The following is a 72,089-nucleotide window of genomic DNA, read 5'->3' as shown; positions in this document are numbered from 1 at the left end:
GAATTAGTTTAGTGATTAGGCTAATTAAATGAAAAAGTTTGATTTGAATTATCTTGTTCTTATGAGTTGCTTAGATTAATAGAAAAGTTAATTGGTTATATGAAAAGTCACATTTAAGTTTCATAAAACTCATAAAAGTTGGCAATGGTTACAAAAGATGAAGAGTCTTGTCCTTAAGTTATGGAGGTTCAAGAGTCACTTCATTAAGTAATAAAATATGTAACCTTAATTAATTCCATAAGTTATAAAATAAAGAAAAGTTAATTCTTTTACTAGTTTAAAGTCTTCCATAACTTGTCCTCAAGTTATGGAACTTGAAGGGTTTTTTTTTTATTTATTTTTTTATTTTTTATTTTAATTAAAACTACTTTAAACACATAAGTTATGGAATAGAAAAGTTTTGAAAGTTACAAAACTTGCCCTCAAGTTTTGGAATTTAAAAGGTGTTCACTTATGAATACTTTAATTCCAAGTTAGCCCTTAGAATTTTAAAGAGTTAAAATTCAACCCTTATACTTTATAATATTATAAGTTAATAATATATATATATATATATATATATATATATATATATATATATATATATATATATATATATATATATATATATATATATATATATATATATGTATAAGAGTAAAGTCAGTCCTACCGCTAGTACGACTCATTCACGAAGCCGGTCTATAAGGTGGGTATAAGGTTGTTGCCTATAAAATGACAACTTAATGGGTGTCCACTCTCACCCACCGCTTGCTTGACCGGTGGAGGGTCGTTAGCCGAACGGGTTTGACATGACTATAATTCTCCCTTCATTAAAAGTATTAATGATAAATACTAAGTAACTAAACTCTTAATAATTCCCAATCTTAGTTACTTAGGAAAATGTGAATAAGGTGCTAATCCATGAAATTACACGTTGCACTTTTTTTAAGTCGGTTAGTGGAGCGTGTGTGGTTAACCGGCACACTAACTCGTATTTAACAAGGTAGGCAAAGGGTAACTTAATGTTTATCATAGTATCGATGGAGCGTGTGTGGTTAACCGGCACATCGATTGAGGGGTAAACACTATCTAGGAGTCTGGTTTAGACATTTATGATACATTTCGGCATCCCAGTCACAAAACCTGAAGGGCACACTCGAGATTGAAACATGCCATTGAACAGTTCAATGAATCTCAAAGATCTAGGAGTTTCAAAACGAATTAAAACCTAATAATACATTTCATTTATCTTGGTGGAAATTGGTGAATCGTCATTCACCTACCTTCAAATATTTTATAGCTTGGATTACGGCATCCCTCTTCTAAGTTATAAAATAGTTTGTTGGGTCCTAGCCTTAATATTTCATATTGGGTGTCATATTAAGGACTTTAAATCAACTATCTTGAATATCTCCCAGAAGATGTCTGGTTTAGACATTTATGATCTTCCCAAATCTCTTGAAACAAGCTTTCTTAAATGAAGATGATGTCCCATGGAAATCATACATCATTCACCTCCTCCAATTATTCTCCCTAACCCACAAGTTCTTGAAAAGTTTAAGGTCAATCAAGCCCTATTGGCAAGGCAAGGTCTAGGTATGTTCACATCTTGGAGATGTAGTCACATACTGACAAGCCGGGAGAGGTGGGTGTCAAAGTCTTGAGAAAGTTGGTGGTTCAATCACATTCTAAGTCACATAGTGAGTTCCTTTGGGACACCTATGAAACAAACTATGACAAGACCGTTTATGATCTTATCTATATGTTAAGATCAACTTCCTTAAAACTTGATGGACATTGACAATAGTGACATAGGAAATCCAGGAATGCATTCTCTTCCCAAAGGAAAGGGATCGGCCATAGTCAAATCGGTTGACCAAATGGTAAAGAGAAATCTAAGTCTGTGATAGTCCCATGTACCATTATCAAAGGGTCCATATGTTTATATTGCCAAAGAAAGGGGAATTGGTTGCGAAGCTGCCAGATTTACCGAAGGATGTTAAAGTCAATAAGTTTGACTCTACTTCAGGTAAAGTCTACTATCTAACTCTGTTAAGTTTCTATTCTGAGATTCTTCATACATGATGTGACTGGGTCACATGGTGATGTTTTAAGAATCAAAGAAAAGTGAAGAAACTTAAAGAAAGAATTTGCTGAATCTGATCGCATAGATGGATTGCTATCGCATAGATTGAAGATCGGATTCTTGAGCTACTTCTTAGGAGTTATGAGATATTGCTTAGGAATAGATAACAACAAGTTTTCATATGGATTGTAAGGATAAGTTTTTCCGCAAAGTTTTAAAATAAAAGAAAATTTTTGATTTTATTTATTTTAAACATATCCTTACAATGGCATTTGAGGAAAAATTGTTGCTTATATATTCCATTAAAAGCAAGAGTGGAAATATGAAATTGATTCTTTCATTTGTGGTAATGTCTAGATTTACCAAATAAGGAAAGATTCTCGTCACCCAAGTTTCAATTGGACCGGAACTTGGAATCATGCAAGTTGTATAGCATGATGAATGAGAAGCTTCAAGTATTGGAAAATTAAGACTAATTACTTGTTCACATGGATGTGTGAGTCAAGTAAAGGACTAAGGGATCGAGTACACATTCTTGTGCACTGGTCAAGTCGACCACAAAAGATTGATAAAACTATTCGTCATAGTTTACAAAAGCTCAGTAAATATGATTATACTTACAAGCTTAAGTGTAACTCTGATACATTGGAAAAAGGTTCCAATGTATGACAGAGCGAATAAGAAGAATCAAATTAGGCAGAAGGCTAAAAGTTTTTTAAATCTGAAAAGATGGGAGAGTACTTTAGTATCAGTTTTTTTTGTGATCATCTTAATGATTTAGAAACCATAGCACAATTAGTTCTCTAAGGAAATCCTAGTGCATTCTTCTGACTAAGAAGAGGGATCTTGAATTGTTGAAATGGTTAAATCAAGAAGATGAGTCATATTTCGTTCTAATACAAGTCTTAGAGTCATACTCCAAGATTTTCATTTGAGTGACATGTCTTAAAGAAGGTTTAAAACACTTGTCAAATGTAAGACTAAAAGTTTCCTACTCTTGTACACTTGAAATTGGTAAGTTGTGATGTTTTGGATAAAACACAGACCAACTTAGGCCAATTGTGTGAAGTGTTTGTCTTGATTAGAATTCTCACTATCTCTTGAATATCTGACAAGAAAGTCTTATAGGTCAAGAGGACAGTGGGAGTCTTAAAGGTCTTGCAAGTCTCAAGAACTAATCAAGAATAGAACCTGAAGTTCTTCACTAGCACACTGTTGGATAAGGTGTCTAAGTCCATAACTTATTTGGTATATACTTGACCCGACCCGGCATGGTCCATTTGGGTTGCACTTCACCCGAACTATTTATGGATAATTTTATGAGAGTTATACACATATGCTTATTAATATATTATAATTTATAATATATTGATATGAAGTTATTTAATTAGTCTTAGTCTTAAATTAATTATGAATTAATTTAGAGATTAAAAGGAAGACTAATTAGATTGTGGGCTATTGGTTTTATATGGTGTGGGCTAATACTCATTTGTTAATAGGCTAGGCTTATATGGAAGTCCATGGATGATCCATGGAGCTTTTAACCCATGGATCCTTGGAAAAGAAAAGTTCATGGGTTATTAGGGTTTCACCCTAACCATGCACACTATATAAGCATGCTTATGTTGCATGAAATAGCCACTAGTGAACTAGTGTGTGTGCTTGTGTGTGGCCGAAAAATATAAGTGTGTGTACACTCTGTCAAAGTTTTCCAAGTGTTCGTGGTGATTTGTGATTCCATTTGAGGCATTCACATTATTGGTGCTTGGCTCTCAAACTCCAAAGAATCAATCTCATCAAAAGGTATGTAATCTCATCTAACTCTTTTATGTTTAAAAGTTCCCCATGCTATGTTAGATAGGTTATGAACTTTGGAAAAATTATTATTTTGCATGTATTAGACAAACATAGATCCAAGGTTTATTAGGGTTGCATGCACACTTAGGAAGTGTTAGATTGCTCAAAACCCAACAGTGGTATCAGAGCCTAGGCTTGCTTGTTTGGTACTTGATGCAAAATAGTGAAAAAAGTTGAAGTTGTTGCTGTCTGGCTGATGGACTCGCCGAGTCCATGGGGGAACTCGCCGAGTACAAGGAAAAATTCATCCTACTCGCCAAGTAGGTTCGTGCACTCGGCGAGTAGAATGATCAGAATGCAGAATTTCAATTTTTGCTGCTGGAAATGGACTAGAAACATTACCCTAAACTGTTTTGGTGTTTTAAAACTTGTTTTAGTTGGTGTAATGGTTGTTCTAATCCATTTACAATAGCATATATCAAAATTCCATGATTTTATGTGTTCATATAATTCTTGAAATTTTGATGGTCATGTTCATGTTCTTATGAATTTAGAAGATGATAGGAATTATTTGCTGAATTGTTTAGAATTAATTCTTGATCATTTATGTGTTTTAATGGAGTCCATAATTTGTCCTCAAGTTATGGATTTCCAAAGGTCACTTTTCTTTAACACACACTTAAAACACATAAGTTACATGAAAATGAAGAGTCTTCATTTTTATGAACCTTTGATTCATAAGTTATGAAATGAAAAGTTTTGCATAGTTACAAAATTTTCCCTCAAGTTTTGGAATTTGTAAAGTTTCACACACTTTAATAAACTTTAATTCCATACCCTAGAAGTTTTAAAAGTTAAAATTCTACCCTTATACTATTATAAGATTAATGGTTAATAATTATATATATGTATAAGAATAAGTCGTTTTACCGTTAGTAGGCCTCATTCACGAAGCCGGTCTATAAGGGGGGTATAAGGTTGTTGCCTATAAAATGGCGACTTAGTGGGTGTCCACTCTCACTCACCGCTTCCTTGATCGGTGGAGGGTTGTTAGCCGAACGGGTAGGACAATGACTTTAAATCCTCATTAAAAGTATAATGATTATTATAAAGTAACTAAACTCTTTTTAATTCCCAATCTTAGTTACTTTAGGAAAAATGTGAACATGGTGCTAGCCCATGCAATTCACACTTTGTACCTTACCAAGTCGTTGGTGGAGCGTGTGTGGTTAACCGGCACACTAACTTGGACTAGTAAGGATCACGAAGGGTGACTTAATGTTTGTCATAGATCAATGGAGCGTTTGTGGTTAACCGGCACATTGATTAGGTGATAATATTAAGGGTACCAAGTGAATTAGTGTTATTCACACCTTGTTTTGTGATCCTCGGCATCCCAGTCACAAAATTTGAGAGGGCACACTCGAGATTGAAACATGCCATTGAAAAGTTCAATGAATCTCAAAAGATCTAGGAGTTTCAAATCCAATTAAAACCTAATTAATTATTTCGTTTTTCATGGTGGAAATTGGTGAATCATCATTCGCCTACCTTCAAATATTCTATAGCTTGGATTACGGCATCCCTCTTCCAAGTTATAAAATATTGTGTTGGGTCCTAGCCTTAATATTTCATATTGGGTGTTATATTAAGGATTTAGAATCAACTAACTTGATTATCTCCCATTATAGATGATGTCCCTCAACATCATGCTTCACTTCCTCCACCTCCTCCATTTTTTCTCCCTGACCCACAAGCTCAAAGACTTGAAAGGTTCAAGATCACTAAAACCCTACTGGCAATGAAACATAAAGATGGAAACCCTGTGTGTACTCATGTCTTAGAAATGAAGTCACACATGGACAGGTTGAGAATGTTAGGTGTCGATATCTCAAGGAAGGTGGCTGCTGACTGGGTTCTTCAGACACTTCCGGGGTCATATAGTGAGTTCATTAAGAACTACTATGTGACAGATCATGACATGACTCTTATTGATCTTTCTTATTTGCTCATTGATGCTGAATCAGAAATGTTTTGGCGCACTGGGATAGTAAATATTGGCGAAAGATCAAATTCTCAAACTTCCATGTACTTGGATAATGGTAACATTGATAGTCCAGAAAAGCTTTCTATTCCCAATGGAAAGGGATCGACCTTGGTCAACCTAGTTGACCGGAAGGTAAAGGGAAAGGCTAGGTCTGTGATTGTCTCGTGTACCGTTCCCAAAGAGTCTATATGTTTTTATTGTCATGAGAAGGGACATTGGAAGCGAAGCTGCCCTGAATACCTGAAAGATTTGAAAGCAAGAAGAGACAAAATGGTTGACTCTGCTTCAGGTAAGTCCACTATCTAACTTTATTAAAGTTCCTAATTGTTGATTCCTATTACATGATGTGACTAGATTGCATCTTGATGTTTAGCAGGATCAAGAAAAAGGAAGGTTAAAAGAGGAGTGTGCTGAATCTGATCAAGAAGATGGATTTCTATCGCATGGTTCGAGGATCGGATTTTTGAGCTACTACTTAAAAGTTATGATAGATTGCTAAGAAATATGTAATAGCATAGTTTTCATTTAAAAGATGCATTGTATGGAATATTTTTTCGCATTTTATATAGAAATAAAAGTTTTGTTTTGTTTATTTTATATTATACCCCCTTACAATGGCTTTTATGGAAATATGATGTTTGTATGTTTCTAGGAATAATGGAAATATGAGTTTGATTTTCTCATTTGTGGTAATGTCTGAATTCACCAAATGAGGAGAGGTTCTCATCACCCAAGTTTCAATTGGACCGAAACGTGGAATCATACGAGTTGTATCGTATGATGGATGAGAATTTTCATCTTTGGAAAATTAAGACTAATTCCTTATGTGAACAAGGATAGGACTAAAGGGATCGAGTACACATGCTTGTGCACTGGTCAAGCCCACCACAAATATTGATAAGACTATTCGTCATGATTTGCTAAAGCTTAGTAAATATGGTTATACTTACAAGATTAAGTGTAATTCTGAAGCATTGAAAAGTGTTCAACGTGTGACAGAATGAATGGAAAAGAATCAAATTAGGCAGAAAGATAAAAGTTTCTCAAATCTGAAAAGATGGGAGAGTACTTTAGTATCATGTTTTATGATCATCTTAATGATTAAGATACCACATCACTAATTCATACTCTAAGGACATCTTAGTGCATTGTTATGACTAAGAAGTGGGGTCATGAATTGTTGGAATGGTTAAAATCAAGAAGATGAATCATACTTCGTTCCAAAACAACTCTTAGAGTCATACTCCAAGACTGTAACATTGAGTGACATAAAGTACGGTTGAAAACACTTATCAAATGTAGTGTAAAATGTTTTCTACTCTTGTACATTTGAAATTGGTACGTTGTGATGTCTTGGATGAGACAAAGACTAACTGAGACCAATTGTGTGAAGTGTTAGTCTTGATAAGAATCCGCACTATCCCTTGAATATTTTTTTTTTGTCAAGGAATGGTCCTTGACTAGGGAAACTTATATGTCAAGAGGACAGTAGGAGTCTTAAAGATCCTGAAACGTTTTCAAGATTTAATCAAGAGTAAAACCTGAGTTTTATCACTGGCACACGACTTAGGTTTGCAAGCTATCGTGTTGACATAATTCTTATTTCTTTGCCTACTTCAAATAAGTTGAATATGCATGTGAGTTATCAGAGTTTAACTTGGAAGCAATGGTGGGCTTTTGTGCCACCAAGTGGCAAGAAATTAAGATTGAACAAGTTCAATCCATATGAGATTGAATTTGTCACTAACCTTGTCTTGTGATTATGGTTTTGACAAATTCACATGGATAGGAACTCATACACCATAAAATCTAAGTGTCATAAGGTTTCTCTCCGATTCATGAGAATGATGGTGAGGAAACGCTTTCACTAAGTAGATTTTAAGTAGATAGCAATTGGGATATTTTCATTTTCAAAAGTCGTTAGTGGAGCGCGTGTGGTTAACCGGCACACTAACTTGTGAGAAATGGCAAAGGACTAATCAATTGAGACTATGATTACGGCATCCCTCTTCATAGGTCTGGAAATTGTTTAGACACACAAGTGAGCTGTCTACGGAAAGGTGTATGAATCTAAATTTTAGAAGTCCAACCAATTTCTGAATACATGTCAAAGCTAGTGGGAGCATAAGTGTTATGCTAATAATCATCATGTTAGTGGGAGCATGATAATTGTGATTACTATTATTGCAAGCTAGCAATGTTAATTATAGAAAACAAAAGTTTCAATTTGTGAAGTTGCAGGGGTTGAAAAGTCGTTTTGCTATAATTAAGGGAGAGGAAATTATACTTCATTTCAATTCTAGAAGCTTATATTGATATTTTAATAATCTTTAGTCAAGGATACATTTATGAATTTTATGGCTGAATGGTTCGACTTAAGGAAATTCTATATATATTGCATTCTCAAAATTCAATTATGACTACGACATCCCTCTTCATAGTTAAAACTTGAAAACATGGCAAACAAAAAATATTGTAGCAAGAGACTGGTCTAGTATCATGTCTTTATGTGAGACATCATGAATCGTGTCCCATATTGTCACACCCCCGAACCAGACGGCGGAAACGTCCGGGGGCTGTCGTGACTCAATTGAATACCATAACATTGAATATATGAAACATAACAACATTCGTCACCATGCATTAATATAGTACAACCAGTAGAATTTACATGATGTATATTGTTTAAACATTACATTCCCAAAAATAAATTGTTCGATTCGTACATCAATACACTGCAAGCCATCACTGAATATGATTTCCTTTGGTTCACTGGTTCCCTAAGAATACAAGTATTTTGAAAAACGTCAACATATGAAATGTTGGTGAGTTCATAAGTAGTGTTGAAATCCAATGTTTGTATTGCTTGAAAACCACCAGAAAATCCGATATTTTCTGAAAAGAAAAAGCTTTTGAAAACGTTTGTGAAGATCCATAGGTATGCTTGTTTGTTTCTATACTTGTAAAAAAAAATTGTTCATTGAAGTTGTATGCATTTCAAATCTGTATGTATTGAAAAACCCTAGGAAAACCCAATGTTTTCCTAATTCCTTGAATTACATGAAGTTACATTGAAACCATTGCATAGCGTATAGTGTCAGTCCCAGGCGACGTTGGATTATTTTGAGCATGATTAGTTGCTACAAACACACATTACACAAACGACCAGTTTATAGCTATACTAACGATCCCGTAGGCGTCGTCCGTACTAATCACATTATCCAACCGCCCTGACTTTGAGTAGTCCCACATCCGAAGAGAAAGAGGACACGAAGACCTCTGTGACTCTATTAACCGGTTGGGGATAAAATGTGTACGAGGGGTCCCCGACCCGCCTCGCAAAAATGTAGACTTTACTAGCAATACCAAAGGACCCTTGGGGACCAGTAGTATACAAGCCATTGAAAGTCCCTCTACGTTGTGCCAAGTCGGTGAAACCCAACACTTCGTAGAAAAAAAAATGTCTTCGGGCCTTAAGATCAGGTCATTGGGCTAGCTAGGCCCAACAAACAAGATTTTACACTTTTGGGGCCCAAAGATGGTGCGTAGACGTCTGTGCACACTCGCATGTAAATTGAGTTCCCAAACGTTATTTGTATGTATCGTAGTGTCGCCATGTTAGTAGTTTCGGATTTTCATTGGTTCGAGACCGAACCAATTCGTTTTACAACGATTTTGGTATTGTAGTGTATTGTATTTCGTTGATAGTCGTGGTACCATTGTTTGATGAAATTGCATGTATTGAATTAGCCTTGAAAGTTTTCTGTTTCAGCCCCTCATTGTTTGTAAAATTTACTTTTTCACCCCTTTAATTGAATACTTTCCGGTTTGGTCCTTAAATCAATTTTCTTGACATTTTATCACCAAAAATTATTGAAATTAATACTTTTCAGCATATTTTTCATAGAAAACAGTTTAAGTCCCTGAAAATGCAATTTTCTCGGTTATAACCCTTCTTTTTCGCAACATTGACAATTTTGGCCCAAATTGTAAGATTTTTGCAATTTTGGTCCTTTTTAAATTTAAAAGCATTTTAAACCTTTGAAAGGACTTGGAACAATTATAGTCCACTGTTTTACAGAAAAATACAGTTTTGACCCTCCAAAACAGGAAATCTCGCATAATGGGCCTCATTGGGCCGAAAATGTCATTTTTAGCCCATTAAGCTTGAAATTTATGTTTTTAGTCCTCTAAATGAGTAAATTTCCAGAAATTGTTTTATTGAAACTGTTTTGGCACACCTCATCCATCAGAATTCGTGGTATGTCAATTTGGGCCCTTAATTTTGTATTTTTCACATTTTAGGCCCAAAATTTGTGTTTTTAGCCCAAAGAAAATTGTTACTAACTACTTAGCTATTTTTCTTGAAACACTTTGTATGTAGAAATATATTTAATGCTAAAATCATTTAACATAAGATATATCTCGGTTTTGAGGGGTTTTATGGCTAGATCCAACATTATAACACACAAAAGCATACATGTAAGCATGGAAATCATACAAGGCATACAAAACACATATAGATCTACACTTTCACTTGTATTCCCCCCCCCCCCCCACAAAACTCATAAAAACAGAAAATAGGGGGTATGAAGCTCACCTTAGGGTGTGATTTTCGGTTTTTGGAAGAAAAGATGGAAGAAAACTTGGTGATTTTTGGCCTTAGCACCTTTCCTTGGTAGATCTCGAGTTTGAGATGGTTCTAGGATGCAAGATCATGATTTTTGCATAGATTAGGAAGGGATTTTGATAACAAAAAGAATCTAAATCATAGATCCATGCATAATCTTACCTTAGATGAAGAATTTGTGGAAATTTCCTCTTGAATGCTTCCTAAAACTCGAGATTTTTGAGTGGAGAGGGGGGAATGTTCTTGAGAGAGTGTGAGAGATTTTTGTGAGTGTGTGTGGGTGTATGGCCGAGAGTGAGAGAGATAGGAAGAAGAGATGTGATCTTTGAAGTGATATGCTCCTAGAAGTATGAGTTGTGCATGGAAACATGTTGGATATTAATGAGGTGTCAAGCAAATAGTCAACTCTTCCATTTCTTCTTGGACTTGGGCCTTGGGCCGAGAATTTGAAAGGGAAAAAGGAAGAATTTGGGCCTTTGCCCCTAAGCCCAATATTAGAGTTAATTTGGGTGAATTTTCTCATAAAAGAATGTAGTATGATTTTTTTCCATTTTTGTTGAACTAGTTTAGGGTATTCATGGATCAAAGCTTTCAATTCATTTCATTCTAGGCCCAATATGGCCCAAAATGTTGAAATAAATTAGTGTGGGTCCAATTAGAGCCCAATTAGGGTTCTAAGCCCATGATAGTCTAATTGGAAGCTTATTGGTCCATTTGGATCCAATAAGGGAGTCCTAGTCCAAAGTGGACTTAAACAAGGACTTCTAGGGTTTCCAATTGTTTGGTGACTATTTGTAATACTTGTATAATGTATTTGATTGAAGTTTTTGAAGTCATAATCATAGGTGTTACACATGTTCTTAAGTTTTGATTCACATTAGCTTGAATGTATAGATTACATAACACAAAATTTCCAGTTGTGACATCATCCCCCGTTAGAGGGAATTTCGTCCCGAAATTCTGTTTGAAAGCTAGATTTGAGAATTGCTAGAATAGGTGAGGGTACTTTTGTTTCATTTGATCTTCGCATTCCCATTTTAATTCTGGCCCACGCTTTGCGTTCCACCATACTTTCACGATCGGGATGCGACTTTGCTTAGTACGCTTCACCTCCCTGTCCATGATTTCGATTGGTTCTTCGACGAACAGGAGATTCTCATTGATTTCGATTTCATCAAGAGGAATGACAAGGGTTTCATCTGATAGGCACTTCTTCAGATTAGAGACATGAAACACGGGGTGTACACCGTTTAGCTCCGCGGGTAGTTGTAGTCTGTATGCTATTGGGCCTATTCGTGCGACGATTTCGAAAGGTCCAATGTATCGTGGGTTCAGCTTTCCCCGTTTTCCGAAACGTATAACCCCTTTCCAGGGTGAGACTTTCAACAGTACTCGATCACCGACCTAGAATTCTAAGGGTTTTCGTCGTTTATCGGCGTAGCTCTTTTGCCGGTCACGCGATGCTTGCAATCGAGCTCTGATCTGAACGATCTTTTCTGTGGTTTCGCGAATGATCTCCGGTCCTGTTAGTGCCCTGTCCGACGTATGCGTTCTTGCTAGTTGGGTGTCACCTACTTCAGCCCAACATAACGGTCTCCCTAAATCCTCCGATTTTTGGGACCCAAATACGGTTCGTGAAGTAGTATACCCCATTCTCTTTTGCTTCTAGGTTCTTCTCCATCCCGCGCAATGCCTCGCTAGTTCTATTTTCCGCTTTCATAGCCTCTGACTGGGCTGATGCAATTTGAGTGGCCAGATGAGACTGAATGGTTATCGAGTGCGTTTTCGTACGACGATTAGTGTACTCCTTCCAACTTAATGCATCAGCTACCACGTTGGCCTTACCTGGATGGTACTTGATCTCGCATTCGTAGTCGTTTAGCAATTCCACCCATCTTCGCTGTCTCATGTTCAGCTCCTTCTGATTCAAGATGTGCTGGAGGCTCTTGTGGTCTGTGAAGATGGTGCACTTTGTACCGTACAGGTAGTGCCTCCAAATTTTTAGAGCAAAGACCACGGCTCCCAGTTCTAGGTCATGGGTCGTGTAATTTACCTCGTGCGTCTTTAGTTGGCGGGACGCATATGCTATCACTCTTCCACGTTGCATGAGAACTCAACCTAAGCCCTGATTCGACGCGTCACAGTAGACTACAAAATCTTCCGTTCCTTCAGGCAGTTATAGTACAGGAGCGCTACAGAGAGCTTGCTTCAAGGTTCGAAACGCAATCTCATGTCGGTCCGTCCACTTGAATGGCACGCCCTTTTGCGTAAGCAAGGTAAGCGGCTTGGCGATCTTAGAGAAGTTTTGGATGAATCTCCTATAGTAGCCTGCTAGGCCTAAGAACTGATGAATTTCTGTGGGCGTGGTCGGAGTTGCCCATCCTTCCACAGCTTTGACCTTAGAGGGATCCACATGAATTCCGTTTTGGCTAACTACGTGGCCTAGGAAATTCACACTCCGGAGCCAGAACTCGCACTTGGAGAGTTTGGCGTAAAGCTTTTCCGTTCGCGAGTCTCTAGGACTTGTCGGAGATGTTGGCCATGCTCCTCTTTGCTTCGAGAATAGACGAGGATATCATCGATAAACACAATGACGAAGTTGTCAAGGAACGGTCGACAGATTCGATTCATTAGGTCCATGAATGTGGCAGGTGCATTTGTTAGACCGAAGGGCATTACGACGAATTCATAATGTCCGTAGCGGGTTCGGAAAGCGGTTTTAGGAATATCCTTTTCTCGGACTTTGAGTTGGTGGTATCCGGACCGTAAATCTATTTTAGAAAAATAACTAGCTCCTTGGAGCTGGTCGAATAGATCATCGATTCGTGGGAGTGGGTAGCGGTTTTTAACAGTGAGCTTATTTAACTCTCTGTAATCGATGCACATTCTGAAAGATCCGTCCTTCTTTTTGACAAAGAGCACCGGAGCTTCCCATGGCGAGTAGCTAGGTCGGATAAACCCCTTGTCCAGAAGCTCACTGAGTTGGCTGGACAATTCCTGCATTTCAGCAGGAGCCAACCGATATGGTGATTTAGCGAGAGGAGTTGCTCCTGGAACGAGGTCGATTCGGAACTCAACCTGTCTCTCTGGGGGTACTCCTGGAAGATCTTCAGGAAACACGTCCGGAAATTCACACGCTACCGGAATATCTTGGATGTTAGTTTCTTCTTTGGTCTTGTCCACTATGTGAGCCAAGAACGCCAAATTGTTCTTTCGCAGATGTTTTTGTGCTTTGATGCACGAGATAAGGCGAAGATTCGTGCTAGGTTTGTCTCCGTAAATTACTAGGGTTTCGTGATTCGGGAGACGAAGGCAAACGGCCTTCTCGTGGCACATAATCTCAGCATGGTGGGGGCTTAACCAATCCATGCCGATAATCACATCGAAACTCCTAATTGATACTGGCATTAGGTCTATTCGAGAAACGTGTTGGTTGAGGGTTAGGGTACATCCGATGTAGATTTACCTAGTGGATTCGGTTTTCCCATTGGCCATTTCCACCATATAGGTTTCATTTAGCTGCTGGGGTTGTTGTTTTAATAAATGTTTAAACTTCTCGCTTACGAAACTTCGCTCCGCTCCGGTATCAAATAAGATGCATGCATAAGTGTGGTTTAGGGGAAACGTACCGGTCACAACTGCGGGGTCCTGAACTGCATCACTCTGACCCATAGTCAGCATTCTTCCTGCTCCCCTGTTTCCTGAGTTGTTGTTAGGGCAATCCCGGCGGAAATGCCCCGTCCTTCCGCACCCGAAACAGGTGTGGCTAGGCCCTGCATTGTTGCCGCCGGCATTGGTGTTGTTGGTATTGCGGTGGTTGTTGTTGTTGTTGTTCAGATTGTTTACCTGAATCTGATTTTGGGAAGGATAAGTCCTGCAGAACCTTGCAGTGTGTCCCCTTCGGTTGCAACTGGTGCAATGGAACTCCCTACATTCTCCATGGTGATGGAAACCGCACTTGTTGCACTTAGGAAAATTACCGGAATAAGGTCTTGAAGCATTTGAAGCAGCTGAGGCTGGAGCATGTCGTGTGGCTGGAACCGGTGCAGTGACAGCGTTAACTGCCACGGTCTGCTGCTTTTTAGAGGCCTCGGGGCCCTGACGCCCCTTTCTCTTGTTGTTCCATCCTTTCTTACCATCACCCTCCTTCTTCTTCTCAGTCTCCACTGGTTTCTCGCCCTTCTTGTTGTTATGATCATATAGCCTCTTTGCCAATCTCTTCGCACTGTCAAACGTTTCAGGGTTTGCAGCTATCACATTCCCCTGAATGGGAGGTGTCAGTCCCCAGATGAATCGTTCGATCTTCTTTCCTTCTGATGTAATCATACCCGGGCACAACAGAGATAGTTCGCTAAATCTCGATATGTAGGCATCGATGTTCACATTCTGCACAGTGAGGTTCCATAGTTCCTGCTCCATCTTTTGTATTTCGCCTCGAGGGCAGTACTCAGCCATTAACATTTCCTTCATTTCTGCCCAGAGGATAGAGTTGGCGACAGGGAGCGTCATAGCTTCCACGTGTCCGTTCCACCAAGTGAGTGCTTGGTCCACGAAAGTGCAGGCCGCGAACTTCACTTTCATCTGCTAGGGGCAATCACATATCTCGAATACCGACTCTACCTTCTCGATCCATCGCTTCAGAGTGATCACTCCTCCAGTGCCGTTGAAAGTTCGTGGTTTGGAGTTTGTGAAGTCCTTGTAGGTACATCTTTTGGTAGGTCCTTGATTCATCCCGTTGTTCGAACTTCCTGCCCCTTGCCCGTTGCCTCCTCCATTATTCCCCTGATGGAGTTGTGCCATAGCTGCGGTGACCGCACCAGACACGGCTGCCTGGAATGCTGTGGAGTCAACTTCGGGTGGAGTTGGTCCTGGGTTTCCGCGAGTAGGTCGGAGAGGCATCTTTCTGTCACGGAACGGAAAGATGTTGAGCGTACGTGGTTTTTATGAGGTTGTGATCCTACTAACTAGGTGTATGGTACGAACCTAAACATTACTACCATCGGGCATACAATCATAACGTCTCAACACATAACAACTGGTAGTATCATAGCAAGACACACAAAAGTTCATTAATATTATTCACATTTAATACAAGAAAATTTGCTCGTAAGAGCATACATAAGTGACACTAATCCGACAGCATAACGGCTCCATGAGTAGTGTAGTCACTTAAACATAGAGCCGGAGTACATAATATAGTTCCTAATGTCCTACCATGATAAGTCCATCCCTAATCGCGATGTGCTGCGTCTGGAGGTGGTGCCGAAGATGTGGATGCTCCCTGAAGACGAGCCACTAGGCGTTCTGCGTCCTGAAGTCGAGACTCCCACCTTACCTGCCTCATGTGAAACTCCCGGAGGACATCACGCGTCTCCTGCTCCGCACGCTCGACCCTAGTCCACAACTGGCGCACTTGATCAGCAGTGCCCTGAGCAAGGTCGCCGGTGTCCCGTAATCGTCTCACCATGACCGGTAGGGCTCGGTCGGCCGGTCCTCCGTCCCTCAGATCAAAGAACTCCCTTGACATGCCAAACGGGGGTCGCTGTCCCTGATGTCTGCTCCATCTCCAAAGATCGATGCCCCAAGGAGGGGTAGGTCCAGTGGGACCCACACGATAAGCACGCACCCTGATCGGGTAAGGGGGGTCGATGACCTCGGACTCTGCGTCCGAATCACCCCCTTCGCTATCATCGAGCTCTTCTTCGAAATGCTCTTCGTCTTCTTCGGGTTCGGCAGGCTCGCCCTCGACTTCTGCCTCCGGTTCCCCGTCAGATTCTTCGTCGGGGTCTTCCTCAAGTTCCTCTTCAGGCTCTTCCTCAGGCTCCTCCTCCTCCTCTAACCACCCGTTGTTTCCCTGATTAGGGAAATAGGGGTCTCCAGGGTGATGAAAACCAGCCATGCTGTCTGCACGAGTACGTAAATATGCTAACATTATTCCTAGGATGCTATGACTATTGTACAGACCAAGCAAACGTTCTCTTTTTGGTGATAAAGGGTATAGTTTTAGGTTCCCTAGCTATCCCGATCTCATCAAGACGTGTGTTAGTTTTACTTTGGAGAGAATGTAGTTGATCAGGCTACATTCACTCCTTGGTATCACTAAGAACAGTCCCGAATTAACCGAGATACCAGCGTTATTGTGTTTGATTCAGCGTTAGGTTCTTATCCCTAATGCAAGCAAGCGTGTTTTATTTACTTGTTTTGTTCAGAGTTCTGTTAGTCCCTCTTTTTGGTTTATAGTTGCATATCAATGTGTGGCTCGACATGCTAGTTCACTATAAACAAAGCTCTGATACCAACCTGTCACACCCCCGAACCAGACGGCGGAAACGTCCGGGGGCTGTCGTGACTCAATTGAATACCATAACATTGAATATATGAAACATAACAACATTCGTCACCATGCATTAATATAGTACAACCAATAGAATTTACATGATGTATATTGTTTAAACATTACATTCCCAAAAATAAATTGTTCGATTCGTACATCAATACACTGCAAGCCATCACTGAATATGATTTCCTTTGGTTCACTGGTTCCCTGAGAATACAAGTATTTTGAAAAACGTCAACATATGAAATGTTGGTGAGTTCATAAGTAGTGTTGAAATTCAATGTTTGTATTGTTTGAAAACCACCAGAAAATCCGATATTTTCTGAAAAGAAAAAGCTTTTGAAAACGTTTGTGAAGATCCATAGGTATGCTTGTTTGTTTCTATACTTGTAAAAAAAAAAATTGTTCATTGAAGTTGTATGCATTTCAAATCTGTATGTATTGAAAAACCCTAGGAAAACCCGATGTTTTCCTAATTCCTTGAATTACATGAAGTTACATTGAAACCATTGCATAGCGTATAGTGTCAGTTCCAGGCGACGTTGGATTATTTTGAGCATGATTAGTTGCTACAAACACGCATTACACAAACGACCAGTTTATAGCTATACTAACGATCCCGTAGGCGTCGTCCATACTAATCACGTTATCCAACCGCCCTGACTATGAGTAGTCCCACATCCGAAGAGAAAGAGGACACAAAGACCTCTACGACTCTATTAACCGGTTGGGGATAAAATGTGTACGAGGGGTCCCCGACCCGCCTCGCAAAAATGTAGACTTTACTAGCAATACCAAAGGACCCTTGGGGACCAGTAGTATACAAGCCATTGAAAGTCCCTCTACGTTGTGCCAAGTCGGTGAAACCCAACACTTCGTAGAAAAAAAAATGTCTTCGGGCCTTAAGATCAGGTCGTTGGGCTAGCTAGGCCCAACAAACAAGATTTTACACTTTTGGGGCCCAAAGATGGTGCGTAGACGTCTGTGCACACTCGCATGTAAATTGAGTTCCCAAACGTTATTTGTATGTATCGTAGTGTCGCCATGTTAGTAGTTTCGGATTTTCATTGGTTCGAGACCGAACCAATTCGTTTTACAACGATTTTGGTATTGTAGTGTATTGTATTTCGTCGATAGTCGCGGTACCATTGTTTGATCAAATTGCATGTATTGAATTAGCCTTGAAAGTTTTCTGTTTCAGCCCCTCATTGTTTGTAAAATTTACTTTTTCACCCCTTTAATTGAATACTTTCCGGTTTGGTCCTTAAATCAATTTTCTTGACATTTTATCACCAAAAATTATTGAAATTAATATTTTTCAGCATATTTTTCATAGAAAACAGTTTAAGTCCCTGAAAATGCAATTTTCTCGGTTATAACCCTTCTTTTTCGCAACTTTGACAATTTTGGCCCAAATTGTAAGATTTTTGCAATTTTGGTCCTTTTTAAATTTAAAAGCATTTTAAACCTTTGAAAAGGACTTGGAACAATTATAGTCCACTGTTTTACAGAAAAATATAGTTTTGACCCTCCAAAACAGGAAATCTCGCATAATGGGCCTCATTGGGCCGAAAATGTCATTTTTAGCCCATTAAGCTTGAAATTTATGTTTTTAGTCCTCTAAATGAGTAAATTTCCAGAAATTGTTTTATTGAAACTGTTTTGGCACACCTCATCCATCAGAATTCGTGGTATGTCAATTTGGGCCCTTAATTTTGTATTTTTCACATTTTAGGCCCAAAATTTGTGTTTTTAGCCCAAAGAAAATTGTTACTAACTACTTAGCTATTTTTCTTGAAACACTTTGTATGTAGAAATATATTGAATGCTAAAATCATTTAACATAAGATATATCTCGGTTTTGAGGGGTTTTATGGCTAGATCCAACATTATAACACACAAAAGCATACATGTAAGCATGGAAATCATACAAGGCATACAAAACACATATAGATCTACACTTTCACTTGTATTCCCCCCCCCCCCCCCACAAAACTCATAAAAACAGAAAATAGGGGGTATGAAGCTCACCTTAGGGTGTGATTTTCGGTTTTTGGAAGAAAAGATGGAAGAAAACTTGGTGATTTTTGGCCTTAGCACCTTTCCTTGGTAGATCTCGAGTTTGAGATGGTTCTAGGATGCAAGATCACGATTTTTGCATAGATTAGGAAGGGATTTTGATAACAAAAAGAATCTAAATCATAGATCCATGCATAATCTTACCTTAGATGAAGAATTTGTGGAAATTTCCTCTTGAATGCTTCTTAGACTCGAGATTTTTGAGTGGAGAGGGGGGAATGTTCTTGAGAGAGTGTGAGAGATTTTTGTGAGTGTGTGTGGGTGTATGGCCGAGAGTGAGAGAGATAGGAAGAAGAGATGTGATCTTTGAAGTGATATGCTCCTAGAAGTATGAGTTGTGCATGGAAACATGTTGGATATTAATGAGGTGGCAAGCAAATAGTCAACTCTTCCATTTCTTCTTGGACTTGGGCCTTGGGCCGAGAATTTGAAAGGGAAAAAGGAAGAATTTGGGCCTTTGCCCCTAAGCCCAATATTAGAGTTAATTTGGGTGAATTTTCTCATAAAAGAATATAGTATGATTTTTTTCCATTTTTATTGAACTAGTTTAGGGTATTCATGGATCAAAGCTTTCAATTCATTTCATTCTAGGCCCAATATGGCCCAAAATGTTGAAATAAATTAGTGTGGGTCCAATTAGAGCCCAATTAGGGTTCTAAGCCCATGATAGTCTAATTGGAAGCTTATTGGTCCATTTGGATCCAATAAGGGAGTCCTAGTCCAAAGTGGACTTAAACAAGGACTTCTAGGGTTTCCAATTGTTTGGTGACTATTTGTAGTACTTGTATAATGTATTTGATTGACGTTTTTGAAGTCATAATCATAGGTGTTACACATGTTCTTAAGTTTTAATTCACATTAGCTTGAATGTATAGATTACATAACACAAAATTTCCAGTTGTGACACATATGCTTCGGATACAGGATCGATTTCATGTGCTATAATATTCATCCTTTCTAGATTTTCCAAATGCTCAGGGCATTTAGAAGGGAAAAGTCTAGAACTAGATATGACCAAAGTGATTAAGCAATTATTGAGGACAATCTGAGGTTTGCCAAAGATTGGTTGCTCAGGGACATTTGGAAGTATAGGTTTAATTTTGGCAGGACCATATTGACATTTTCTGAAAAGAGGCGAGTCTTATTCAGAAGTGATAGTCAAAATGGGACTATGGAAATGTCTCCATAGGTGGAAGTGATTCAATTTGTGTAAGATTAGAAAACTTTAATGCAAGAAGGATGTTCAAAGCAATGTACTTTGAATATGAGACTTCATTTCCATAGAGTTTATCTTCTTTGGAATACTCTGTAATGACTGATGACAAGGTTTTGGTGACCTTGTGCATAATCATTATGAGAGGATCAATGCATATAAGTTTAAAATCTAACAAATCTTTTGGTAAATGGTAGGAATTATGAATTCATACATTTACAATAAGGATTTGGGATTGTGAAATGAGTATCATTGGAATCATGCTCAATTGATCTATTTCACAAAGTAAAGATCATAGACAAACATAGTGTGCATGCTAGAAGTATGGCATAACTATTGTTTAGAAAACCAAGTGTACATGCTAGGAGCATGGGACAATTGTTGTTTTATTCAAGTATTAAGTTGATTATTTGAAACATTATACAATGAATAATGTGTAATCAATATGGTGATAAATAAAAGGTGGTTTTATTTATATTCAAAACAGTTCTCAGACCATATTTGTGGTAATGTCTAGATTTACCAAATAAGGAAAGATTCTCGTCACCCAAGTTTCAATTGGACCGGAACTTGGAATCATGCAAGTTGTATAGCATGATGAATGAGAAGCTTCAAGTATTGGAAAATTAAGACTAATTACTTGTTCACATGGATGTGTGACTCAAGTAAAGGACTAAGGGATCGAGTACACATTCTTGTGCACTGGTCAAGTCGACCACAAAAGATTGATAAAACTATTCGTCATAGTTTACAAAAGCTCAGTAAATATGATTATACTTACAATCTTAAGTGTAACTCTGAGACATTGGAAAAAGGTTCCAATGTATGACAGAGCGAATAAGAAGAATCAAATTAGGCAGAAGGATAAAAGTTTCTCAAATCTGAAAAGATGGGAGAGTACTTTAGTATCAGTTTTTTTGTGATCATCTTAATGATTTAAAAACCATAGCACAATTAGTTCTCTAAGGAAATCTTAGTGCATTCTTATGACTAAGAAGAGGGATCTTGAATTTTTGAAATGGTTAAATCAAGAAGATGTGTCATACTTCGTTCTAATACAAGTCTTAAAGTCATACTCCAAGATTGTCATTTGAGTGACATGTCTTAAATAAGGTTTAAAACACTTGTCAAATGTAAGACTAAAAGTTTCCTACTCTTGTACATTTGAAATTGGTAAGTTGTGATGTTTTGGATAAAACAAAGACCAACTTAGTCCAATTGTGTGAAGTGTTTGTCTTGATTAGAATCCTCACTATCTCTTGAATATCTGACAAGAAAGTCTTATAGGTCAAGAGGACAGTGGGAGTCTTAAAGGTCTTGCAAGTCTCAAGAACTAATGAAGAATAGAACATGAAGTTCTTCACTAGCACACTGTTGGATAAGGTGTCTAAGTCCATAACTTATTTGGTATATACTTGACCCGACCCGACATGGTCCATTTGGGTTGCACTTCACCCGAACTATTTATGGATAATTTTATGAGAGTTATACACATATGTTTATTAATATATTATAAGTTATAATATATTGATATGAAGTTATTTAATTAGTCTTAGTCTTAAATTAATTATGAATTAATTTAGAGATTAAAAGGAAGACTAATTAGATTGTGGGCTATTGGTTTTATATGGTGTGGGCTAATACTCATTTGTTAATGGGCTAGGCTTATATGGAAGTCCATGGATGATCCATGGTGCTTTTAACCCATGGATCCTTGGAAAAGGAAAGGTCATGGGTTATTAGGGTTTCACCCTAACCATGCACACTATATAAGCATGCTTATGTTGCATGAAATAGCCACTAGTGAAGTAGTGTGTGTGCTTGTGTGTGGCTGAAAAATATAAGTGTGTGTACACTATGTCAAAGTTTTCCAAGTGTTTGTGGTGATTTGTGATTCCATTTGAGGCATTCACATTATTGGTGCTTGGCTCTCAAACTCCAAAGAATAAATCTCATCAAAAGGTATGTAATCTCATCTAATTCTTTTATGTTTAAAAGTTCCCCATGCTATGTTAGATAGGCTATGAACCTTGGAAAAATTATTATTTTGCATGTATTAGACAAACATAGATCCAAGGTTTATTAAGGTTGCATGCACACTTAGGAAGTGTTAGATTGCTCAAAACCCAACACACACGACTTGAGGTTTATAACCTATCGTGTTGACATATTCTGTGCCCATTCCAGTTAAAGTTGGCTTTGCATATGAGTTCTTAGAGTTCTCAATTTGTTGCACAACAACTTGGAAGCAATGGCAGGCCCTTGAGCTGCCAGGTGGCAAGAAACTAAGATTGAGTTCAATCCATATTAGTTTGGATTTGTCATTATCCTTGTCTTGTGACTATGGTTATGAAAATTCACATGGATAAGAACACATACACCAGCAAATCTAAGTGTTATAAGGTTTCTCTCCGATTCATGAAAATGATGGCGAGGAAACACTTTCACTAACTAGATTTTAGCTAGATAGCAATTGTGATATTTGCATTCTCAAAATCGTTAGTGAAGCGTGTGTGGTTTACCGGCACACTAACCTGGACTTGTGAGAAGTGGCAAAAAGGTCTAACCATTATGATTACGGCATCCCTCTTCATAATTGTTTAGATACACAAGTGTGCTATCTAAAGGAAGGTGTATGATTTTGATAAAGTTTTGTCAAAGCAATCTAGTATCAGAAATCTGAACTTTGGTAAGAAAGTCAGCTGATTTCTGAGTACATGTCAAAGCCAGTGGAGCATAAGTGTTATGCTAATAATCATCATGTTAGTGGGAGCATGATAATTATGATAATTATTGCAATTTAGCAATGCTAATTAAAGAAAACAAAAGGTTTCAATTGGGAAAAGGTTGTTTTGCTATAATTAAGGGAGAGGAAATTATACTTCATCTCAAATCTATAAGCTTAGATCGTGAGGTTTTAATCATTTAGTCAAGGATATATATATATATATATATATATATATATATATATATATATATATATATATATATATATATATATATAAATTTCATGTTGGAATGGCTCAACATAAGGAAATTTTGTATATGAGTCCATTATTTGCGTTCTAAAATTCGATTATGATTACGGCATCCCTTTTTCATAATCTGAATTATGAGAACTTGGCAAATAGAAATGGAAATATTATAGCAAAAGACTGGTTTAGTCTTTATGTGAGACATCATGAATCGTGTCCCATATACTTCGGATATAGGATCGATTACATGTGCTATATTCATCCTTTCTAAAATTTTCCAAATGCCTGGGGCATTAAGAAGGGAAAAGGTTTAGAACTGGATATGACTAAAAGGATTTAACAATTGTCGAGGACAATATAAGGTTTACCAATGATTGGTTGTTCAAGGACAGTTGGAAGTATAGTGATAATTCTGGAAGGACCATATTGACATAATCTGTAAGGAGGAAACTCTTGTTCAGAAGTGATAGTCAAAATGGAATATGGAAATGTTTCAAAGTTAGAAATTATTCAATCTGTGTAAGATTAAGGAAACTTAATGCAAGAAGGATGTTTCCAAGGAGTTGATCTCCTTTGGAATGCTCTGTAATGTTTGTTGTCAAGTCTTTATGACTTTGTGCATAATCATTACAAGAGGATCAATGCATATAAGTTTAGAATCTAATAGATTTCAGTAAATGGCATGAATTTGAAATTCTTGCATTTGCAGTAAGGATTTGGGACTGTGAAAAGAGAATCATTGTAGTTATGTTCAATTGATCTAGTTTACAAAGTAAAGATCATAGACAAACATAGTATGCATACTTGGTGTATGGCATGACTAGTGTTTAGAAAACATAGTGTACATGCTTGGAGCATGGGACAACTATTGTTTTAAATTCAAGAATAAAGTTGATAGCTGAAACAGTATACAATGAATAATGTGTAATCATATGGTGATAAATAAAAGGTGTTTTATTTATGTTCATAGGATTTGATACCATATTGGATTCAATTATTATTGTGTTTCACTTTGCATGTTTTGACTTCCCGAATAAACTAGGTTATTCTTCCGGAATGACTAAGTTATTCAAACCATCCACAGTCGGTCATATGTTGGAAGTAGAAATGAATTAAGACTGTCATGGGTTGGCTTGTAGAGGTCTAAGGTGTTGGACAAAGGGCTACAACACTCATGAGTGCTCATAAGTTCTGAGTATTGGATTCAACCCGTGCTCATTGGAATCACTTCATGGATTTTATCACGAGTGATCATGAGACGATAATATCTTATATTCTTCAAACCTAGATATATGAGTTGTTACTATGAGTTGGTTGTACATTGCTTGCACGAAAACGCATTTGGTAACTCGGTGCTATAAAACGTGCCTTTGTGTATGATTCAACAAGTAGTAGAACAAGCCATATGAGTCGAAGTTTATGCATTCCTTTTACCTTCAGGATAAAAGCGATATCTGTGGGCCCCTCAATGATTTGATGATGACAAATGGAAGTGCTCGGCCGGGCCAGAACTGATTTGATTTGTTCAATTAGTCAGTCGTCATAAATCGGAAATCGGGAAACAACAAATGGACTGAGAGAATGATTATAATCCATGTCTCAGTCCATATGATATCTAGAATGGAGGAATATATGATCCCTTATCTAATGGACAAGTCACTGACAAAGGTCAGAGTTCATCTACAAGGTCAGAGTTCGACAGAAGCTTTTGAGAGCTACGATTGCCAGTCGGTTCCTGAAGTCATACGCAATAATAGTTTGACTTATCCAAGTGGGAGACTGTTGGATTAATGTCTAAGTCCATAACTATAATTGGTAAGACTTGACCCGACCTAGCATGGTCCATTTGGGTTGCATGGCATCATGCATTTGGATAGACTATAATGAGAGAAATAAGACACTTATGGTTATTAATATATTATAAGTTCTAGTATATTAATAATAAGAATAATAAGACTATTTAATTAGTATTGACCAAGAATTAATCTAGGATTAATTAAGTGATCAAAAGAAGACTAATTAAATATATGGGTTGATTGTGTAAATCATCCATACTTGTATAGTGGGCTAATGCTCCATGGATAATCAAGTTGGGCTAAAACCCATAGGATGGTCCATGGATGCTCCATGGTGTATTTGAACCCATGGATCCAAGGAAATGGAAAGTCATGACAATTAGGGTTTACCCTAATTGTAACACTATATAAAGATCTTATTCTTGACAAAATCGGCCACTAGTGTGTGTAATAGAAGGGCTAGCCGATTTCATGAAGTGTAGATTTCTCTCAAGTTATTCCAAGTGTATTTGGTGTTGTGTGAACCATTTGAGGTGTCACACTTGGGGCACTAGGCAGTCAAGCTTCATGAAGACTTTCTACATCAAAGAGGTATGTATTCTATCTTGTTACATTCATTGTTTTTGTATGCTAGATTAGGATAATACCTTGGAAGTTCTTATTTGCATGTATAATAGAGAAAACATAGATCCAAGGTATTTAGGGTTGCATGTACACTTAGGAGTGTTAGAATGCTCAAAATCCAACACATGATTGGTGGGAGGAGATTGGTCACGCTATTGGGGATGATACCGCATTGGACGCGATGACATGGAGCGATTTCTCGACCAGGTTCAAGGCCGAGTTTGCACCGGTGATTGAGGTGCAACAGTTAACCTGAGAGTTCCATGATTTATGACAGACTACCGAGACAGTGGCGGAAATCACCGACAAGTTCAGGGAGAGAGAGCCCTTCTGGTTCTGTAGTATGTGGTGGACGAGGAAATGAAGAAGGCTCGACACCACGAGATGTTGAGGAACAATAGCTGTTAGTTTGTGAGTCGGTCCAACTGCAAGACACTGGAAGACATGATCGCTCGGGCCAGAGAAAAAGAGATTGATCTTGAGACAGAAAAGAAGAAAAAGTTAGCAGAGGTTCAGATATCTATGGGATCGGGCAAGAGGCTCAAGACATTAGATTCTTGATTGAGAGGTCCTCAGGACCGAGGCCGATGTGGCAAGTGTGGCAGGACGCATGAGGGTGTGTGTATGAGTGGCAGTGGTGGCGATTATGGTAGCTTCAAGTGCGGCCGGATTGGTCATCTTAGCAGGGATTGTACTACTACCATCACCCAGGGTTCAGACCTGATATGTTTCCATTACAGTCATAGGGGCCACAAGAAGGCCCAATTGTTGAGTTTGCATTCAGCAGGACATGTGATAGCACCTGCCACTGCAACCTTGAGGATCACTAACGACCGTTAGGGCCGGGCAGAGGCACTTGCAGCAAGGAGCAGGGCATATCAGTTGGTTTCAAAGGAGGCGTGAGCAGCCCAATGCGTCAGGTAAGCATCTTTCATTCTCTATCAGCTTATGTTGTGATATTATTGTTATGGTTGTGCATCGGTAATGATAATGGTATTTTGGAATTTTGTGACCTGCTTGTGATTGAGTTATATGTCATCTGCATACCTTGGATGTTAGAATGATTGTTGGAGGTCGTCTCCTTTAGAGCAGGTTACTTCGGATGCAGTAACTGTAGCATGCATGTGTGGTACTCGGTAGCGTCTTGCTAGTTCCGGGAAGGTATCGTTTGGGAATAGATCGGCTAGATCCCCAGCGGTGGTAAGCTTGGGTTTCAGCAGAGTGGCCATAGGATGGTAGGGAGAATTGGGAATTCTTCCCAGTGGTGAGCTGTGAGGAGCTAGTCAAGTCTAAGTGGGGAAGAGCCACCCATGTGGCCAAGGATATAAGTAAGTGCAAGACTAGGGTGGTTTCACAGTCTTGGTGAGGAAGGAAGCAACTCAAGTGGTTGTTGCATTGAGGAGCAGGTAAGTTGGGAGTTGGGGAAACTTTCCAACCTTGAGGTTGTGTATTCACGATTACTTGATGACTGGTTTAGGGAAACCAGGTCGGAGAGCTTCCGGCAAGGTGCAAGTTTAGTCAGGATATCAGACTGCGGGGTAGCCACAGGATTCTCCAGCTGCGAGTCAGTAAGGGAAGTGTTGTAAGGTTGTGGGTAAGCCGTAGCATTCCTTAGCAGCTTAATTGGAGGAGTGTGGGCGAGGGACCGTATCTCCTAGTTAGCGAAGTGTGGGTGGGGGCCCGTATCTTATCATTCGTGGAGCGTGGGCGAGGGCCCATATCTCCGAATTAGCATGATAAGAATCAGGGAAGGATAGCAAGTTGAGATTAGCGGGGGGGGGGGGGGGGGGAGTAGGCATGCATAGCCCTGGATAGGTGAGACCTGTCGGAGAGGCCGCTCTGAAGTTTAGTTTGGGTGAGACCCGTAGGCGAGGCCCGTGTTCTTATAGCAGCAGGTGGGACCTGGTAGAGACCTTAGGGTAAGTTAGGGGATCGAGGATCCCAGATCTTCTAGAGCCAGAGTGGCTAGGTTGGTAGAACAGTTCAGGTAGTCGCAATATCTTCATACGTCATTGAGACCGACTGAGGGATTGTTCTTGTGTTTAGTAATCGGTGGGGGACTGGTTTTTCGAGTAATGGTAGATCATTATGGACCAGGGTGGTTTCGGTTCATCTGGCAGGTGAATGAGAGTCAGCAGGACTTCAGGCAGAAGTGATGGTAAGGGATTTTGTGCGTAGTGTAGTGAGCTGATCAGGAGATGTTAAGTCGCTTACGACGGGATTAAATAATCTCAGAATGATTACCTTGACTCTGTTGCGCAACTCGTGTATGAGTCTTAACCATTTCAGAGATGAATCTTTACTCGAAGGATTATCTGATTCATACACATGGTGGAGAATTCAGTATTGGAGCATCGTATGTGGAATTATTTTGTGAGTATCGATGGCCGGCACGGGCAGTGGCCGGGATTGCAGTTTCAGCAGAGGATTTATCCTTCATGGAAATTGGAAAGGTTTGTTTCTTGTGGAAAGTTTCCTTGGAAAGGGCAGTGATAAAACATGAAAAGGGGTGAACCGCTTGTGTATCAAGTGTAAGTGCTCGGAAAGTACTGGTAGGGTTACCGGTTGAGTAAGAGTGTTGTACTCGATGGATAGTAATGATCGGATTATTATGAAGAAGATATTTTCAAGGATTGGACCTAGTGGACGAAGTGCGTATCTAGTGGTAAAGTTGTAAGCACATTGTAAGGTAGTTTACCGTGGTGGACATCGAGGATGAAGTCTAGTTTAAGTGGGAGAGAGTTGTAATACCCTGAATTCAGAAGACCTAGAAAGGAAATAGAAACCTCAAGAGGAGGAAGTGACTCGTCGAGTAGATGGGGTGACTCGACGAGTAGGAGCACGAACTGGGTCGCGGGTTAAGTGACTTACTCGACCAGTCAGAAGACCGACTCGGCGAGTTGGTCAGGTTTTAGGAAAACCCTAAATGTGGGTCTTGTACCCTATTTAAAGAACATTATAACCCTTCATCAGCCTCCTTGATGCTCTCTTGAGTTCAGAACGAAACCCTAGTGCCTGCCATGAGTTTGTGAGCCTTTGAGAGCATTCTTGAGTGTGGTGAAGCTTCAAGAAGAAGGTGAAGCCATGGGGATACAAGAAGAGACTAGTAGATCCAGAAACCTCTTGCATTCTCCTCCATTTTCTGGTAAGAAAGTTTCCACCTTGATCATTATGCATGTAGATCTCTCTTCTTTGTCACTTTTGGGGGTTTTTGGTCCAAGAATCCTAGCATGAGGGGAATGGACGTCCCAAGAGCTTGTGTTTTCAGATCTAGCACTATTGAGGGTTGTTATGGCATAATGGTGCTAGCTTTATGCCATAGAAGTCACCATGCAATCATATGAAGTGTTATTTTGGCCTTTTTAGCTCAAAAGGCCATGAAAGGAAGAAAATGGTAGTAACTTCGCATGGTTATGAGGTGGTTGGGTCCAGATATATGTTTTGGATGCTTTGAGACCCTCAGAAATCATCTGAATAAATTTAGAAATAGAGAGACTCGGCGAGTCACTTGTGGGACTCGACAAGTCAGACTGTTTTCTTGCCCCAGAACCCTTTTGTTAAAGGGTATGAGTGGAGTGGTTCGGGACTTGGCCAGTTTGAGTTCATAGGGGACGTAGAGCTCTTCGCAGTCGATGAGTTCAAAGAGGAACCTGGCGAGTCCAAGAGAATCTCGTTAATTTATGAAGGTGGACTCGACGATTTCAAGGGAGAACTCGGCGAGTATGGATGATTCTTATGTAGTATGTTAGATTATACTTGTTGTCTCTGTGATACTTGTATATGTCTGGTAAGGAGATGAGTGTGGGCGAGGTCCCGTATCTCATCACTAGCTGAGTATGGATGGGGTTTAATATCTCAATATTAGCAGAGTAGGGGAGACACCCGTGACAGGAAGGGAGTGAGTGTGGGCGGGGGGCCATATCTTACTACTAGTAGGAGTATGGACGGGGTTCTACAACTTCAGTAGCAGAGCTGGGGCAGGTCCTTAGTTAGGTGAGGCCTTGGACCAGTGTACAGTTAGAGACTGTTTATTTATGTACTAGTATGCTATTTGTTGTATGTATGTGTGTATTGGGCGAGACCTGGAAACAGGCGGGGCCTAAGAGAGACAGATTCGTATACCGAGCGGGGCTCGATGCTAGGTGGGACCTGATGCCAAGCGGGGCCTGATGCCGGGCGGGGCCCCATGTCGGGCAAGGCCCGATGCAGCGGGCGGGGGCCCAGTATGTGGTTATGTGTTCATGGTTATGTGTATATGGTATGTGGTAGGTTGGGGGAACTCACTAAGCTTCGCGCTTATAGTTTTCAATTTTGGTTTCAGGTACTTCCGGTAGCGGAGGGAAGAGCTCGGGGTGATCGCATGGCACACTCCAAAGGAGTTTTAGTCTGGAATGTTTACTCTGATAAAATAAACAAGTGTTTTGAAATGATAATTTGATTTAATATATAAACCTTTAGCTATGGTTGAAATGATTTGATACATATGGTCTTGCTAATGTTTAAAAGAAATTTTTTGGTCATGATTTTGGGATGTTACACAAGCAATTTGCATGGTTATTCACACCTTGTTTGTGATCCTCGGTATCCCAATCACAAACTTGAAGGGCATAATCGAGATTTAAACATGCCATTGAAAAGTTCAATGAATCTCAAAAGAATCTAGGAATTGCAATTCATTTAAAATTTTTTTTTTTACATGGTCGTCATTTACCTACCTTCAAATATTTGAAATTTGATTACAGCATCCCTCTTCCGAATTGTGAAATATTATGTTGGATCCTACCCTTAATATTTCATTTGGTGTTATATTAAGGATTCTCATCAAATCTAAACTTTGTCTCTTTTATTTTTTTAGATGTCTACTTCAAAGAACAATGCTTCTAGCTCGAACCCTTCTGGCACCTTCTCACTGATGAACTTGTGTGTAAGGGTGATCCTTGATGGATCCAATTTTAACGATTGGATTCGCAACATTCGCATGGTCACCCGCTACAAGGACAAGGAGTATGTTCTCGACAAGGAGCTGAAGGAGATTCACCACAACCCTGCAACTCCCAAGAAAATCATTGAGTATAATGCTCATGAAAAGAACGCGACAAAGGTGTCGTGTATCATGCTCGCTACATTGACTGTTGAACTCCAAAAGTCCTACGAGGACTACTATCCTTACGAGATGCACCAAGACTTGATGGAAACGTACCATCAAAGTGCTAGGAAAGAAAGGTATCCGATCATAGCCTCTATGATCACTACGAAGATGAAGGATGGAGAGTCCATCATGGCTCACTTGCAAAATATGCAAAGATTCGTGGACTGCTTGCTGAAGTTAAATGTCAACTTCGATGAAGAGTTGGATATTGATATTAATTTACATTCTTTGCCTCCCTGGTACGATCAGTTTCGTCTGACTTATCATATGAACAAAAAGGAGATCACTCTAAGCAAGCTTCAAGGCCTTTTGCAAACTGCTAAGAGTAGTTTGAAGGGAAGTTATGTTGCATCAACTCCTACTACTACTGCCCCTGTCTTGGCAAATGGACAAGGGAAAGGAAAGAAGAAGAACGCTCCTTCTAAGACCCATAAGGGAAAATCCTATGATGGATCCTCTTCTAGTCAGACCAAAGGTGGTCCTGCTACTCCTTCCTCTAATCTAAAGGATGCAGAGTGCTTCCACTTTCACGACAAAGGCCATTGGAAATGAAGTTGACCGAAGAATCTACAAGATATTAACGATGGTAAGATAAAGCCCACCTTCGCAGGTATTTACACTATTCAAACTAATAACTCATCACATGCTATGTCTTAGGTCCTTGATATAGGATGTGGTTTTCACATTTTTCCTGATTTGAAGGGTCTAAGAAGAAGTAGGGATGTAGAGCATGGGAAGATAACTTGATCACGAGGAATAGGAGAGCATCGCGTGTCACCAAGATTGGAGTTTATTCTTTAGTGCTTAGTAGTGGGTTAGGATTAGATTTTCAATAATTGTTGCTACTTGTCAGAAATGACACGAAACATTATTTCTTTTCATGGTTTGTATAAACAACGTTTTAGATTTTCGTTAATAATGAAATTGGTTGTATTAATGCTTTCTTGAATGGTAATTTCTATTTTGAAGCATTGCCTTGTAATGGTACATATGAAACTATGATGGTTGTAAACAACTTAGGAAATAATGTGTTGCATATCGATTCGTCCAATAGTTTGGAAAAATCATGCTTGTGAAATTGTCGACTTGGGCGTGTCAACAAGAAGCGCATAGCCCAACACTCCAAAAGGATGGAGTGTTTGAGTCATTTGACCTTAGGTTCGATGACACGTGCTAGTCTTGTTTGCTTGGAAAGATGAAAAAGTCACCTTTCACTGGTACTTGTGAAAGGGATGAGGCTTTGTTGGATCTCATACATACTGATGTATGTGGGCCCTTTAGATTCACCATAAGGGATGCAAACTGCTTCTAGGTGACTTTTACCGATGATTATAACAAATATGGGTATATCTACTTGATCAAGCACAAGTCAGAAACCTTTAAAAAGTTCAAAGATTTTAAGCAAGAAGTGAAGAATCAGTTGGGCAGGAAGATAAAGATGCTCCCATCCGATCGAGGTGGCGAGTATCTTAGAATTGAGCTCCACGACTATCTTAAGGAATGTGGAATTGTTTCAAAATTGACGCCACCTAGTACACCACAACTGAATGGTGTGACTAAGAGGCACAATCGAACCTTGTTGGACATGGTTCGTTCCATGATGACTCGAGCTTCGTTACCTCATTAGCACATATCAAGGTTTATGGTTGCGAGGCTTTTGTAAGATGAGAAACTCACGACAAGTTTTGTATGACTTTTCATATGAACAAAAAGGAGATCACTCTAAGCAAGCTTCAAGGCCTTTTGCAAACTGCTAAGAGTAGTTTGAAGGGAAGTTATGTTGCATCAACTCCTACTACTGCTGCCCCTGTCTTGGCAATTGGACAAGGGAAAGGAAAGAAGAAGAACGCTCCTTCTAAGAGCCATAAGGGAAAATCCTATGATGGATCCTCTTCTAGTCGGACCAAAGGTGGTCCTGCTACTCCTTCCTCTAATCTAAAGGATGTAGAGTGCTTCCACTTTCACGACAAAGGCCATTGGAAATGAAGTTGCCCGAAGAATCTACAAGATATTAACGATGGTAAGATAAAGCCCACCTTCACAGGTATTTACACTATTCAATCTAATAACTCATCACATGCTATGTCTTAGGTCCTTGATATAGGATGTGGTTTTCACATTTTTCCTGATTTGCAGGGTCTAAGAAGAAGTAGGGATGTAGAGCATGGGAAGATAACTTGATCACGAGGAATGGGAGAGCATCGCGTGTCACCAAGATTGGAGTTTATTCTTTAGTGCTTAGTAGTGGGTTAGGATTAGGTTTACAATAATTGTTGCTACTTGTTAGAAATGACATGAAACATTATTTCATTTCATGGTTTGTATAAACAAGGTTTAAGATTTTCGTTAATAATGAAATTGGTTGTATTAATGCTTTCTTGAATGGTACTTTCTATTTTGAAGCATTGCCTTGTAATGGTACATATGAAACTATGATGGTTGTAAACAACTTAGGAAATAATGTGTTGCATATCGATTCGTCCAATAGTTTGGAAAAATCATGCTTGTGAAATTGTCGACTTGGGCGTGTCAACAAGAAGCGCATAGCCCAACACTCCAAAAGGATGGAGTGTTTGAGTCATTTGACCTTAGGTTCGATGACACGTGCTAGTCTTGTTTGCTTGGAAAGATGAAAAATTCACCTTTCACTGGTACTTGTGAAAGGGATGAGGCTTTGTTGGATCTCATACATACTGATGTATGTGGGCCCTTTAGATTCACCATAAGGGATGCAAACTGCTTCTAGGTGACTTTTACCGATGATTATAACAAATATGGGTATATCTACTTGATCAAGCACAAGTCAGAAACCTTTGAAAAGTTCGAAGATTTTAAGCAAGAAGTGAAAAATCAGTTGGGCAGGAAGATAAAGATGCTCCCATCCGATTGAGGTGGCGAGTATCTTAGAATTGAGCTCCACGCCTATCTTAAGGAATGTGGAATTGTTTCAAAATTGACGCCACCTAGGACACCACAACTGAATGGTGTGGCTAAGAAGCACAATCGAACCTTGTTGGACATGGTTCGTTCCATGATGAGTCGAGCTTCGTTACCTCATTAGCAGATATCAAGGTTTATGGTTGGGAGGCTTTCGTAAGATGAGAGACTCACGACAAGTTTCGTATGACTTTTCATATGAACAAAAAGGAGATCACTCTAAGCAAGCTTCAAGGCCTTTTGCAAACTGCTTAGAGTAGTTTGAAGGGAAGTTATGTTGCATGAACTCCTACTGCTGCTGCCCCTGACTTGGCAATTGGACAAGGGAAAGGAAAGAAGAAGAACGCTCCTTCTAAGAGCCATAAGGGAAAATCCTATCATGGATCCTCTTCTAGTCGGACCAAAGGTGGTCCTACTACTCCATCCTCTAATCTAAAGGATGTAGAGTGCTTCCACTTTCATGACAAAGGCCATTGGAAATGAAGTTGCCCGAAGAATCTACAAGATATTAACGATGGTAAGATAAAGCCCGCCTTCGCAGGTATTTACACTATTCAATCTAATAACTCATCACATGCTATGTCTTAGGTCCTTGATATACGATGTGATTTTCACATTTTTCCTGATTAGCAGGGTATAAGAAGAAGTAGGGATGTAGAGCATGGGAAGATAACTTGATCACGAGGAATGGGAGAGCATCGCGTGTCACCAAGATTGGAGTTTATTCTTTAGTGCTTAATAGTGGGTTAGGATTAGTTTTAGAATAATTGTTGCTACTTGTTAGAAATGACATGAAACATTATTTCTTTTCATGGTTTGTATAAACAAGGTTTTAGATTTTCGTTAATAATGAAATTGGTTGTATTAATGCTTTCTTGAATGGTACTTTCTATTTTGAAGCATTGCCTTGTAATGGTACATATGAAACTATGATGGTTGTAAACAACTTAGGAAATAATGTGTTGCATATCAATTCATCCAATAGTTTAGAAAAATCATGCTTCTGAAATTGTCGACTTGGGCGTGTCAACAAGAAGCGCATAGCCCAACTCCAAAAGGATGGAGTGTTGGAGTCATTTGACCTTAGGTTCGATGACACGTGCGAGTCTTGTTTGCTTGGAAAGATGAAAAAGTCACCTTTCACTGGTACTTGTGAAAGGGATGAGGTTTTATTGGATCTCATACATACTGATGTATGTGGTCCCTTTAGATTCACCATAAGGGATGCAAACTGCTTCTAGGTGACTTTTACCGATGATTATAACAAATATGGGTATATCTACTTGATCAAGCACAAGCCAGAAACCTTTGAAATGTTCAAAGATTTTAAGCAAGAAGTGAAGAATCAGTTGGGCAGGAAGATAAAGATGCTCCCATCCGATCGAGGTGGCGAGTATCTTAGAATTGAGCTCCATGACTATCTTAAGGAATGTGGAATTGTTTCAAAATTGACGCCACCTAGGACGCCACAACTGAATGGTGTGACTAAGAGGCGAAATCGAACCTTGTTGGACATGGTTCGTTCCATGATGAGTCGAGCTTCGATACCTCATTAGCACATATCAAGGTTTATGGTTGCGAGGCTTTTGTAAGATAAGAGACTCACGACAAGTTTCGTATGACTTTTCATACGAACAAAAAGGAGATCACTCTAAGAAAGCTTCAAGGCCTTTTGCAAACTGCTAAGAGTAGTTTGAAGGGAAGTTATGTTGCATCAACTCCTACTGCTGCTGCCCCTGTCTTGGCAATTGGACAAGGGAAAGGAAAGAAGAAGAACGCTTCTTCTAAGAGCCATAAGGGAAAATCCTATGATGGATCCTCTTCTAGTTGGACCAAAGGTGGTCCTGCTACTCCTTCCTCTAATCTAAAGGATGCAGAGTGCTTCCACTTTCAGGACAAAGGCCATTGGAAATGAAGTTGCCCGAAGAATCTACAAGATATTAACGATGGTAAGATAAAGCCCACCTTCGCAGATATTTACACTATTCAATCTAATAACTCATCACATGCTATGTCTTAGGTCCTTGATATAGGATGTGGTTTTCACATTTTTCCTGATTTGCAGAGTCTAAGAAGAAGTAGGGATGTAGAGAATGGGAAGATAACTTGATCACGAGGAATGGGAGAGCATCGCGTGTCACCAAGATTCGAGTTTATTCTTTAGTGCTTAGTAGTGGGTTAGGATTAGATTTTCAATAATTGTTGCTACTTGTCAGAAATGACACGAAACATTATTTCTGTTCATGGTTTGTATAAACAAGGTTTTAGATTTTCGTTAATAATGAAATTGGTTGTATTAATGCTTTCTTGAATGGTACTTTCTATTTTGAAGCATTGCCTTGTAATGGTACATATGAAACTATGATGGTTGTAAACAACTTAGGAAATAATGTGTTGCATATCGATTCGTCCAATAGTTTGGAAAAATCATGCTTGTGAAATTGTCGACTTGGGCGTGTCAACAAGAAGCGCATAGCCCAACACTCCAAAAGGATGGAGTGTTTGAGTCATTTGACCTTAGGTTCGATGACACGTGCTAGTCTTGTTTGCTTGGAAAGATGAAAAAGTCACCTTTCACTGGTACTTGTGAAAGGGATGAGGCTTTGTTGGATCTCATACATACTGATGTATGTGGGCCCTTTAGATTCACCATAAGGGATGCAAACTGCTTCTAGGTGACTTTTACCGATGATTATAACAAATATGGGTATATCTACTTGATCAAGCACAAGTCAGAAACCTTTGAAAAGTTCAAAGATTTTAAGCAAGAAGTGAAGAATCAGTTGGGCAGGAAGATAAAGATGCTCCCATCCGATCGAGGTGGCGAGTATCTTAGAATTGAGCTCCACGACTATCTTAAGGAATGTGGAATTGTTTCAAAATTGACGCCACCTAGGACGCCACAACTGAATGGTGTGCTAAGAGGCGCAATCGAACCTTGTTGGACATGGTTCGTTCCATGATGAGTCGAGCTTCGATACCTCATTAGCACATATCAAGGTTTATGGTTGCGAGGCTTTTGTAAGATGAGAGACTCACGACAAGTTTCGTATGACTTTTCATATGAACAAAAAGGAGATCACTCTAAGCAAGCTTCAAGGCCTTTTGCAAACTGCTAAGAGTAGTTTGAAGGGAAGTTATGTTGCATCAACTCCTACTGCTGCTGCCCCTGTCTTGGCAATTGGACAAGGGAAAGGAAAGAAGAAGAACGCTCCTTCTAAGAGCCATAAGGGAAAATCCTATGATGGATCCTCTTCTAGTCGGACCAAAGGTGGTCCTGCTACTCCTTCCTCTAATCTAAAGGATGCAGAGTGCTTCCACTTTCACGACAAAGGCCATTGGAAATGAAGTTGCCCGAAGAATCTACAAGATATTAACGATGGTAAGATAAAGCCCACCTTCGCAGGTATTTACACTATTCAATCTAATAACTCATCACATGCTATGTCTTAGGTCCTTGATATAGGATGTGGTTTTCACATTTTTCCTGATTTGCAGAGTCTAAGAAGAAGTAGGGATGTAGAGCATGGGAAGATAACTTGATCACGAGGAATAGGAGAGCATCGCGTGTCACCAAGATTGGAGTTTATTCTTTAGTGCTTAGTAGTGGGTTAGGATTAGATTTTCAATAATTGTTGCTACTTGTCAGAAATGACACGAAACATTATTTCTGTTCATGGTTTGTATAAACAAGGTTTTAGATTTTCGTTAATAATGAAATTGGTTGTATTAATGCTTTCTTGAATGGTACTTTCTATTTTGAAGCATTGCCTTGTAATGGTACATATGAAACTATGATGGTTGTAAACAACTTAGGAAATAATGTGTTGCATATCGATTCGTCCAATAGTTTGGAAAAATCATGCTTGTGAAATTGTCGACTTGGGCGTGTCAACAAGAAGCGCATAGCCCAACACTCCAAAAGGATGGAGTGTTTGAGTCATTTGACCTTAGGTTCGATGACACGTGCTAGTCTTGTTTGCTTGGAAAGATGAAAAAGTCACCTTTCACTGGTACTTGTGAAAGGGATGAGGCTTTGTTGGATCTCATACATACTGATGTATGTGGGCCCTTTAGATTCACCATAAGGGATGCAAACTGCTTCTAGGTGACTTTTACCGATGATTATAACAAATATGGGTATATCTACTTGATCAAGCACAAGTCAGAAACCTTTGAAAAGTTCAAAGATTTTAAGCAAGAAGTGAAGAATCAGTTGGGCAGGAAGATAAAGATGCTCCCATCCGATCGAGGTGGCGAGTATCTTAGAATTGAGCTCCACGACTATCTTAAGGAATGTGGAATTGTTTCAAAATTGACGCCACCTAGTACACCACAACTGAATGGTGTGACTAAGAGGCACAATCGAACCTTGTTGGACATGGTTCGTTCCATGATGACTCGAGCTTCGTTACCTCATTAGCACATATCAAGGTTTATGGTTGCGAGGCTTTTGTAAGATGAGAAACTCACGACTAGTTTTGTATGACTTTTCATATGAACAAAAAGGAGATCACTCTAAGCAAGCTTCAAGGCCTTTTGCAAACTGCTAAGAGTAGTTTCAAGGGAAGTTATGTTGCATCAACTCCTACTACTGCTGCCCCTGTCTTGGCAATTGGACAAGGGAAAGGAAAGAAGAAGAACGCTCCTTCTAAGAGCCATAAGGGAAAATCCTATGATGGATCCTCTTCTAGTCGGACCAAAGGTGGTCCTGCTACTCCTTCCTCTAATCTAAAGAATGTAGAGTGCTTCCACTTTCACGACAAAGGCCATTGGAAATGAAGTTGCCCGAAGAATCTACAAGATATTAACGATGGTAAGATAAAGCCCACCTTCGCAGGTATTTACACTATTCAATCTAATAACTCATCACATGCTATGTCTTAGGTCCTTGATATAGGATGTGGTTTTCACATTTTTCCTGATTTGCAGGGTCTAAGAAGAAGTAGGGATGTAGAGCATGGGAAGATAACTTGATCACGAGGAATGGGAGAGCATCGCGTGTCACCAAGATTGGAGTTTATTCTTTAGTGCTTAGTAGTGGGTTAGGATTAGGTTTACAATAATTGTTGCTACTTGTTAGAAATGACATGAAACATTATTTCATTTCATGGTTTGTATAAACAAGGTTTAAGATTTTCGTTAATAATGAAATTGGTTGTATTAATGCTTTCTTGAATGGTACTTTCTATTTTGAAGCATTGCCTTGTAATGGTACATATGAAACTATGATGGTTGTAAACAACTTAGGAAATAATGTGTTGCATATCAATTCGTCCACTAGTTTTGAAAAATCATGCTTGTGAAATTGTCGACTTGGGCGTGTCAACAGGAAGCGCATAGCCCAACACTCCAAAAGGATGGAGTGTTGGAGTCATTTGACCTTAGGTTCGATGACACGTGCGAGTCTTGTTTGCTTGGAAAGATGAAAAAGTCACCTTTCACTGGTACTTGTGAAAGGGATGAGGGTTTATTGGATCTCATACATACTGATGTATGTGGGCCCTTTAGATTCACCATAAGGGATGCAAACTGCTTCTAGGTGACTTTTACCGATGATTATAACAATTATGGGTATATCTACTTGATCAAGCACTAGTCAGAAACCTTTGAAAAGTTCGAAGATTTTAAGCAAGAAGTGAAAAATCAGTTGGGCAGGAAGATAAAGATGCTCCCATCCGATTGAGGTGGCGAGTATCTTAGAATTGAGCTCCACGACTATCTTAAGGAATGTGGAATTGTTTCAAAATTGACGCCACCTAGGACACCACAACTGAATGGTGTGACTAAGAAGCACAATCGAACCTTGTTGGACATGGTTCGTTCCATGATGAGTCGAGCTTCGTTACCTCATTAGCAGATATCAAGGTTTATGGTTGCGAGGCTTTTGTAAGATGAGAGACTCACGACAAGTTTCGTATGACTTTTCATATGAACAAAAAGGAGATCACTCTAAGCAAGCTTCAAGGCCTTTTGCAAACTGCTTAGAGTAGTTTGAAGGGAAGTTATGTTGCATCAACTCCTACTGCTGCTGCCCCTGTCTTGGCAATTGGACAAGGGAAAGGAAAGAAGAAGAACTCTCCTTCTAAGAGCCATAAGGGAAAATCCTATGATGGATCCTCTTCTAGTCGGACCAAAGGTGGTCCTGCTACTCCTTCCTCTAATCTAAAGGATGCAGAGTGCTTCCACTTTCACGACAAAGGCCATTGGAAATGAAGTTGCCCGAAGAATCTGCAAGTTATTAACGATGGTAAGATAAAGCCCACCTTCGCAGGTATTTACACTATTCAATCTAATAACTCATCACATGCTATGTCTTAGGTCCTTGATATAGGATGTGGTTTTCACATTTTTCCTGATTTGCAGAGTCTAAGAAGAAGTAGGGATGTAGAGAATGGGAAGATAACTTGATCACGAGGAATGGGAGAGCATCGCGTGTCACCAAGATTCGAGTTTATTCTTTAGTGCTTAGTAGTGAGTTAGGATTAGATTTAGAATAATTGTTGCTACTTGTTAGAAATGACATGAAACATTATTTCTTTTCATGGTTTGTATAAACAAGGTTTTAGATTTTCGTTAATAATGAAATTGGTTGTATTAATACTTTCTTGAATGGTACTTTCTATTTTGAAGCATTGCCTTGTAATGGTACATATGAAACTATGATGGTTGTAAACAACTTAGGAAATAATATGTTGCATATCAATTCTTCCAATAGTTTGGAAAAATCATGCTTGTGAAATTGTCGACTTGGGCGTGTCAACAAGAAGCGCATAGCCCAACACTCCAAAAGGATGGAGTGTTGGAGTCATTTGACCTTAGGTTCGATGACACATGCGAGTCTTGTTTGCTTGGAAAGATGAAAAAGTCACCTTTCACTGGTACTTGTGAAAGGGATGAGGGTTTATTGGATCTCATACATACTGATGTATGTGGTCCCTTTAGATTCACCATAAGGGATGCAAACTGCTTCTAGGTGACTTTTACCGATGATTATAACAATTATGGGTATATCTACTTGATCAAGCACTAGTCAGAAACCTTTGAAAAGTTCGAAGATTTTAAGCAAGAAGTGAAAAATCAGTTGGGCAGGAAGATAAAGATGCTCCCATCCGATTGAGGTGGCGAGTATCTTAGAATTGAGCTCCACGACTATCTTAAGGAATGTGGAATTGTTTCAAAATTGACGCCACCTAGGACACCACAACTGAATGGTGTGACTAAGAAGCACAATCGAACCTTGTTGGACATGGTTCGTTCCATGATGAGTCGAGCTTCGTTACCTCATTAGCAGATATCAAGGTTTATGGTTGCGAGGCTTTTGTAAGATGAGAGACTCACGACAAGTTTCGTATGACTTTTCATATGAACAAAAAGGAGATCACTCTAAGCAAGCTTCAAGGCCTTTTGCAAACTGCTTAGAGTAGTTTGAAGGGAAGTTATGTTGCATCAACTCCTACTGCTGCTGCCCCTGTCTTGGCAATTGGACAAGGGAAAGGAAAGAAGAAGAACTCTCCTTCTAAGAGCCATAAGGGAAAATCCTATGATGGATCCTCTTCTAGTCGGACCAAAGGTGGTCCTGCTACTCCTTCCTCTAATCTAAAGGATGCAGAGTGCTTCCACTTTCACGACAAAGGCCATTGGAAATGAAGTTGCCCGAAGAATCTGCAAGTTATTAACGATGGTAAGATAAAGCCCACCTTCGCAGGTATTTACACTATTCAATCTAATAACTCATCACATGCTATGTCTTAGGTCCTTGATATAGGATGTGGTTTTCACATTTTTCCTGATTTGCAGAGTCTAAGAAGAAGTAGGGATGTAGAGAATGGGAAGATAACTTGATCACGAGGAATGGGAGAGCATCGCGTGTCACCAAGATTCGAGTTTATTCTTTAGTGCTTAGTAGTGAGTTAGGATTAGATTTAGAATAATTGTTGCTACTTGTTAGAAATGACATGAAACATTATTTCTTTTCATGGTTTGTATAAACAAGGTTTTAGATTTTCGTTAATAATGAAATTGGTTGTATTAATACTTTCTTGAATGGTACTTTCTATTTTGAAGCATTGCCTTGTAATGGTACATATGAAACTATGATGGTTGTAAACAACTTAGGAAATAATATGTTGCATATCAATTCTTCCAATAGTTTGGAAAAATCATGCTTGTGAAATTGTCGACTTGGGCGTGTCAACAAGAAGCGCATAGCCCAACACTCCAAAAGGATGGAGTGTTGGAGTCATTTGACCTTAGGTTCGATGACACATGCGAGTCTTGTTTGCTTGGAAAGATGAAAAAGTCACCTTTCACTGGTACTTGTGAAAGGGATGAGGGTTTATTGGATCTCATACATACTGATGTATGTGGTCCCTTTAGATTCACCATAAGGGATGCAAACTGCTTCTAGGTGACTTTTACCGATGATTATAACAAATATGGGTATATCTACTTGATCAAGCACAAGTCAGAAACCTTTGAAAAGTTCAAAGATTTTAAGCAAGAAGTGAAGAATCAGTTGGGCAGGAAGATAAAGATGCTCCCATCCGATCGAGGTGGCGAGTATCTTAGAATTGAGCTCCACGACTATCTTAAGGAATGTGGAATTGTTTCAAAATTGACGCCACCTAGGACGCCACAACTGAATGGTGTGACTAACAGGCGCAATCGAACCTTGTTGGACATGGTTCGTTCCATGATGAGTCGATCTTCGATACCTCATTAGCACATATCAAGGTTTATGGTTGCGAGGCTTTTGTAAGATGAGAGACTCACGACAAGTTTCGTATGACTTTTCATATGAACAAAAAGGAGATCACTCTAAGCAAGCTTCAAGGCCTTTTGCAAACTGCTAAGAGTAGTTTGAAGGGAAGTTATGTTGCAGCAACTCCTACTGCTGCTGCCCCTGTCTTGGCAATTGGACAAGGGAAAGGAAAGAAGAAGAACGCTCCTTCTAAGAGCCATAAGGGAAAATCCTATGATGGATCCTCTTCTAGTCGGACCAAAGGTGGTCCTGCTACTCCTTCCTCTAATCTAAAGGATGCAGAGTGCTTCCACTTTCACGACAAAGGCCATTGGAAATGAAGTTGCCCGAAGAATCTACAAGATATTAACGATGGTAAGATAAAGCCCACCTTCGCAGGTATTTACACTATTCAATCTAATAACTCATCACATGCTATGTCTTAGGTCCTTGATATAGGATGTGGTTTTCACATTTTTCCTGATTTGTAGAGTCTAAGAAGAAGTAGGGATGTAGAGAATGGGAAGATAACTTGATCACGAGGAATGGGAGAGCATCGCGTGTCACCAAGATTCGAGTTTATTCTTTAGTGCTTAGTAGTGGGTTAGGATTAGATTTAGAATAATTGTTGCTACTTGTTAGAAATGACATGAAACATTATTTCTTTTCATGGTTTGTATAAACAAGGTTTTAGGTTTTCGTTAATAATGAAATTGGTTGTATTAATACTTTCTTGAATGGTACTTTCTATTTTGAAGCATTGCCTTGTAATGGTACATATGAAACTATGATGGTTGTAAACAACTTAGGAAATAATGTGTTGCATATCAATTCTTCCAATAGTTTGGAAAAATCATGCTTGTGAAATTGTCGACTTGGGCGTGTCAACAAGAAGCGCATAGCCCAACACTCCAAAAGGATGGAGTGTTGGAGTCATTTGACCTTAGGTTCGATGACACAGGCGAGTCTTGTTTGCTTGGAAAGATGAAAAAGTCACCTTTCACTGGTACTTGTGAAAGGGATGAGGGTTTATTGGATCTCATACATACTGATGTATGTGGGCCCTTTAGATTCACCATAAGGGATGCAAACTGCTTCTAGGTGACTTTTACCGATGATTATAACAAATATGGGTATATCTACTTGATCAAGCACAAGTCAGAAACCTTTGAAAAGTTCAAAGATTTTAAGTAAGAAGTGAAGAATCAGTTGGGCAGGAAGATAAAGATGCTCCCATCCGATCGAGGTGGCGAGTATCTTAGAATTGAGCTCCATGACTATCTTAAGGAATGTGGAATAGTTTCAAAATTGACGCCACCTAGGACGCCACAACTGAATGGTGTGACTAAGAGGCGCAATCGAACCTTGTTGGACATGGTTCGTTCCATGATGAGTCGAGCTTCGATACCTCATTAGCACATATCAAGGTTTATGGTTGCGAGGCTTTTGTAAGATGAGAGACTCACGACAAGTTCCGTATGACTTTTCATATGAACAAAAACGAGATCACTCTAAGCAAGCTTCAAGGCCTTTTGCAAACTGCTAAGAGTAGTTTGAAGGGAAGTTATGTTGCATCAACTCCTACTGCTGCTGCCCCTGTCTTGGCAATTGGACAAGGGAAAGGAAAGAAGAAGAACGCTCCTTCTAAGAGCCATAAGGGAAAATCCTATGATGGATCCTCTTCTAGTCGGACCAAAGGTGGTCCTGCTACTCCTTCCTCTAATCTAAAGGATGCAGAGTGCTTCCACATTCACGAGAAAGGCCATTGGAAATGAAGTTGCCCGAAGAATCTACAAGATATTAACGATGGTAAGATAAAGCCCACCTTCGCAGGTATTTACACTATTCAATCTAATAACTCATCACATGCTATGTCTTAGGTCCTTGATATAGGATGTGGTTTTCACATTTTTCCTGATTTGCAGAGTATAAGAAGAAGTAGGGATGTAGAGAATGGGAAGATAACTTGATCACGAGGAATGGGAGAGCATCGCGTGTCACCAAGATTCGAGTTTATTCTTTAGTGCTTAGTAGTGGGCTAGGATTAGATTTAGAATAACTGTTGCTACTTGTTAGAAATGACATGAAATATTATTTCTTTTCATGGTTTGTATAAACAAGGTTTTATATTTTCGTTAATAATGAAATTGGTTGTATTAATGCTTTCGTGAATGGTACTTTCTATTTTGAAGCATTGCCTTGTAATGGTACATATGAAACTATGATGGTTGTAAACAACTAAGGAAATAATGTGTTGCATATCAATTCGTCCAATAGTTTGGAAAAATCATGTTTGTGAAATTGTCGACTTGGGCGTGTCAACAAGAAGCACATAGCCCAACACTCCAAAAGGATGGAGTGTTGGAGTCATTTGACCTTAGGTTCGATGACACATGCGAGTCTTGTTTGCTTGGAAAGATGAAAAAGTCACCTTTCACTGGTACTTGTGAAAGGGATGAGGGTTTATTGCATCTCATACATACTGATGTATGTGGGCCCTTTAGATTCACCATAAGGGATGCAAACTGCTTCTAGGTGACTTTTACAGATGATTATAACAGATATGGGTATATCTACTTGATCAAGCACAAGTGAGAAACCTTTGAAAAGTTCAAAGATTTTAAACAAGAAGTGAAGAATCAGTTGGGCAGGAAGATAAAGATGCTCCCATCCGATTGAGATGGCGAGTATCTTAGAATTGAGCTCCACGACTATCTTAAGGAATGTGGAATTGTTTCAAAATTGACGCCACCTAGGACACCACAACTGAATGGTGTGACTAAGAGGCGCAATCGAACCTTGTTGGACATGGTTCGTTCCATGATGAGTCGAGCTTCGTTACCTCATTAGCACATATCAAGGTTTATGGTTGCGAGGCTTTTGTAAGATGAGAGACTCACGACAAGTTTTGTATGACTTTTCATATGAACAAAAAGGAGATCACTCTAAGCAAGCTTCAAGGTCTTTTGCAAACTGCTAAGAGTAGTTTGAAGGGAAGTTATGTTGCATCAACTCCTACTGCTGCTGCCCCTGTCTTGGCAATTGGACAAGGGAAAGGAAAGAAGAAGAACGCTCCATCTAAGAGCCATAAGGGAAAATCCTATGATGGATCCTCTTCTAGTCGGACCAAAGGTGGTCCTGCTACTCCTTCCTCTAATCTAAAGGATGTAGAGTGCTTCCACTTTCACGACAAAGGCCATTGGAAATGAAGTTGCCCGAAGAATCTACAAGATATTAACGATGGTAAGATAAAGCCCACCTTCGCAGGTATTTACACTAATCAATCTAATAACTCATCACATGCTATGTCTTAGGTCCTTGATATAGGATGTGGCTTTCACATTTTTCCTGATTTGCAGGGTCTAAGAAGAAGTAGGGATGTAGAGAATGGGGAGATAACTTGATCACGAGGAATGGGAGAGCATCGCGTGTCACCAGGATTGGAGTTTATTCTTTAGTGCTTAGTAGTGGGTTAGGATTAGGTTTACAATAATTGTTGCTACTTGTTAGAAATGACATGAAACATTATTTCATTTCATGGTTTGTATAAACAAGGTTTAAGATTTTCGTTAATAATGAAATTGGTTGTATTAATGCTTTCTTGAATGGTACTTTCTATTTTGAAGCATTGCCTTGTAATGGTACATATGAAACTATGATGGTTGTAAACAACTTAGGAAATAATGTGTTGCATATCAATTCGTCCACTAGTTTAGAAAAATCATGCTTGTGAAATTGTCGACTTGGGCATGTCAACAGGAAGCGCATAGCCCAACACTCCAAAAGGATGGAGTGTTGGAGTCATTTGACCTTAGGTTCGATGACACATGCGAGTCTTGTTTGCTTGGAAAGATGAAAAAGTCACCTTTCACTGGTACTTGTGAAAGGGATGAGGGTTTATTGGATCTCATACATACTGATGTATGTGGGCCCTTTAGATTCACCATAAGGGATGCAAACTGCTTCTAGGTGACTTTTACCGATGATTATAACCAATATGGGTATATCTACTTGATCAAGCACAAGTCAGAAACCTTTGAAAAGTTCAAAGATTTTAAGCAAGAAGTGAAGAATCAGTTGGGCAGGAAGATAAAGATGCTCCCATCCGATCGAGGTGGCGAGTATCTTAGAATTGAGCTCCACGACTATCTTAAGGAATGTGGAATTGTTTCAAAATTGACGCCACCTAGGACGCCACAACTGAATGGTGTGACTAAGAGGCGCAATCGAACCTTGTTGGACATGGTTCGTTCCATGATGAGTCGAGCTTCGATACCTCATTAGCACATATCAAGGTTTATGGTTGCGAGGCTTTTGTAAGATAAGAGACTCACGACAAGTTTCATATGACTTTTCATATGAACAAAAAGGAGATCACTCTAAGCAAGCTTCAAGGCCTTTTGCAAACTGCTAAGAGTAGTTTGAAGGGAAGTTATGTTGCATCAACTCCTACTGCTGCTGCCCCTGTCTTGGCAATTGGACAAGGGAAAGGAAAGAAGAAGAACGCTCCTTCTAAGAGCCATAAGGGAAAATCCTATGATGGATCCTCTTCTAGTCGGACCAAAGGTGGTCCTGCTACTCCTTCCTCTAATCTAAAGGATGCAGAGTGCTACCACTTTCACGACAAAGGCCATTGGAAATGAAGTTGCCCGAGGAATCTACAAGATATTAACGATGGTAAGATAAAGCCCACCTTCGCAGGTATTTACACTATTCAATCTAATAACTCATCACATGCTATGTCTTAGGTCCTTGATATAGGATGTGGTTTTCACATTTTTCCTGATTTGCAGAGTCTAAGAAGAAGTAGGGATGTAGAGAATGGGAAGATAACTTGATCACGAGGAATGGGAGAGCATCGCGTGTCACCAAGATTCGAGTTTATTCTTTAGTGCTTAGTAGTGGGTAAGGATTAGATTTAGAATAATTGTTGCTACTTGTTAGAAATGACATGAAACATTATTTCTTTTCATGGTTTGTATAAACAAGGTTTTAGATTTTCGTTAATAATGAAATTGGTTGTATTAATACTTTCTTGAATGGTACTTTCTATTTTGAAGCATTGCCTTGTAATGGTACATATGAAACTATGATGGTTGTAAACAACTTAGGAAATAATGTGTTGCATATCAATTCTTCCAATAGTTTGGAAAAATCATGCTTGTGAAATTGTCGACTTGGGCGTGTCAACAAGAAGCGCATAGCCCAACACTCCAAAAGGATGGAGTGTTGGAGTCATTTGACCTTAGGTTCGATGACACATGCGAGTCTTGTTTGCTTGGAAAGATGAAAAAGTCACCTTTCACTGGTACTTGTGAAAGGGATGAGGGTTTATTGGATCTCATACATACTGATGTATGTGGGCCCTTTAGATTCACCATAAGGGATGCAAACTGCTTCTAGGTGACTTTTACCAATGATTATAACCAATATGGGTATATCTACTTGATCAAGCACAAGTCAGAAACCTTTGAAAAGTTCAAAGATTTTAAGCAAGAAGTGAAGAATCAGTTGGGCAGGAAGATAAAGATGCTCCCATCCGATCGAGGTGGCGAGTATCTTAGAATTGAGCTCCACGACTATCTTAAGGAATGTGGAATTGTTTCAAAATTGACGCCACCTAGGACGCCACAACTGAATGGTGTGACTAAGAGGCGCAATCGAACCTTGTTGGACATGGTTCGTTCCATGATGAGTCGAGCTTCGATACCTCATTAGCACATATCAAGGTTTATGGTTGCGAGGCTTTTGTAAGATGAGAGACTCACGACAAGTTTCGTATGACTTTTCATATGAACAAAAAGGAGATCACTCTAAGCAAGCTTCAAGGCCTTTTGCAAACTGCTAAGAGTAGTTTGAAGGGAAGTTATGTTGCATCAACTCCTACTGCTGCTGCCCCTGTCTTGGCAATTGGACAAGGGAAAGAAAAGAAGAAGAACGCTCCTTCTAAGAGCCATAAGGGAAAATCCTATGATGGATCCTCTTCTAGTCGGACCAAAGGTGGTCCTGCTACTCCTTCCTCTAATCTAAAGGATGCAGAGTGCTTCCACATTCACAAGAAAGGCCATTGGAAATGAAGTTCCCGAAGAATCTACAAGATATTAACGATGGTAAGATAAAGCCCACCTTCGCAGGTATTTACACTATTCAATCTAATAACTCATCACATGCTATGTCTTAGGTCCTTTATATAGGATGTGGTTTTCACAATTTTCCTGATTTGCAGAGTATAAGAAGAAGTAGGGATGTAGAGAATGGGAAGATAACTTGATCACGAGGAATGGGAGAGCATCGCGTGTCACCAAGATTCGAGTTTATTCTTTAGTGCTTAGTAGTGGGCTAGGATTAGATTTAGAATAACTGTTGCTACTTGTTAGAAATGACATGAAATATTATTTCTTTTCATGGTTTGTATAAACAAGGTTTTAGATTTTCGTTAATAATGAAATTGGTTGTATTAATGCTTTCTTGAATGGTACTTTCTATTTTGAAGCATTGCCTTGTAATGGTACATATGAAACTATGATGGTTGTAAACAACTTAGGAAATAATGTGTTGCATATCAATTCGTCCAATAGTTTGGAAAAATCATGCTTGTGAAATTATCGACTTGGGCGTGTCAACAAGAAGCGCATAGCCCATCACTCCAAAAGGATGGAGTGTTGGAGTCATTTGACCTTAGGTTCGATGACACATGCGAGTCTTGTTTGCTTGGAAAGATGAAAAAGTCACCTTTCACTGGTACTTGTGAAAGGGATGAGGGTTTATTGGATCTCATACATACTGATGTATGTGGGCCCTTTAGATTCACCATAAGGGATGCAAACTGCTTCTAGGTGACTTTTACCGATGATTATAACCAATATGGGTATATCTACTTGATCAAGCACAAGTCAGAAACCTTTGAAAAGTTCAAAGATTTTAAGCAAGAAGTGAAGAATCAGTTGGGCAGGAAGATAAAGATGCTCCCATCCGATCGAGGTGGCGAGTATCTTAGAATTGAGCTCCACGACTATCTTAAGGAATGTGGAATTGTTTCAAAATTGACGCCACCTAGGACGCCACAACTGAATGGTGTGACTAAGAGGCGCAATCGAACCTTGTTGGACATGGTTCGTTCCATGATGAGTCGAGCTTCGATACCTCATTAGCACATATCAAGGTTTATGGTTGCGAGGCTTTTGTAAGATGAGAGACTCACGACAAGTTTCGTATGACTTTTCATATGAACAAAAAGGAGATCACTCTAAGCAAGCTTCAAGGCCTTTTGCAAACTGCTAAGAGTAGTTTGAAGGGAAGTTATGTTGCATCAACTCCTACTGCTGCTGCCCCTGTCTTGGCAATTGGACAAGGGAAAGGAAAGAAGAAGAACGCTCCTTCTAAGAGCCATAAGGGAAAATCCTATGATGGATCCTCTTCTAGTCGGACCAAAGGTGGTCCTGCTACTCCTTCCTCTAATCTAAAGGATGCAGAGTGCTTCCACATTCACGAGAAAGGCCATTGGAAATGAAGTTGCCCGAAGAATCTACAAGATATTAACGATGGTAAGATAAAGCCCGCCTTCGCAGGTATTTACACTATTCAATCTAATAACTCATCACATGCTATGTCTTAGGTCCTTGATATAGGATGTGGTTTTCACATTTTTCCTGATTTGCAGAGTATAAGAAGAAGTAGGGATGTAGAGAATGGGAAGATAACTTGATCACGAGGAATGGGAGAGCATCGCGTGTCACCAAGATTCGAGTTTATTCTTTAGTGCTTAGTAGTGGGCTAGGATTAGATTTAGAATAACTGTTGCTACTTGTTAGAAATGACATGAAATATTATTTCTTTTCATGGTTTGTATAAACAAGGTTTTAGATTTTCGTTAATAATGAAATTGGTTGTATTAATGCTTTCTTGAATGGTACTTTCTATTTTGAAGCATTGCCTTGTAATGGTACATATGAAACTATGATGGTTGTAAACAACTTAGGAAATAATGTGTTGCATATCAATTCGTCCAATAGTTTGGAAAAATCATGCTTGTGAAATTGTCAACTTGGGCGTGTCAACAAGAAGCGCATAGCCCAACACTCCAAAAGGATGGAGTGTTGGAGTCATTTGACCTTAGGTTCGATGACACATGCGAGTCTTGTTTGCTTGGAAAGATGAAAAAGTCACCTTTCACTGGTACTTGTGAGAGGGATGAGGTTTTATTGGATCTCATACATACTGATGTATGTGGTCCCTTTAGATTCACCATAAGGGATGCAAACTGCTTCTAGGTGACTTTTACCGATGATTATAACAAATATGGGTATATCTAATTGATCAAGCACAAGTCAGAAACCTTTGAAAAGTTCAAAGATTTTAAGCAAGAAGTGAAGAATCAGTTGGGCAGGAAGATAAAGATGCTCCCATCCGATCGAGGTGGCGAGTATCTTTGAATTGAGCGCCATGACTATCTTAAGGAATGTGGAATTGTTTCAAAATTGACGCCACCTAGGACGCCACAACTGAATGGTGTGACTAAGAGGCGCAATCGAACGTTGTTGGACATGGTTCGTTCCATGATGAGTCGAGCTCCGATACCTCATTAGCACATATCAAGGTTTATGGTTGTGAGGCTTTTGTAAGATAAGAGACTCACGACAAGTTTCGTATGACTTTTCATATGAACAAAAAGGAGATCACTCTAAGCAAGCTTCAAGGCCTTTTGCAAACTGCTAAGAGTAGTTTGAAGGGAAGTTATGTTGCATCAACTCCTACTGCTGCTGCCCCTGTCTTGGCAATTGGACAAGGGAAAGGAAAGAAGAAGAACGCTCCTTCTAAGAGCCATAAGGGAAAATCCTATGATGGATCCTCTTCTAGTCGGACCAAAGGTGGTCCTGCTACTCCTTCCTCTAATCTAAAGGATGCAGAGTGCTTCCACATTCACGAGAAAGGCCATTGGAAATGAAGTTGCCCGAAGAATCTACAAGATATTAACGATGGTAAGATAAAGCCCACCTTCGCAGGTATTTACACTATTCAATCTAATAACTCATCACATGCTATGTCTTAGGTCCTTGATATAGGATGTGGTTTTCACATTTTTCCTGATTTGCAGAGTATAAGAAGAAGTAGGGATGTAGAGAATGGGAAGATAACTTGATCACGAGGAATGGGAGAGCATCGCGTGTCACCAAGATTCGAGTTTATTCTTTAGTGCTTAGTAGTGGGCTAGGATTAGATTTAGAATAACTGTTGCTACTTGTTAGAAATGACATGAAATATTATTTCTTTTCATGGTTTGTATAAACAAGGTTTTAGATTTTCGTTAATAATGAAATTGGTTGTATTAATGCTTTCTTGAATGGTACTTTCTATTTTGAAGCATTGCCTTGTAATGGTACATATGAAACTATGATGGTTGTAAACAACTTAGGAAATAATGTGTTGCATATCAATTCGTCCAATAGTTTGGAAAAATCATGCTTGTGAAATTGTCAACTTGGGCGTGTCAACAAGAAGCGCATAGCCCAACACTCCAAAAGGATGGAGTGTTGGAGTCATTTGACCTTAGGTTCGATGACACATGCGAGTCTTGTTTGCTTGGAAAGATGAAAAAGTCACCTTTCACTGGTACTTGTGAAAGGGATGAGGTTTTATTGGATCTCATACATACTGATGTATGTGGTCCCTTTAGATTCACCATAAGGGATGCAAACTGCTTCTAGGTGACTTTTACCGATGATTATAACAAATATGGGTATATCTAATTGATCAAGCACAAGTCAGAAACCTTTGAAAAGTTCAAAGATTTTAAGCAAGAAGTGAAGAATCAGTTGGGCAGGAAGATAAAGATGCTCCCATCCGATCGAGGTGGCGAGTATCTTTGAATTGAGCGCCATGACTATCTTAAGGAATGTGGAATTGTTTCAAAATTGACGCCACCTAGGACGCCACAACTGAATGGTGTGACTAAGAGGCGCAATCGAACCTTGTTGGACATGGTTTGTTCCATGATGAGTCGAGCTTCGATACCTCATTAGCACATATCAAGGTTTATGGTTGCGAGGCTTTTGTAAGATAAGAGACTCACGACAAGTTTCGTATGACTTTTCATATGAACAAAAAGGAGATCACTCTAAGCAAGCTTCAAGGCCTTTTGCAAACTGCTAAGAGTAGTTTGAAGGGAAGTTATGTTGCATCAACTCCTACTGCTGCTGCCCCTGTCTTGGCAATTGGACAAGGGAAAGGAAAGAAGAAGAACGCTCCTTCTAAGAGCCGTAAGGGAAAATCCTATGATGGATCCTCTTCTAGTCGGACCAAAGGTGGTCCTACTACTCCTTCCTCTAATCTAAAGGATGTAGAGTGCTTCCACATTCACGACAAAGGCAATTAGAAATGAAGTTGCCCGAAGAATCTACAAGATATTAACGATGGTAAGGTAAATCCCACCTTCGCAGGTATTTACACTATTCAATCTAATAACTCATCACATGCTATGTCTTAGGTCCTTGATATACGATGTGGTTTTCACATTTTTCCTGATTAGCAGGGTCTAAGAAGAAGTCGGGATGTAGAGCATGGGAAGATAACTTGATCACATGGAATGGGAGAGCATCGCGTGTCACCAAGATTGGAGTTTATTCTTTAGTGCTTAGTAGTGGGTTAGGATTAGTTTTAGAATAATTGTTGCTACTTGTTAGAAATGACATGAAACATTATTTCTTTTCATGGTTTGTATAAACAAGGTTTTAGATTTTCGTTAATAATGAAATTGGTTGTATTAATGCTTTCTTGAATGGTACTTTCTATTTTGAAGCATTGCCTTGTAATGGTACATATGAAACTATGATGGTTGTAAACAACTTAGGAAATAATGTGTTGCATATCAATTCATCCAATAGTTTAGAAATATCATGCTTGTGAAATTGTCGACTTGGGTGTGTCAACAAGAAGCGCATAGCCCAACTCCAAAAGGATGGAGTGTTGGAGTCATTTGACCTTAGGTTCGATGACACGTGCGAGTCTTGTTTGCTTGGAAAGATGAAAAAGTCACCTTTCAATGGTACTTGTGAAAGGGATGAGGTTTTATTGGATCTCATACATACTGATGTATGTGGTCCCTTTAGATTCACCATAAGGGATGCAAACTACTTCTAGGTGACTTTTACCGATGATTATAACAAATATGGGTATATCTACTTGATCAAGCACAAGTCAGAAACCTTTGAAAAGTTCAAAGATTTTAAGCAAGAAGTGAAGAATCAGTTGGGCAGGAAGATAAAGATGCTCCCATCCGATCGAGGTGGCGAGTATCTTAGAATTGAGCTCCATGACTATCTTAAGGAATGTGGAATTGTTTCAAAATTGACGCCACCTAGGACGCCACAACTGAATGGTGTGACTAAGAGGCGCAATCGAACGTTGTTGGACATGGTTCGTTCCATGATGATTCGAGCTTCGATACCTCATTAGCACATATCAAGGTTTATGGTTGTGAGGCTTTTGTAAGATAAGAGACTCACGACAAGTTTCGTATGCCTTTTCATATGAACAAAAAGGAGATCACTCTAAGCAAGCTTCAAGGCCTTTTGCAAACTGCTAAGAGTAGTTTGAAGGGAAGTTATGTTGCATCAACTCCTACTGCTGCTGCCCCTGTCTTGGCAATTGGACAAGGGAAAGGAAAGAAGAAGAACGCTCCTTCTAAGAGCCATAAGGGAAAATCCTATGATGGATCCTCTTCTAGTCGGACCAAAGGTGGTCCTGCTACTCCTTCCTCTAATCTAAAGGATGCAGAGTGCTTCCACTTTCACGACAAAGGCCATTGGAAATGAAGTTGCCCGAAGAATCTACAAGATATTAACGATGGTAAGATAAAGCCCACCTTCGCAGGTATTTACACTATTCAATCTAATAACTCATCACATGCTATGTCTTAGGTCCTTGATATAGGATGTGGTTTTCACATTTTTCCTGATTTGCAGAGTATAAGAAGAAGTAGGGATGTAGAGAATGGGAAGATAACTTGATCACGAGGAATGGGAGAGCATCGCGTGTCACCAAGATTCGAGTTTATTCTTTAGTGCTTAGTAGTGGGCTAGGATTAGATTTAGAATAACTGTTGCTACTTGTTAGAAATGACATGAAATATTATTTCTTTTCATGGTTTGTATAAACAAGGTTTTAGATTTTCGTTAATAATGAAATTGGTTGTATTAATGCTTTCTTGAATGGTACTTTCTATTTTGAAGCATTGCCTTGTAATGGTACATATGAAACTATGATGGTTGTAAACAACTTAGGAAATAATGTGTTGCATATCAATTCGTCCAATAGTTTGGAAAAATCATGCTTGTGAAATTGTCAACTTGGGCGTGTCAACAAGAAGCGCATAGCCCAACACTCCAAAAGGATGGAGTGTTGGAGTCATTTGACCTTAGGTTCGATGACACATGCGAGTCTTGTTTGCTTGGAAAGATGAAAAAGTCACCTTTCACTGGTACTTGTGAAAGGGATGAGGTTTTATTGGATCTCATACATACTGATGTATGTGGTCCCTTTAGATTCACCATAAGGGATGCAAACTGCTTCTAGGTGACTTTTACCGATGATTATAACAAATATGGGTATATCTAATTGATCAAGCACAAGTCAGAAACCTTTGAAAAGTTCAAAGATTTTAAGCAAGAAGTGAAGAATCAGTTGGGCAGGAAGATAAAGATGCTCCCATCCGATCGAGGTGGCGAGTATCTTTGAATTGAGCGCCATGACTATCTTAAGGAATGTGGAATTGTTTCAAAATTGACGCCACCTAGGACGCCACAACTGAATGGTGTGACTAAGAGGCGCAATCGAACCTTGTTGGACATGGTTTGTTCCATGATGAGTCGAGCTTCGATACCTCATTAGCACATATCAAGGTTTATGGTTGCGAGGCTTTTGTAAGATAAGAGACTCACGACAAGTTTCGTATGACTTTTCATATGAACAAAAAGGAGATCACTCTAAGCAAGCTTCAAGGCCTTTTGCAAACTGCTAAGAGTAGTTTGAAGGGAAGTTATGTTGCATCAACTCCTACTGCTGCTGCCCCTGTCTTGGCAATTGGACAAGGGAAAGGAAAGAAGAAGAACGCTCCTTCTAAGAGCCATAAGGGAAAATCCTATGATGGATCCTCTTCTAGTCGGACCAAAGGTGGTCCTACTACTCCTTCCTCTAATCTAAAGGATGTAGAGTGCTTCCACATTCACGACAAAGGCAATTAGAAATGAAGTTGCCCGAAGAATCTACAAGATATTAACGATCGTAAGGTAAATCCCACCTTCGCAGGTATTTACACTATTCAATCTAATAACTCATCACATGCTATGTCTTAGGTCCTTGATATACGATGTGGTTTTCACATTTTTCCTGATTAGCAGGGTCTAAGAAGAAGTCGGGATGTAGAGCATGGGAAGATAACTTGATCACGTGGAATGGGAGAGCATCGCGTGTCACCAAGATTGGAGTTTATTCTTTAGTGCTTAGTAGTGGGCTAGGATTAGATTTAGAATAACTGTTGCTGCTTGTTAGAAATGACATGAAACATTATTTCTTTTCATGGTTTGTATAAACAAGGTTTTAGATTTTCGTTAATAATGAAATTGGTTGTATTAATGCTTTCTTGAATGGTACTTTCTATTTTGAAGCATTGCCTTGTAATGGTACATATGAAACTATGATGGTTGTAAACAACTTAGGAAATAATGTGTTGCATATCAATTCATCCAATAGTTTAGAAATATCATGCTTGTGAAATTGTCGACTTGGGTGTGTCAACAAGAAGCGCATAGCCCAACTCCAAAAGGATGGAGTGTTGGAGTCATTTGACCTTAGGTTCGATGACACGTGCGAGTCTTGTTTGCTTGGAAAGATGAAAAAGTCACCTTTCACTGGTACTTGTGAAAGGGATGAGGTTTTATTGGATCTCATACATACTGATGTATGTGGGCCCTTTAGATTCACCATAAGGGATGCAAACTGCTTCTAGGTGACTTTTACCGATGATTATAACAAATATGGGTATGTCTACTTGATCAAGCACAAGTCAGAAACCTTTGAAAAGTTCAAAGATTTTAAGCAAGAAGTGAAGAATCAGTTGGGCAGGAAGATAAAGATGCTCCCTTCCGATCGAGGTGGCGAGTATCTTAGAATTGAGCTCCACGACTATCTTAAGGAATGTGGAATTGTTTCAAAATTGACGCCACCTAGGACGCCACAACTGAATGGTGTGACTAAGAGGCGCAATTGAACCTTGTTGGACATGGTTCGTTCCATGATGAGTCGAGCTTCGATACCTCATTAGCACATATCAAGGTTTATGGTTGCGAGGCTTTTGTAAGATGAGAGACTCACGACAAGTTTCGTATGACTTTTCATATGAACAAAAAGGAGATCACTCTAAGCAAGCTTCAAGGCCTTTTGCAAACTGCTAAGAGTAGTTTGAAGGGAAGTTATGTTGCATCAACTCCTACTGCTGCTGCCCCTGTCTTGGCAATTGGACAAGGGAAAGGAAAGAAGAAGAACGCTCCTTCTAAGAGCCATAAGGGAAAATCCTATGATGGATCCTCTTCTAGTCGGACCAAAGGTGGTCCTGCTACTCCTTCCTCTAATCTAAAGGATGCAGAGTGCTTCCACATTCACGACAAAGGCAATTAGAAATGAAGTTGCCCGAAGAATCTACAAGATATTAACGATGGTAAGATAAATCCCACCTTCGCAGGTATTTACACTATTCAATCTAATAACTCATCACATGCTATGTCTTAGGTCCTTGATATAGGATGTGGTTTTCACATTTTTCCTGATTTGCAAGGTCTAAGAAGAAGTAGGGATGTAGAGCATGGGAAGATAACTTGATCACGAGGAATGGGAGAGCATCGCGTGTCACCAAGATTGGAGTTTATTCTTTAGTGCTTAGTAGTGGGTTAGGATTAGTTTTAGAATAATTGTTGCTACTTGTTAGAAATGACAGGAAACATTATTTCTTTTCATGGTTTGTATAAACAAGGTTTTAGATTTTCGTTAATAATGAAATTAGTTGTATTAATGCTTTCTTGAATGGTACTTTCTATTTTGAAGCATTGCATTGTAATGGTACATATGAAACTATGATGGTTGTAAACAACTTAGGAAATAATGTGTTGCATATCGATTCGTCCAATAGTTTGGAAAAATCATGCTTGTGAAATTGTCGACTTGGGCGTGTCAACAAGAAGCGCATAGCCCAACTCCAAAAGGATGGAGTGTTGGAGTCATTTGACCTTAGGTTCGATGACACGTGCGAGTCTTGTTTGCTTGGAAAGATGAAAAAGTCACCTTTCACTGGTACTTGTGAAAGGGATGAGGTTTTATTGGATCTCATACATACTGATGTATGTGGGCCCTTTAGATTCACCATAAGGGATGCAAACTGCTTCTAGGTGACTTTTACCGATGATTATAACAGATATGGGTATATCTACTTGATCAAGCACAAGTCAGAAACCTTTGAAAAGTTCAAAGATTTTAAACAAGAAGTGAAGAATCAGTTGGGCAGGAAGATAAAGATGCTCCCATCCGATTGAGATGGCGAGTATCTTAGAATTGAGCTCCACGACTATCTTAAGGAATGTGGAATTGTTTCAAAATTGACGCCACCTAGGACACCACAACTGAATGGTGTGACTAAGAGGCGCAATCGAACCTTGTTGGACATGGTTCGTTCCATGATGAGTCGAGCTTCGTTACGTCATTAGCACATATCAAGGTTTATGGTTGCGAGGCTTTTGTAAGATGAGAGACTCACGACAAGTTTTGTATCACTTTTCATATGAACAAAAAGGAGATCACTCTAAGCAAGCTTCAAGCCCTTTTGCAAACTGCTAAGAGTAGTTTGAAGGGAAGTTATGTTGCATCAACTCCTACTGCTGCTGCCCCTGTCTTGGCAATTGGACAAGGGAAAGGAAAGAAGAAGAACGCTCCTTCTAAGAGCCATAAGGGAAAATCCTATGATGGATCCTCTTCTAGTCGGACCAAAGGTGGTCCTGCTACTCCTTCCTCTAATCTAAAGGATGCAGAGTGCTTCCACTTTCACGACAAAGGCCATTGGAAATGAAGTTGCCCGAAGAATCTACAAGATATTAACGATGGTAAGATAAAGCCCACCTTCGCAGGTATTTACACTATTCAATCTAATAACTCATCACATGCTATGTCTTAGGTCCTTGATATAGGATGTGGTTTTCACATTTTTCCTGATTTGCAGAGTATAAGAAGAAGTAGGGATGTAGAGAATGGGAAGATAACTTGATCACGAGGAATGGGAGAGCATCGCGTGTCACCAAGATTCGAGTTTATTCTTTAGTGCTTAGTAGTGGGCTAGGATTAGATTTAGAATAACTGTTGCTACTTGTTAGAAATGACATGAAATATTATTTCTTTTCATGGTTTGTATAAACAAGGTTTTAGATTTTCGTTAATAATGAAATTGGTTGTATTAATGCTTTCTTGAATGGTACTTTCTATTTTGAAGCATTGCCTTGTAATGGTACATATGAAACTATGATGGTTGTAAACAACTTAGGAAATAATGTGTTGCATATCAATTCGTCCAATAGTTTGGAAAAATCATGCTTGTGAAATTGTCAACTTGGGCGTGTCAACAAGAAGCGCATAGCCCAACACTCCAAAAGGATGGAGTGTTGGAGTCATTTGACCTTAGGTTCGATGACACATGCGAGTCTTGTTTGCTTGGAAAGATGAAAAAGTCACCTTTCACTGGTACTTGTGAAAGGGATGAGGTTTTATTGGATCTCATACATACTGATGTATGTGGTCCCTTTAGATTCACCATAAGGGATGCAAACTGCTTCTAGGTGACTTTTACCGATGATTATAACAAATATGGGTATATCTAATTGATCAAGCACAAGTCAGAAACCTTTGAAAAGTTCAAAGATTTTAAGCAAGAAGTGAAGAATCAGTTGGGCAGGAAGATAAAGATGCTCCCATCCGATCGAGGTGGCGAGTATCTTTGAATTGAGCGCCATGACTATCTTAAGGAATGTGGAATTGTTTCAAAATTGACGCCACCTAGGACGCCACAACTGAATGGTGTGACTAAGAGGCGCAATCGAACCTTGTTGGACATGGTTTGTTCCATGATGAGTCGAGCTTCGATACCTCATTAGCACATATCAAGGTTTATGGTTGCGAGGCTTTTGTAAGATAAGAGACTCACGACAAGTTTCGTATGACTTTTCATATGAACAAAAAGGAGATCACTCTAAGCAAGCTTCAAGGCCTTTTGCAAACTGCTAAGAGTAGTTTGAAGGGAAGTTATGTTGCATCAACTCCTACTGCTGCTGCCCCTGTCTTGGCAATTGGACAAGGGAAAGGAAAGAAGAAGAACGCTCCTTCTAAGAGCCATAAGGGAAAATCCTATGATGGATCCTCTTCTAGTCGGACCAAAGGTGGTCCTACTACTCCTTCCTCTAATCTAAAGGATGTAGAGTGCTTCCACATTCACGACAAAGGCAATTAGAAATGAAGTTGCCCGAAGAATCTACAAGATATTAACGATCGTAAGGTAAATCCCACCTTCGCAGGTATTTACACTATTCAATCTAATAACTCATCACATGCTATGTCTTAGGTCCTTGATATACGATGTGGTTTTCACATTTTTCCTGATTAGCAGGGTCTAAGAAGAAGTCGGGATGTAGAGCATGGGAAGATAACTTGATCACGTGGAATGGGAGAGCATCGCGTGTCACCAAGATTGGAGTTTATTCTTTAGTGCTTAGTAGTGGGCTAGGATTAGATTTAGAATAACTGTTGCTGCTTGTTAGAAATGACATGAAACATTATTTCTTTTCATGGTTTGTATAAACAAGGTTTTAGATTTTCGTTAATAATGAAATTGGTTGTATTAATGCTTTCTTGAATGGTACTTTCTATTTTGAAGCATTGCCTTGTAATGGTACATATGAAACTATGATGGTTGTAAACAACTTAGGAAATAATGTGTTGCATATCAATTCATCCAATAGTTTAGAAATATCATGCTTGTGAAATTGTCGACTTGGGTGTGTCAACAAGAAGCGCATAGCCCAACTCCAAAAGGATGGAGTGTTGGAGTCATTTGACCTTAGGTTCGATGACACGTGCGAGTCTTGTTTGCTTGGAAAGATGAAAAAGTCACCTTTCACTGGTACTTGTGAAAGGGATGAGGTTTTATTGGATCTCATACATACTGATGTATGTGGGCCCTTTAGATTCACCATAAGGGATGCAAACTGCTTCTAGGTGACTTTTACCGATGATTATAACAAATATGGGTATGTCTACTTGATCAAGCACAAGTCAGAAACCTTTGAAAAGTTCAAAGATTTTAAGCAAGAAGTGAAGAATCAGTTGGGCAGGAAGATAAAGATGCTCCCTTCCGATCGAGGTGGCGAGTATCTTAGAATTGAGCTCCACGACTATCTTAAGGAATGTGGAATTGTTTCAAAATTGACGCCACCTAGGACGCCACAACTGAATGGTGTGACTAAGAGGCGCAATTGAACCTTGTTGGACATGGTTCGTTCCATGATGAGTCGAGCTTCGATACCTCATTAGCACATATCAAGGTTTATGGTTGCGAGGCTTTTGTAAGATGAGAGACTCACGACAAGTTTCGTATGACTTTTCATATGAACAAAAAGGAGATCACTCTAAGCAAGCTTCAAGGCCTTTTGCAAACTGCTAAGAGTAGTTTGAAGGGAAGTTATGTTGCATCAACTCCTTCTGCTGCTGCCCCTGTCTTGGCAATTGGACAAGGGAAAGGAAAGAAGAAGAACGCTCCTTCTAAGAGCCATAAGGGAAAATCCTATGATGGATCCTCTTCTAGTCGGACCAAAGGTGGTCCTGCTACTCCTTCCTCTAATCTAAAGGATGCAGAGTGCTTCCACATTCACGACAAAGGCAATTAGAAATGAAGTTGCCCGAAGAATCTACAAGATATTAACGATGGTAAGATAAATCCCACCTTCGCAGGTATTTACACTATTCAATCTAATAACTCATCACATGCTATGTCTTAGGTCCTTGATATAGGATGTGGTTTTCACATTTTTCCTGATTTGCAGGGTCTAAGAAGAAGTAGGGATGTAGAGCATGGGAAGATAACTTGATCACGAGGAATGGGAGAGCATCGCGTGTCACCAAGATTGGAGTTTATTCTTTAGTGCTTAGTAGTGGGTTAGGATTAGTTTTAGAATAATTGTTGCTACTTGTTAGAAATGACAGGAAACATTATTTCTTTTCATGGTTTGTATAAACAAGGTTTTAGAATTTCGTTAATAATGAAATTAGTTGTATTAACGCTTTCTTGAATGGTACTTTCTATTTTGAAGCATTGCATTGTAATGGTACATATGAAACTATGATGGTTGTAAACAACTTAGGAAATAATGTGTTGCATATCGATTCGTCCAATAGTTTGGAAAAATCATGCTTGTGAAATTGTCGACTTGGGCGTGTCAACAAGAAGCGCATAGCCCAACTCCAAAAGGATGGAGTGTTGGAGTGATTTGACCTTAGGTTCGATGACACGTGCGAGTCTTGTTTGCTTGGAAAGATGAAAAAGTCACCTTTCACTGGTACTTGTGAAAGGGATGAGGTTTTATTGGATCTCATACATACTGATGTATGTGGGCCCTTTAGATTCACCATAAGGGATGCAAACTGCTTCTAGGTGACTTTTACCGATGATTATAACAGATATGGGTATATCTACTTGATCAAGCACAAGTCAGAAACCTTTGAAAAGTTCAAAGATTTTAAACAAGAAGTGAAGAATCAGTTGGGCAGGAAGATAAAGATGCTCCCATCCGATTGAGATGGCGAGTATCTTAGAATTGAGCTCCACGACTATCTTAAGGAATGTGGAATTGTTTCAAAATTGACGCCACCTAGGACACCACAACTGAATGGTGTGACTAAGAGGCACAATCGAACCTTGTTGGACATGGTTCGTTCCATGATGAGTCGAGCTTCGTTACCTCATTAGCACATATCAAGGTTTATGGTTGCGAGGCTTTTGTAAGATGAGAGACTCACGACAAGTTTTGTATCACTTTTCATATGAACAAAAAGGAGATCACTCTAAGCAAGCTTCAAGCCCTTTTGCAAACTGCTAAGAGTAGTTTGAAGGGAAGTTATGTTGCATCAACTCCTACTGCTGCTGCCCCTGTCTTGGCAATTGGACAAGGGAAAGGAAAGAAGAAGAACGCTCCATCGAAGAGCCATAAGGGAAAATCCTTTGATGGATCCTCTTCTAGTCGGACCAAAGGTGGTCCTGCTACTCCTTCCTCTAATCTAAAGGATGGAGAGTGCTTCCACATTCACGACAAAGGCAATTAGAAATGAAGTTGCCCGAAGAATCTACAAGATATTAACGATGGTAAGATAAATCCCACCTTCGCAGGTATTTACACTATTCAATCTAATAACTCATCACATGCTATGTCTTAGGTCCTTGATATAGGATGTGGTTTTCACATTTTTCCTGATTTGTAGAGTATAAGAAGAAGTAGGGATGTAGAGAATGGGAAGATAACTTGATCACGAGGAATGGGAGAGCATCGCGTGTCACCAAGATTCGAGTTTATTCTTTAGTGCTTAGTAGTGGGCTAGGATTAGATTTAGAATAACTGTTGCTACTTGTTAGAAATGACATGAAACATTATTTCTTTTCATGGTTTGTATAAACAAGGTTTTAGATTTTCGTTAATAATGAAATTGGTTGTATTAATGCTTTCTTGAATGGTACTTTCTATTTTGAAGCATTGCCTTGTAATGGTACATATGAAACTATGATGGTTGTAAACAACTTAGGATATAATGTGTTGCATATCAATTCGTCCAATAGTTTGGAAAAATCATGCTTGTGAAATTGTCAACTTGGGCGTGTCAACAAGAAGCGCATAGCCCAACACACCAAAAGGATGGAGTGTTGGAGTCATTTGACCTTAGGTTCGATGACACATGCGAGTCTTGTTTGCTTGGAAAGATGAAAAAGTCACCTTTCACTAGTACTTGTGAAAGGGATGAGGGTTTATTGGATCTCATACATACTGATGTATGGGGGCCCTTTAGATTCACCATAAGGGATGCAAACTGCTTCTAGGTGACTTTTACCGATGATTATAACAAATATGGGTATGTCTACTTGATCAAGCACAAGTCAGAAACCTTTGAAAAGTTCAAAGATTTTAAGCAAGAAGTGAAGAATCAGTTGGGCAGGAAGATAAAGATGCTCCCTTCCGATCGAGGTGGCGAGTATCTTAGAATTGAGCTCCACGACTATCTTAAGGAATGTGGAATTGTTTCAAAATTGACGCCACCTAGGACGCCACAACTGAATGGTGTGACTAAGAGGCGCAATTGAACCTTGTTGGACATGGTTCGTTCCATGATGAGTCGAGCTTCGATACCTCATTAGCACATATCAAGGTTTATGGTTGCGAGGCTTTTGTAAGATGAGAGACTCACGACAAGTTTCGTATGACTTTTCATATGAACAAAAAGGAGATCACTCTAAGCAAGCTTCAAGGCCTTTTGCAAACTGCTAAGAGTAGTTTGAAGGGAAGTTATGTTGCATCAACTCCTACTGCTGCTGCCCCTGTCTTGGCAATTGGACAAGGGAAAGGAAAGAAGAAGAACGCTCCTTCTAAGAGCCATAAGGGAAAATCCTATGATGGATCCTCTTCTAGTCGGACCAAAGGTGGTCCTGCTACTCCTTCCTCTAATCTAAAGGATGCAGAGTGCTTCCACATTCACGACAAAGGCAATTAGAAATGAAGTTGCCCGAAGAATCTACAAGATATTAACGATGGTAAGATAAATCCCACCTTCGCAGGTATTTACACTATTCAATCTAATAACTCATCACATGCTATGTCTTAGGTCCTTAATATAGGATGTGGTTTTCACATTTTTCCTGATTTGCAGGGTCTAAGAAGAAGTAGGGATGTAGAGCATGGGAAGATAACTTGATCACGAGGAATGGGAGAGCATCGCGTGTCACCAAGATTGGAGTTTATTCTTTAGTGCTTAGTAGTGGGTTAGGATTAGTTTTAGAATAATTGTTGCTACTTGTTAGAAATGACAGGAAACATTATTTCTTTTCATGGTTTGTATAAACAAGGTTTTAGATTTTTGTTAATAATGAAATTAGTTGTATTAATGCTTTCTTGAATGGTACTTTCTATTTTGAAGCATTGCATTGTAATGGTACATATGAAACTATGATGGTTGTAAACAACTTAGGAAATAATGTGTTGCATATCGATTCGTCCAATAGTTTGGAAAAATCATGCTTGTGAAATTGTCGACTTGGGCGTGTCAACAAGAAGCGCATAGCCCAACTCCAAAAGGATGGAGTGTTGGAGTCATTTGACCTTAGGTTCGATGACACGTGCGAGTCTTGTTTGCTTGGAAAGATGAAAAAGTCACCTTTCACTGGTACTTGTGAAAGGGATGAGGTTTTATTGGATCTCATACATACTGATGTATGTGGGCCCTTTAGATTCACCATAAGGGATGCAAACTGCTTCTAGGTGACTTTTACCGATGATTATAACAGATATGGGTATATCTACTTGATCAAGCACAAGTCAGAAACCTTTGAAAAGTTCAAAGATTTTAAACAAGAAGTGAAGAATCAGTTGGGCAGGAAGATAAAGATGTTCCCATCCGATTGAGATGGCGAGTATCTTAGAATTGAGCTCCACGACTATCTTAAGGAATGTGGAATTGTTTCAAAATTGACGCCACCTAGGACACCACAACTGAATGGTGTGACTAAGAGGCGCAATCGAACCTTGTTGGACATGGTTCGTTCCATGATGAGTCGAGCTTCGTTACCTCATTAGCACATATCAAGGTTTATGGTTGCGAGGCTTTTGTAAGATGAGAGACTCACGACAAGTTTTGTATCACTTTTCATATGAACAAAAAGGAGATCACTCTAAGCAAGCTTCAAGCCCTTTTGCAAACTGCTAAGAGTAGTTTGAAGGGAAGTTATGTTGCATCAACTCCTACTGCTGCTGCCCCTGTCTTGGCAATTGGACAAGGGAAAGGAAAGAAGAAGAACGCTCCATCGAAGAGCCATAAGGGAAAATCCTTTGATGGATCCTCTTCTAGTCGGACCAAAGGTGGTCCTGCTACTCCTTCCTCTAATCTAAAGGATGGAGAGTGCTTCCACATTCACGACAAAGGCAATTAGAAATGAAGTTGCCCGAAGAATCTACAAGATATTAACGATGGTAAGATAAATCCCACCTTCGCAGGTATTTACACTATTCAATCTAATAACTCATCACATGCTATGTCTTAGGTCCTTGATATAGGATGTGGTTTTCACATTTTTCCTGATTTGCAGGGTCTAAGAAGAAGTAGGGATGTAGAGCATGGGAAGATAACTTGATCACGAGGAATGGGAGAGCATCGCGTGTCACCAAGATTGGAGTTTATTCTTTAGTGCTTAGTAGTGGGTTAGGATTAGATTTAGAATAATTGTTGCTACTTGTTAGAAATGACAGGAAACATTATTTTGTTTCATGGTTTGTATAAACAAGGTTTTAGATTTTCGTTAATAATGAAATTAGTTGTATTAATGCTTTCTTGAATGGCACTTTCTATTTTGAAGCATTGCCTTGTAATGGTACATATGAAACTATGATGGTTGTAAACAACTTAGGAAATAATGTGTTGCATATCGATTCGTCCAATAGTTTGGAAAAATCATGCTTGTGAAATTGTCGACTTGGGCGTGTCAACAAGAAGCGCATAGCCCAACTCCAAAAGGATGGAGTGTTGGAGTCATTTGACCTTAGGTTCGATGACACGTGCGAGTCTTGTTTGCTTGGAAAGATGAAAAAGTCACCTTTCACTGGTACTTGTGAAAGGGATGAGGTTTTATTGGATCTCATACATACTGATGTATGTGGGCCCTCTAGATTCACCATAAGGGATGCAAACTTCTTCTAGGTGACTTTTACCGATGATTATAACAAATATGGGTATATCTACTTGATCAAGCACAAGTCAGAAACCTTTGAAAGGTTCAAAGATTTTAAGCAAGAAGTGAAGAATCAGTTGGCCAGGAAGATAAAGATGCTCCCATCCGGTCGAGGTGGCGAGTATCTTAGAATTGAGCTCCACGACTATCTTAAGGAATGTGGAATTGTTTCAAAATTGACGCCACCTAGGACGCCACAACTGAATGGTGTGACTAAGAGGCGCAATCGAACCTTGTTGGACATGGTTCGTTCCATGATGAGTCGAGCTTCGATACCTCATTAGCACATATCAAGGTTTATGGTTGCGAGGCTTTTGTAAGATGAGAGACTCACGACAAGTTTCGTATGACTTTTCATATGAACAAAAAGGAGATCACTCTAAGCAAGCTTCAAGGCCTTTTGCAAACTGCTAAGAGTAGTTTGAAGGGAAGTTATGTTGCATCAACTCCTACTGCTGCTGCCCCTGTCTTGGCAATTGGACAAGGGAAAGGAAAGAAGAAGAACGCTCCTTCTAAGAGCCATAAGGGAAAATCCTATGATGGATCCTCTTCTAGTCGGACCAAAGGTGGTCCTGCTACTCCTTCCTCTAATCTAAAGGATGCAGAGTGCTTCCACATTCACGAGAAAGGCCATTGGAAATGAAGTTTCCCGAAGAATCTACAAGATATTAACGATGGTAAGATAAAGCCCACCTTCGCAGGTATTTACACTATTCAATCTAATAACTCATCACATGCTATGTCTTAGGTCCTTGATATAGGATGTGGTTTTCACATTTTTCCTGATTTGCAGGGTCTAAGAAGAAGTAGGGATGTAGAGCATGGGAAGATAACTTGATCACGAGGAATGGGAGAGCATCGCGTGTCACCAATATTGGAGTTTATTCTTTAGTGCTTAGTAGTGGGTTAGGATTAGTTTTAGAATAATTGTTGCTACTTGTTAGAAATGACAGGAAACATTATTTCTTTTCATGGTTTGTATAAACAAGGTTTTAGATTTTCGTTAATAATGAAATTAGTTGTATTAATGCTTTCTTGAATGGTAATTTCTATTTTGAAGCATTGCCTTGTAATGGTACATATGAAACTATGATGGTTGTAAACAACTTAGGAAATAATGTGTTGCATATCGATTCGTCCAATAGTTTGGAAAAATCATGCTTGTGAAATTGTCGACCTGGGCGTGTCAACAAGAAGCGCATAGCCCAACTCCAAAAGGATGGAGTGTTGGAGTCATTTGACCTTAGGTTCGATGACACGTGCGAGTCTTGTTTGCTTGGAAAGATGAAAAAGTCACCTTTCACCGGTACTTGTGAAAGGGATGAGGTTTTATTGGATCTCATACATACTGATGTATGTGGGCCCTTTACATTCACCATAAGGGATGCAAACTGCTTCTAGGTTACTTTTACGGATGATTATAACAAATATGGGTATGTCTACTTGATCAAGCACAAGTCAGAAACCTTTGAAAAGTTCAAAGATTTTAAGCAAGAAGTGAAGAATCAGTTGGGCAGGAAGATAAAGATGCTCCCATCCGATCGAGGTGGCGAGTATCTTAGAATTGAGCTCCACGACTATCTTAAGGAATGTGGAATTGTTTCAAAATTGACGCCACCTAGGACACCACAACTGAATGGTGTGACTGAGAGGCGCAATCGAACCTTGTTGGACATGGTTCGTTCCATGATGAGTCGAGCTTCGTTACCTCATTAGCACATATCAAGGTTTATGGTTGCGAGGCTTTTGTAAGATGAGAGACTCACGACAAGTTTCGTATGACTTTTCATATGAAAAAAAGGAGATCACTCTAAGCAAGCTTCAAGGCCTTTTGCAAACTGCTAAGAGTAGTTTCAAGAGAAGTTATGTTGCATCAACTCCTACTGCTGCTGCCCCTGTCTTGGCAATTGGACAAGGGAAAGGAAAGAAGAAGAACGCTCCTTCTAAGAGCCATAAGGGAAAATCCTATGATGGATCCTCTTCTAGTCGGACCAAAGGTGGTCCTGCTACTCGTTCCTCTAATCTAAAGGATGTAGAGTGCTTCCACTTTCACGACAAAGGCCATTGGAAATGAAGTTGCCCGAAGAATCTACAAGATATTAACGATGGTAAGATAAAGCCCACCTTCGCAGGTATTTACACTATTCAATCTAATAACTCATCACATGCTATGTCTTAGGTCCTTGATATAGGATGTGGTTTTCACATTTTTCCTGATTTGCAGAGTCTAAGAAGAAGTAGGGATGTAGAGAATGGGAAGATAACTTGATCACGAGGAATGGGAGAGCATCGCGTGTCACCAAGATTGGAGTTTATTCTTTAGTGCTTAGTAGTGGGTTAGGATTAGATTTAGAATAATTTTTGCTACTTGTTAGAAATGACACGAAACATTATTTCTTTTCATGGTTTGTATAAACAAGGTTTTAGATTTTCGTTAATAATGAAAATGGTTGTATTAATGCTTTCTTGAATGGTACTTTCTATTTTGAAGCATTGCCTTGTAATGGTACATATGAAACTATGATGGTTGTAAATAACTTAGGAAATAATGTGTTGCATATCGATTCGTCCAATAGTTTGGAAAAATCATGCTTGTGAAATTGTAGACTTGGGCGTGTCAACAAGAAGCGCATAGCCCAACTCCAAAAGGATGGAGTGTTGGAGTCATTTGACCTTAGGTTCGATGACACGTGCGAGTCTTGTTTGCTTGGAAAGATGAAAAAGTCACCTTTCACTGGTACTTGTGAAAGGGATGAGGTTTTATAGGATCTCATACATACAGATGTATGTGGGCCCTTTAGATTCACCATAAGGGATGCAAACTGCTTCTAGGTGACTTTTATCGATGATTATAACAAATATGGGTATATCTACTTAATCAAGCACAAGTCAGAAACCTTTGAAAAGTTCAAAGATTTTAAGCAAGAAGTGAAGAATCAGTTGGGCAGGAAGATAAAGATGCTCCCATCCGATCGAGGTGGCGAGTATCTTAGAATTGAGCTCCATGACTATCCTAAGGAATGTGGAATTGTTTCAAAATTTACGCCACCTAGGACACCACAACTGAATGGTGTGACTAAGAGGCGCAATCGAACCTTGTTGGACATGGTTCGTTCCATGATGAGTCGAGCTTCGTTACCTCATTAGCACATATCAAGGTTTATGGTTGTGACGCTTTTGTAAGATGAGAGACTCACGACAAGTTTCGTATGACTTTTCATATGAACAAAAAGGAGATCACTCTAAGCAAGCTTCAAGGCCTTTTGCAAACTGCTAAGAGTAGTTTGAAGGGAAGTTATGTTGCATCAACTCCTACTGCTGCTGCCCCTGTCTTGGCGATTGGACAAGGGAAAGGAAAGAAGAAGAACGTTCCTTCTAAGAGCCATAAGGGAAAATCCTATGATGGATCCTTCCTCTAATCTAAAGGATGCAGAGTGCTTCCACTTTCACGACAAAGGCCATTGGAAATGAAGTTGCCCGAAGAATCTACAAGATATTAACGATGGTAAGATAAAGCCCACCTTCGCAGGTATTTACACTATTCAATCTAATAACTCAACACATGCTATGTCTTAGGTCCTTGATATAGGATGTGGTTTTCACATTTTTCCTGATTTGCATGGTCTAAGAAGAAGTAGGGATGTAGAGCATGGGAAGATAACTTGATCACGAGGAATAGGAGAGCATCGCGTGTCACCAAGATTGGAGTTTATCTTTTAATGCTTAGTAGTGGGTTAGGATTAGATTTTGAATAATTGTTGCTACTTGTCAGAAATGACACGAAACATTATTTCTTTTCATGGTTTGTATAAAAAAGGTTTTAGATTTTCGTTAATAATGAAATTGGATCTATTAATGCTTTCTTGAATGGTACTTTCTATTTTGAAGCATTGCCTTGTAATGGTACATATGAAACTATGATGGTTGTAAACAACATAGGAAATAATATGTTGCATATCGATTCGTCCAATAGTTTGGAAAAATCATGCTTGTGAAATTGTCGACTTGGGCGTGTCAACAAGAAGCGCATAGCCCAACACTCCAAAAGGATGGAGTGCTGGAGTCATTTGACCTTAGGTTCGATGACACGTGTGAGTCTTGTTTGCTTGGAAAGATGAAAAAGTCACCTTTCACTGGTACTTGTGAAAGGGATGAGGTTTTATTGGATCTCATACATACTGATGTATGTGGGCCCTTTAGATTCACCATAACGGATGCAAACTGCTTCTAGGTGACTTTTACCGATGATTATAACAAATATGGGTATATCTACTTGATCAAGCACAAGTCAGAAACCTTTGAAAAGTTCATAGATTTTAAGCAAGAAGTGAAGAATCAGTTGGGCAGGAAGATAAAGATGCTCCCATCCGATCGAGGTGGCGAGTATCTTAGAATTGAGCTCCACGACTATCTTAAGGAATGTGGAATTGTTTCAAAATTGACGCCACCTAGGACGCCACAACTCAATGGTGTGACTAAGAGGCGCAATCGAACCTTGTTGGACATGGTTCGTTCCATGATGAATCGAGCTTCGTTACCTCATTAGCACATATCAAGGTTTATGGTTGTGAGGATTTTGTAAGATGACAGACTCACGACAAGTTTCGTATGACTTTTCATATGAACAAAAAGGAGATCACTCTAAGCAAGCTTCAAGGCCTTTTGCAAACTGCTAAGAGTAGTTTGAAGGGAAGTTATGTTGCATCAACTCCTACTGCTGCTGCCCCTGTCTTGGCAATTGGACAAGGGAAAGGAAAGAAAGAAGAACGCTCCATCTAAGAGCCATAAGGGAAAATCCTATGATGGATCCTCTTCTAGTCGGACCAAAGGTGGTCCTGCTACTCCTTCCTCTAATCTAAAGGATGGAGAGTGCTTCCACATTCACGACAAAGGCAATTAGAAATGAAGTTGCCCGAAGAATCTACAAGATATTAACGATGGTAAGATAAATCCCACCTTCGCAGGTATTTACAATATTCAATCTAATAACTCATCACATGCTATGTCTTAGGTCCTTGATATAGGATGTGGTTTTCACATTTTTCCTGATTTGCAGGGTCTAAGAAGAAGTAGGGATGTAGAGCATGGGAAGATAACTTGATCACGAGGAATGGGAGAGCATCGCGTGTCACCAAGATTGGAGTTTATTCTTTAGTTCTTAGTAGTGGGTTAGGATTAGATTTAGAATAATTGTTGCTACTTGTTAGAAATGACAGGAAACATTATTTCTTTTCATGGTTTGTATAAACAAGGTTTTAGATTTTCGTTAATAATGAAATTAGTTGTATTAATGCTTTCTTGAATGGTAATTTCTATTTTGAAGCATTGCCTTGTAATGGTACATATGAAACTATGATGGTTGTAAACAACTTAGGAAATAATGTGTTGCATATCGATTCGTCCAATAGTTTGGAAAAATCATGCTTGTGAAATTGTCGACTTGGGCGTGTCAACAAGAAGCGCATAGCCCAACTCCAAAAGGATGGAGTGTTGGAGTCATTTGACCTTAGGTTCGATGACACGTGCGAGTCTTTTTTGCTTGGAAAGATCAAAAAGTCACCTTTCACTGGTACTTGTGAAAGGGATGAGGTTTTATTGGATCTCATACATACTGATGTATGTGGGCCCTTTAC

This window comes from Lactuca sativa, chromosome 8 (genome assembly GCF_002870075.4).
Source record: "Lactuca sativa cultivar Salinas chromosome 8, Lsat_Salinas_v11, whole genome shotgun sequence".
Classification (NCBI taxonomy): Eukaryota; Viridiplantae; Streptophyta; class Magnoliopsida; order Asterales; family Asteraceae; genus Lactuca; species Lactuca sativa.
Note: the sequence above shows the minus strand (reverse complement) of the source record.